Raw genomic sequence first — 72,089 nt, 5'->3', positions numbered from 1 at the left:
AACATGTAAAATGGAGAGGTTGAAAAATTTAAATCTAGATTAGTAGCTAAAGGATATATATAAATCTACGGTATAGATTATCTTGAGACCTTTGGTCCAGCAGCACAGATGAATGTTTTAATAATAATCAAATCCTTAGAAGTTAGTTAAGATTGGAGCTGACACTAATATGATGTAAAGAATTCATTTATAGATGAAGAGCTGATGATCAATTATATATGTATATGCCACCTGGCTATGAACAAGATTTAGTGATAAAAGCTTACAAATTGCAGAAGACCATCTATGGTTTGAAACAATCACCAAAAACTTACTTTAGAAAACTTACTAAAATAATGAAACAATTTAACTATAAATAGATTGACCATGATCACACACTCTTTTATAAACCCAATGGGATGATATAGATGACATAATTGTCACTAGAGATGAAAATGAGATAAAAAACCTTAGGCTATTTTATTGATTGTCTCAGGAATTTGAGATGAAGTACTTCGGCCTTTTCAATACTTTCTTGGAATATAAGTTTCATAGATCTATTTTTGTTTATTTTTTATCACAACTCATCTATACACTTGATTTGATTTACGAAAAAGTTTATCGAAATTTCCAGTCTATTGATAACCCAAAATATTACTACCCCAAACTGAAAATAGTAGAAGGTGTTGAACAGGGAGTAAAAAAATGAGTCATTGAAAAATTGATTTATTTGCCTCATACTTGGACGAATATATATTATTATGTTAAAATTTTGAGCCAATTGATGAATCAAAAAATTTAAAACTAACGTTATGCATATGAAAGACACTACCATAATTTTATTACATCTAAAATGAACTGTATTCTAAGGCTGAGTTTTAGATGTAATGATGTTTTGGATTTGCATATCTATACTTATGCATATTCTGCAAGTTCATTACTAGATATCTGAGGTCGACTATAGGAACCTGCACCTTTTTAGGAGGAAACCTTGTTACTTTGAAAATCAAGAAACATTAAAAATATCTACATTGAGTGTAGAGGCCAAACTAAAAGTTCTATTGGTAGGAGCAAAGGAAGCTGAATGGATAAATGGTATGTTTAGTGAATTAAAGATAATCTTGGAAGGCCCAAGTAATTTATTAAGCAAGAATAAATCTTAAATAAGCATGGCCGATGATCTGTCTCAACATGAAAGGACAAAACATATAGGCATTGATCGACATTCATCAAAGAGAGAATGGAGGGTAGAGTCATGAAGCTGTCAGCCAAAATAATTAGCTATTCTATTTTCCGTCTTTTAGTTTCTTTCTATTTCTGGACCCTTCTTGTATTGGGCCTCACTTGCATGTACAACCTGGTAAGTATATAGGCCAAGGAGCTCCAGTAGAAACATAAGAAATTCTAATTCTTGAATTCAGTTTCCCGCTCCTCTTCCTACAGCGTTTTGGAGAAGTTGTGGCATCCAGAGAAGAAGAAATGTACATGGTGTGAAAATTGTCATGGTATCAGAGCGGTTGCTGTCATCTTCTTCCAGATCAATCGTCGTCATCCGTAGTGTAGAGAGATTGTCGTGAAGCATTGTTGTTGATGAAATCATCCTCGACCACATCGTCCTGGGCCAGGTGTTCAGAGATCGTCCGCGTTCAGATTTGGCCATCCTCGTCCAGATCTGATCGTCATTGTCCAGATCGTCTTCATCAACATCCAGATCAAAAATTCAGACAGATTGACTCAGATCTGATTGTCTTTGTCCTCGTCTAGGTGTGTTATCTCCGGATCCCCAGGTTTACTGCGCTGCGCGAGATCTTCAACCAAATCTGAGTCATTCCCCGGTGGATATCTGAGGATTGCGTGATCTTCAGTTTGAGTCGAATTGGGGATCCTCGATCAAATCGGCCTCTCTCCATGGATATCTCCCATCAGACTTGAGCTTCCCGTGGATAACTGAGGATTACGTGATATTTAAATCACGAAATTCACTTTCTTGACATTTATTTTTGGCATAAGGGACCTGATATTGTCGTCCGTGCCAACTCCATACTATCTTGCTCCAGAATTCTACTTTCCTGCCGGCATCAATCCAGGTCAGAGTGTTCTTTCTTGTGTTGTCTTCTTAAAAGCAAATTGTGAGAAACATTAGATCCAATGACTGTGGTGTTGGATCCAAGAAGTTGCAAGAACTTGTGTTGGTGGTGATTTTGTTGACATAATGGAGAATAATGACCTTCAGATTACTCAACATGAACAAGGATTTTCTTCTATTTTACATCATGGAATCCCTGAATCCATGAAATACACTGGGCAAAACTTATTACACTTGAGAAAGTTTGTTGAGATGATTCTTGAAGGAAAAAGATTGGGTCATCATCTGGTTGAAGAAGTGAAAACATCTAATCCACGTTATATAATGTGGAAGGCTGAAGATGCGACTGCCAATACCTGGTTGCTGAGTAGTCTGAGAGAGATTTAATTCCAAAATATCTTCTTATTGATACTACAAAACAGATTTGGGACAAAATTCATAAAATCTGCTTTAAGACCAACAATGATTGGCGGATTTATGAAATGGTGATAAAACAGTACAAGCTTATATTTGTGAACTTAAGAGCCTATGGGATGAAATAGATCATTGCAGACCAACTGCTGAGACATATTGTCTCTGTCGACACTATACTATGAAGGACCAGATTTATAAGTTTCTTATGGGTCTTAATCCTGAGTATGATTCATTGAGATGTCAAATCCTCAACAGGGAGATAGCACCAAACTTAGAGCTTGCTATACAACTTGTACTTGAAGAGGAGAGTCATATACAACACCTGTCAAATGGACCAGCTGGTGAGACATGCACTGAATTTTTTACAACAAATCACTCAAAGCCTCACTCAAGGGAAAATCACAAAAGTCAAAGAGGAAAGCCTACATGGAAGGCTAGAGAACCAAATGTTTGCTCATACTGCAAACAAAAGGGTCACAGAAAAGAAAACTGTTGGGACCTACATGGTCGACCACCGGGACAATCCCAGGCTAATGTTGTGAATATCCAAAAGCCTACAAATGGGGATGATGCAGTACATCCCACACTCAATGATTTCCACTCTATCAAGGAGGAATTAGAAAGACTAAAGAATCTGGGAGCATCACACTAGTAAACATTTTAAATTTCTTGGCATTCATACTACATATAGTTCTTCCAATTGGATTATTGATTCTGGAGCAACGGACCACATCACATCATCTCGCTCAAATTTTTTTGAATATTCTGTCTGTTCCAGTAGCAGGTGAGTACTGACTGTAGGGGGAGAAATGCTTCCAATATCTGGTATTGGAACCGTTAGAATAAAGAGTCTGGGATTGTTAAAAAATATTCTGCATGTTCCTAAACTTAAAGTACAATTGATTTCTCCCAAAAATTTGGTTAAAGACACATTGCTAACTCTAACGTTGGATTCTTCTAGTTGTTTTTTATTTGATAAGAAGCTGAGCCAAATGATTGGACCAATTGAGGAGAAACACAGCCTACTGACAGTAAATGATGGGGCAGCTGCTGTGCTGATGGCAAATGGAAGAAGTCTGTCAGAGGAAAATAATCTCCCTATAATAGAGAAAATTAAACTGTTTCATTCACATTTGGGTCATCCATCGTTTGAACTCCTGGGACGAATGTTACCTGTTTTTTCTCATAATGTGGATCTTTCCAAACTTGTATGTGATGCATGTCAGTATGCTAAACACAAGAGGTCATCAGAAGGGTGAGCGGAGTGCTTATCTATTTGATATACATACAGATGTGTGGGGAACATGTTCTATATCATCATTGAATGATGCTCAATGGTTCATTATAATTGATGACTTTAACCGATTGAAATGGACATATCTTCTTAAGAGTAAGCTAGAAATAAAGGACATTATCAAACATTTTATCGCCATGGTGCAGACTCAATTTGGTGTGCAAGTGAAGAGGATTAGATCTGATAATGCTCAAGATTACTTTAATACAACACTGAGATCTTATTTTCAAACACATGGTATTGTTCAGGAGTCCTCATGTGTGTATATGCGGCAACATAATCGTATAGCTGAAAGGAAAATTGGTCATGTCGTACAAACAACCAGGGTTTTACTCATTCATCAGGGAGTACCTAAATATCTCTAGGGAGAGGCCCTATTGACGGCTGGTCATTTGATCAATCGTTTACCATCCAAGTTACTTGGATACAAGAGTTCTATCGATCTTATGACCAAATTTTTTCCCTCTGTAAGATGTAAAACTGGACTGAAACTTAGACTGTTTGGCCACACGGTTTTTATCCATATACATCATCCGATTGACAAACTCAGTCCCAAGGCTCTAAAATGTGTATTTGTTGGATATACATCTACTCAAAAAGGGTATAAATGTTATCACCCTCCATCCAAGAGGATGTTTGCGTCACTAGATGTAACCTTCAATGAATCTGAAAAATATTTTTCATCTCTATGTGTTACCGCTGAACAACCAGTCCAAATGGCAAGAGAAGTTGAATTGCCTCTTATGTTATTGCCACCAGAGGATACAAGTAAAACTCAAAGAGAAGTGCCCACGAGCATACCACCTATTTTTGAAAATGGGGGCCCAAATTCACTACAACAAGAGGAAAATGATGAAGCTATTGAAAATAATGGTGAAGATGTAGTGGAAAATCAGGAATCAAGAGAAATGACTGAAGCTCAACAATGGCAGGCATATTCGGGGGATGACTCATGCTGCCGAATTGCGTTAAGGAGAGGAAAAAGGAGTTGCACCCAATTTCCAAGATATCCTATGTCACACTTTACAGGATACACAACTCTCCACTGAATATCAGGCACCCATTGGCAGACTTGATGCAATATCCACACCCAAGACAGTGTATGAAGCTATGGAGGATAAAAATTGGAAACAAGCCATCGATGATGAAATTAATGCACTACTAAAAAATGACCCATGGGAAATTGTTACATTACCCTTAGGCAAGAAGAAAGTGGGATGCAGATAGGTGTACACCATAAAGTATAAGTCAGATGGTACATTAGAATGATACAAAGCTCGTCTGGTTGCAAAGGGTTACACTTAGGCGTGTGGAATTGATTATGGCAAAAAATTTTCTCCTGTGGCAAAATTGAATACAGTTTGCATTCTTCTTGTAGGAGCAGAAAATCTGAATTGGAAATTATTCCAGTATGATGTGAAAAATGCCTTTTTACATGGAGATATGGATGAGGAAGTGTATATGGAAATTCCACCTCGATATTATCCATATGTACATATGAGTCAAGTGTGCAAATTTAAAAAAAGGCACTACATGGATTGAAGCAATCTCTAAGATCTTGGTTTGGGAAGTTCTCTCAAGCAATGAAAGACATGGGCTACTGCCCAAACTATGGAGATCACACTCTTTTTGTTAAGACAGGCTTGAATGGAAAGGTGGCTGTATTACTTGTCTATGTGGATGATATCATTGTTACTGGTAGTGACGATGAAGAGATTTCCATCTTAACTCAGAATTTCCATCTTAACTCAGTTTTTTTATATCAAAATTTTGAGAATATTAAGGTATTTTCTGGGAATAGAGATTGCTTATTCTTATGATGGCATTTTCATTTCTCAAAGGAAATATGTTTTGGACATATTGAAGGAGATGGGTATGAGCAACTGTAAACTGTCAACAGTACCCATGGATCCAAACTTGAAACTGGGTCCGTGTGAAGAAGCAACACATGTTGATGGGGGGAAATATGTTAGGTTGATTGGTAAACTCATATATCTTAATCATTCTTGACCAAATATTGCATTTGCAGTGGGACTTCTCAGTCAGTTCATGCATAGTTGATAGACCCAAAATATAGCATGTAAATGTACAAATTTTAAGCTCATTTGTGGCACATATCATGTGTATTTTATTCAATTTTATAGGATTTTGCATTTCATGCACTAAATAGAGCAAATGATAAAATAATACATTTTAATGTCATTTTTTATACATGTTTAACATACTCAAGAATTTCTTAGGGAAATATGTTTAAGACATTTTAATTTCTAATGCTTTATCTTGTATTTCAGCTTATATTTATGATCAGAGAAGAAGTCAAACTAAAAGAAAGAGTTATTGAAGAGAGAAACAAGGAAGAATGAATAATAGAAAATAATAATAATAAAAAGAGGGCTTATTGAGCTGGCTAAGGAGCTGACCTAGGACTTAGGCCCAAGCCAGAAACAGGCTAGAGAGCGCAAGGCTAAAGCTAGCCCACAGCCGGCAAGGAACAGCGCCACTCAGATAGGCGTAGCCGGCCCATAGAGAAGTGAGGATTGCATGAAAAGAGGTATGTCTTTGATTTTGATTCAGTTAATATAACCCGCGGACATATATATAGTGTCTCGTCTCTTAAAGATTTTTGATATGTGATTTAGATCCATTCTTCATTTTAGAACTGTCGTAGGGCGGGCCACAAAGCTCGAATATGATCGCGGACCAACGGGCCATGATCTAAAGAAAATAAAATGAAAGTAAGACTAGGCTTCAAGCCAACCCGGCCCGAAGCACGTGCCTTTTCGGGCCATTTTAAGTAGGCAAACATGATCTCATCTGTCTGATGTTCTTTAAGTAGATCGGATAGTGGGATCTGTTCCTTTAATTTAACATATTGGTATTTCTTTTTTTTAGGCTGACGTGACCGCGAGACCTTTGACGGACAAATTAAAATACACGAAGGTGAGATGGATGGCTGACGGAGCACGATGACGGGGCAAAAGCAGGGGTGCACCATAAGAGGTCTACGGCTGTGATTTAATCGCAGCCGTTAGAGTTTTATAAGGATGATCGGACGGCCAGAGACATTTCTGTCTAATTTCGCCCCTGGCCGTCGATGCTGCCGGCTGAAGGCCATTTCAGCTGGCGAGGGGGGACCATCAGGTGATCCAATGGCCCAGGAGGATCACCAAGGCCACCCCCTCCATCGGACGGCCTAAGGGATCCATCCAGAGCGTTAAAGGGGCCTTTTGACCATTGTCCAAATGGTGGCGGAGATCTCATCCGGCGGCGGCGAGAGCAGAAAGAGGGGCATGACAACCTCCCACCACTCTTGGAGCTTCAGACGGCATCAAAGAGAGACTGAGTCACCCTGGATTTGCGCCAGCGTGGAGGAGACGAGCAAAGAGACTGCATACCGAAGTTAGGCAGCGGCGATTGGCGCCGCCACCTTTGCTCCTCAAATCAGTGCGATTCAGGTGATCTCACGATTTTCTTTGGTTGATTTATATATTTCATGATACTCTGATTGCATGATTTTGTTCCCGAATTGAGATCGATCGAGTTTTCTTAAGCATTTCATCGAACACCTAGTGTGTTCGATGAATATATTTTGATTTAGTTATGTTTACCCTATCAACTTTATAAAACATTAAAAAACATAATCTACCTCCTCTTCATCTTCTTTTGGATATTCTGTCAAACTTCTCATGGGCGTTCGACAGAAACACCCTTTTATAATCAATCTTCTCTCATAAAACCTATATAATACATATAAAAAACTTAGTATTACTTAAATACTCAAGTGTTCTACTAAATTGACCCATTATTATCAATATATTTAAAATAAGTATATACAATATATATAAATCATATAAACTATAAAATACCCCTATTTCGATCTCTTTTGAGCATTTGGTTGAACACCTATTAGGTGTTTGACTAAATAGAACCTTATAACTTCAGAAGTCGAGTCTAAAAAATATAAATATATATAAATGATTTTTTGAAAAATAAAATCCATCCTATTTCAATGTTCTAGGGCATTCTGTTCCTTTACTCCCTACTTTCGATTATAAGAATAATTATAAAACTTATTATGATAGATATATTATATATAGAGTAAATATTATAGCTATAGGAGGTACTCTCCCCAACTATAGGTGATTACATACATTTTACTCCCACTTTACTTCTTAATATTTCTCTTTACTTATATTTACTTAGTACATTATAGTAATAAGTACTTAATACTCTCTCTTTACCTATCTTCTTAGTATATAAAATTAATACTCTATCCCTTCTATTATATCTGAATATATATCTAGCTACCCATTCTTGTTCTTTTCTCTTATTAATCTACTTATCTTATTAAACTAATATCCCCATGATAACACCCAAAATTCGGTCTTTATTTCATGTTATTAGCACAATTTTATGCACTGAAAGAGCATAAAATGGGGTTGTTATCATATATTTACATGAAAATATTGTGTTCAAGTGATTTCTGATTTTCCCCTAATTTTCTGTTAATTCTATGAATTTTAAAGGATTTATTGGAGCTCGAAATAACTATTTTTGAATGAAAATGGCAATTTTAATATTTAATTTCGAGATTTATCAGCAAGGGGATGAATCAGTGAATTTTCTAGAATTTTCTAGAATTTTTAAACAAATTTTTAGGATTTTTCTGAGATTTATTTGAAGAGGAAATGTATTTATTCTAAGGAAAAAAGTATATTTATAAGAGAAAAAAGTATTTATATCATTTTCAAACTTGGAAGGGCCTTTTTGCAAAGTTTTGTTGCAAAAGACCCTGAAAATAGCTCTCGGTCGCCACTGCAGGCGTAAAGATGTAATTTAAAATCTTCCAGGGTTTTATTGCAAATAATTTGTTAATTTTTTTAATGTTTTAGAAAAAAAGCGGAGGAGAGAGAATGCGCAAAGGGGTATATCTATAAATATTTTTGGGCGGCGTCGGATGGCAATTATTTATTTCGGTAAGGATTTATGTGTAAATTTCAGGGTGATTGCTGGGAGCGACAGCGTGGCCTCATCGCAACCGTTGGATGAAAATCTGACAGCGGTCAGTGATAGAGGCCAGTTATGGAGATTACCGCCGCATAACGATGCTAAAGCGCACGCACGGGCGGTGATGTGGCAAATTATCAATAGAAGCTTTCAAGTCCAGACTCACGCAAAGGTGCATATCAAAATGTACGCAAATCCCGACTTTTGAATATTTGTTTTGGTTTTCTTTTTTCGCCAGGGGGTACGTGGCTCAACAAGAGAGCACCCGCCTGAAGAAGTTGAATCGACGCCACCAATGAGAGGGCGACACCTCAGCCTGCGGTTAAGAGAAAAAAATAAATAAATGAATGAATTAATCCAATGGCTCACATTGGTTTAAATTCATTTATTCATAACTTTTGATCCATAAGTCCGATTGAGATGATTTTATATAGATTTTCTCGTATTGATCCCCTCTTTCTATCTGTACAGTTGATCATTGAGATCAAGCCTGTATCGATAGATATAAATTAATTACTAATTAGGGGTAAAATGGTAATTTATTCCATTTTACCTAGGTATAAAAGCCGAATTTTGAGAGGAGGGGGTCATTCTTGATGGTGCTCTATCACAGCTGCAAGACAGAGAGGAGCCCCAGCTTGGATCAACCTGTTTGGTACATTTCCCTTTCATTGTATTTGAATTTTGGTGAATTTTGAATGAAATTAATTCAATTTCTTGTTTCTTCTTCTTGATTCTGATCTGAACTTCTAAATCGCTTGGCTTGAGCGGCATGTACAAGCCCTGATTAGGATTGAGAGGATAATTTGAGGGATTTAACTAGGCATTCAACTGCATTCCCAAAGAAAAACTCGAAAAAATTTTGATTTAATTTTTAGGAGATTAAATTACCCGCATTTTATTTCTGAATTATCAAACTTACAAAACCAACCCAACTCAAATCAAAACTTCCTTCTCAACCTCTCTAATTGACCTCTTGGACCCTTTTATTTGGATCAAAGAAGCCAATCTAGAGCTCCCCATTTCTTCTATTCATCTCATCTCTTCTACCCCCCTTTCTAAATTTCCCTTCTAATTAGGGTGAGTTGATCCTCATTGAAGATCAAATTCACTCTAAGTAGGGTTAAACTACCAAGAAGATCATCAAATTGAATTCCTTACTAGCTTCCCTTGGACTACACTCGTACTTATCACTACACATCTTAAGTAGAGTTTTTAAAATTTTATTGCATAAGCTAAAATTCACAACGACAAGGGCTAAAAACTGCATAATTTCTACCCCTATTTTTGGCTTATCACCCCTCTACTTACCAATTATTTAATTCTCCTTAATAGCTTTAGTGTTATTACTATATTATAATAAATAACAACTCCATTATTGATATAAACCTAAAGGCCAGTCCCTGTGGAGATGACCTTACTCCAACTATACATGTGAGTAAGTTCTATGATTTATCAAATTTATTTGATTGTAGGCAAAGTAAATTTACAACGAAGATTAAAATAAACACGTAATTTGCCTCCATCAATAGTCCACGGGAACCTCATTTGCAGGTGGCATTTAAAGTACTAGCATACCTCAAGGGAACAGCTGGACATGGGCTAATATTTCAGAAAGGAAAAAAAGTTAATATTGGAAGCGTACACTATTGTAGATTATGGTGGATATGTGTTGGATTGTAGATCAACAACAGGATACTGTATGTTTCTTGGGGGTAGTCTGATTACTTGGCACAGCAAGAAGCAAAAGGGAGTGTCAAGGTCAAGTGCAGAAGCGTAATTCAGAGCTGTGACAAAGGGAATTTGTGAGATTCTTTGGATCTGAAACATTCTCCTTGATCTAAATATAACTCAAGATTGTTCTACAATACTTTATTGTGACAGCGGATCTGCCATTATATAGCTCCTAACCCAGTTCAACAGGATAGAATAAAAAATGTTGAAATTGATAGACATTTTATCCGAGAGAAGATTGATTCTAAGGTGATTTCTATGAAGTATGTTCCTTCAGATCAACAGTTTGCAGATATACTTACCAAGGGCATTCCAAGCAGTTTAGTTCATCGGATTTATTCCAAGCTGGGAATGAAGAATATCTACCTACCAGCTTGAGGGGGGTTGTCAGCCCTGATAATTAGCTATTCTATTTTCCGTCTTATATTTTCTTCCTATTTCTGGACCCTTCTTGTATGGGCCTCACTTGCATGTACAACCTGGCAAGTATATAAGCCAAGGAGCTTCAATAGAAACATAAGAAAGTCTGATTCTTGAATTCAGTTTCCCGCTCCTCGTCCTACAGCGTTGTGGAGAAGTTGTGGCATCTAGAGAAGAAGAAAGGTACGTGGTGTGAAAATTGTCAGAATCATCTACATCCAGTGAGGCTACTTTTGCGTTGACAGCTTCACATAGTGATTGATAAGACTTGAATTCGTAAAACCTCTTCACAAGCTTAGGATGGAGGGGATCCACACTTTGCTCGAGGGAGAATGACAAGAAGAATGCTGGCCAAACGTGTGTTTGTATATGTCTGAAGGTCAATGTTCGCCTTTAGGAAAGTAGGGTGTATTCATAATTAGTAAAGGTCTAATTTTTTGACCTTTAATAAATAGATATTCCTTTGGGGGTTTCTTGGGGACCTCATGAATGAAAAACCTTTCATATTCTTTTCTTGAACTCAAAAGATATCTCACTTCCATCCTCTCCTTCCATCATTGGGATTTCTCATGGACCTCATGAATGAAAAGCCCCCTATTATTCTTTAATTGAATGGAAATGAATTCTTGCTTCCATCCTCTTCTTCCACCCTCCATGACGATCAATATACAAAGACATCAAATTCTGTCATCTACACAGTCAAGGTAAATTATGCTTTAATCTCTGTTTTCTCATGACCTAAAAATATAAGATGACATAAAATATCATTTAAATTTCTTGACAGTTTCAATCGTTCCAATTATTCCTTAGCTCTCTTCTTTAAGTTAATTTTACTTCCTTGGTTGTTTCTTGAGTGAGAAAAATTAATATTCTAACTATCACATACATAGTTGAAAAGGGATGGGACAGATCATCTTTCAAATCCATTGCATTTAATCAATGGGAAACATCAAAAACATCAGAGTACTTTAAATAATTGGTGGATGAATTTAGTTCTCCGTATGGTGAATGGCCTGGCTCAATACCTCTCTTGTGCCCTAGGGATGAGACAGAGGAGGCCATTGCAGGTCTGCTCTTCTGCCACAAGGCTATCGGTGCCACCATGGGACAGCTGAGAACTATGGTCAAGCCCTAGGAAACCTCTTTTATGAAGATACTGAACAATAGGCATTCCAAGCCCTAATGAGTTCGAGAGTCACCAAGGTCCCTCTTCTCCCCCCAAGGATTGGTATCCAATGGACGTTGGGGAATTTTTCCTAAAACAGGTTTCATCCCAAACCAGTTCCAACAGGAATGGTGCCCATCCCAGTAACATTTGGGATATGGACCCTCCATTGTCTTAGTCCATGGATGGGAATATCATTTTAGATAGTACATATGACAATCAATCTTATGTATGCAAGTTCCCATTTAACTGTCATCAATGTTTTGCACACTTGAATTCAGTTTCCTGGGATTCTTTTTTTGGGTTTTACATGCCTTGATCTGGATGAAGACGAGGATTCCAAGCAGCGGAAGACTTATAACGGAATCATAATGGCATCATTCAGACATTGAATTGAAGAACCTGTGCACGGATCACATCCGTGATTTCTTGAATCCCAGAACGAGATGAGTTGAGTTGCTCAAGTGTGCAACCTCTAGATGTATCCACATGATCCTTGGTACGCCAAATCTTATACCAAGGGTGGACAATCCCATCTTGACCACTCAATTGTCTTCGTGAACTTCTTGATGCCCCTGAACTAAGACTGTTTAGAATCTTGGGATAAGGAACTCGTAGGTCATAGTCAAAGTACACTTGTCCATCCACAAGATGTCTTTGGTGTCTTACATCTAAGGACCACTTACACAACCATGACATGAATCTACTTAATTGACAGTTTGTTTTAATACCATTCAGGGATCCGTACATATCAATTTAGTGAACTCTTTCCACCCACTAAAGATCACCCACTATCTATCCTTAGTGTCTCCATACTAATGACTACGAGAATGACCATACTCATCGTATGAGTGAGCCTAGATAGTGTTATTCTCTCTGGATACTTCGATGTCCTTCTCGAGTATTCTTCCAATAAGAATATTTACAACACATGCTCAAAGACTAGTGATCTCTGTATTATGATCTCATCATAATTCACTAAGTTTGATCATGTATTCGTGGACTTCATTATACGCATCACACATGCACTAAGATGAATATCTTCTATTAGTAAACATGGAACGAAATATGAAAAGTGTGATTGGCTTGATGGCTACATATATTTCTATCATGTTTGAGTATTTTGCACAAGGCTTTGGGGGATGAATAGTAGTAGACTTTGGGGGTTGACTTGGACTAGGTTGCATTTGGGTCTTAAATGGAAGATTTTGGGTTCAAGGAGATCAAAGATGCACTTATATTTTTATTTTCTTTCCCAAAACAAGGGGGTTTGGCTGGTGGGCTTCACAAAACATGGGTTAGATTGTTTGAAACTTTGGGCTGGATATCCCTAGGACAACACAAAGAACTAGTGTCATGCAGTCAAATACTAAGCTAGGAACAATGCATGGATCGAACACGTACCAACCTCGATGTTTGGGCAGAAACGTTGAGTGACATTGCTTGTGCAACGAAAGTTTTGTGGTCAGCTTTAGATTGCTTGGAGGTTAAGAAGAGAAGGTATCGCTAGGACCCATACATGAATTAGGTCATTGTATTATAAGGATCGAGATTGCAATTTAGGCCATGGCCATTACATGAGGGAAGACCAGGGATAATACCAAAGTAACGAGGTGAGGCACAAAGTGCGCCTGGGTTAGGGTGCTCCTGCGCCTTGATGCCCGTAAGCCCGTGCGCACTTGGGGGCAACTTTGCCACAAGCATGCCCCCCGTTTGGTGTTGTGCGCCCTTGGCACATCTGCTACACCCGCGGTACTTGGTCCCAACCTTGATGCTCCACGGACCACCAGTACCCGCTCTGACGTCTTCACGCTCAGTCCACACTGGACTGAATGCTCTCTGCCATGACAATAATCTGTCATGTCTGCGTAGCTCCGCGGGAGGGGGCCATCCCGTGCCCCACAACTGCCTCGACACTCTTTGTGCACCAATGCCTTAGTCACTTGGGGGGATTTCTCTCGCCCAGTGCCCTGCACATGAACTGCATCAATGCTCAGTCGGCAACTGTTCTGACCATTAGGAGTTAATTTTAAGGAGTAACCGGTAACAAAAGAACATGTACCTGATACTCTGTTAGGGGAGTTAGCAGATAGGATTCAATCTAATTTCAATCATAGATAGGATCAAAGGTAGAAGGCGAGGATTTGATCGTAGGGTGAAAGGTTCACCTGAATCTAGCAGTTATAATGCATCATTATGGATTAGATTAATACACGGAAATTATTCGATAATCAGATAAGATTGTGTTATGACTACGAACCAATGTTACCCTTCACTTCTTTAAGAACTACTTCTCTCTTGTGTCCTCTTCCTCTCTCATTCTCCTCTATCTTTTCCTTTCTTCTTCTTCCTGATCTTGTCAGATCTTTACATCTATCAGTGAAAGTACGATCTTCTTTATACTTGGAGCGTTACCTCTCTCTCTCTCTTGATGTGGAGAGTTAACCTGATCTAAATTATCGCAAGTCCCAGTGTGCATTATCACTGTTCCGCTGTCGCAATTGTTGTTTACAGGTATTTATCAAGCTACCCAACCCCTTACTAATTTTGACGTGAGCATTCAAATCATAACGAGCCAACGGATGGGTTCGGCAGAGCGGGCACGCAAGAAACAAGTTACATAAAGTTCTAACGGACGAAGTGGATGAAAACCAGATAAAACATCTTAACTTCCTCTAATAATTACTGAGAGGGCCCATATATTTAGAGACTGTAATTGTCATGGGAGGATGCACAATCAAACCTGACTTAAAAAGAGAGTATCCACGACGGCCCCATTGAGAATGCATATCATTGCTCACCCCAGATTGCGCGCCGTCATATTTCATCAAATCAAAACCCCTGCGAATTCATCTCTTTAGCCATTAATTTTGACAGACGGAAATGACATTTCCCTTCGAGTTCGCCACAAAGCCACATTAGAATAATTCGAAGACTCGGCAAAGTAGACAAAAACATAGAAAAAGATGCACAAGTTGTCTGCTGAACGTTATAGATAAGATCACATGAGATATTCTTCAACAGTAATGACTGAAGCCGAATGAGTATTCTCTAACAAAAACGAAATCTTTGGTACTCACGGAACGACTCGACAAAAGACAATTTCAATTTCTTGGATATAATATTTTTTATTTACTCAGGGATTACGTTAAAGAGGCATTATTCAGCCATAGTTTCATTTGCCCTTGTCCTTGAGAGAGGAAGAAATAAGGCAAATCCTGATTGACTTTTCTTCAACAAAAAATCAACGAGTATCATATGGCGTACTTTCCTGGGTACTCGCGGAATGACTCAACAAAAGACCAATTTTCTACTTCTTAGATGTTAGATGTTTTCCTTGCACAATGAGTAGACTAACGAGAAAGACAAAAGACCAATTTTTTTATGGCGTAGTTTCCTTTGCCGTTGTCCTCGAGAAAGGCTGAAATAAGGTAAACGATAATTGACCACTCTCCATTAAATAACTTTTGCTCTCACGGAATCATTTAAGAAAAGACCAATTTTCATTATCTCGGAGATTACATCCTCTTCCTTTCACAAGGAATAGGCTAACGAGACCCACATAATTCTGGCGTAGTTTCCTTTGCCTTACCCTTGAGAAAGGTGGAAATAAGGTAAACCATTATTGAGCATTCTTCAACAAAACAAAATCTTGCGTACTCATTGAATGGCTCAACAAAAGGCAGACTTTCAATTCCTCGGATATTACATCCTTTTGCTTAAACAAAGAGAACGCTAACAAGAAATACATTATTCTGGCCTAAATTCCTGTGGCCTTGTCCTTCAGAAGCCGTTCTACCGCCTTTTTTCAAGCAACCTTTGTGTTGCTTTGCCAAAGCTCCGGCCCATACAGCACAAGGTTACGGTCAGGCTGGAGAACGAGGATATAACTGCCTATGCCAGTGGCAGTGTTGGATGCCCATAACGCGGTGCCATTCCCGCTGTAGACCACGAAGTTACCTTCGTTCTGAAGAATAGCAAAGCAGTTGCTGCTCACGCCAGCAGTGCCTGTGCTGATCAGTATATTGGTGTTTTCCCTCAGCACGAGATCGCAGTCCGGCTGCATGATCAACGTATAGTTTCCTTCAATCAAACCTTGACCTGTGCGGAGAACCTGACCACTCAGAAGAATGTTAGTTGCCGCCGAAGACAGAGAGAAGAGGCAAAGAAGAAGAGACGAAAGAAGAAGGGCAGAAACACGGTTGACTGCCATTCCTGGGAAGTCCGAAGAAGCGCCGCTATTTGGCTCTACTCCAAAAAACGGAGCGTTCGAAGACGTTATATATGGACAATTCGACGTGACATATGACGCCAGGATATCTAATGCAGCTAACTTGGTTTCTAACTACTTCCATGTAGACAGTCCGCAACCACATGGCTCAGTGTTTCTATAAAAGGAGTAAAAAATATCCGTAAGTGAAGTGGCCAGGCTGGGTCCGTAGTTGAGCAACCAGACAAGTGTACAGTAGACTGACGAAGTGATTTGCAGTGCTGGATCCGTCTTTAATGTTTGATGTGCTGGATCATGCTGGTGTGCCTCTTTTCACCGAGGATAATTGTGGGCTTTACGGATCTTTGGGAATATGCCCCGACTGTCAAAATAATTTGCCAGCGGCTGCCTATGAATGACAAATTAGAATATAAGCAAGAAACTTGAAATCCACTTAATGGGGTAGGCCCTTGAAGTATTAAGGAACTGAGTTGTATATAACTCTTCTTTAAAATACAATTATTAAGGAAAGAGTTTCACCCGCAGGTGGGATAAAATCTTGAATAGAACACATCAAGCTTGTAGGATTGGCCGTTGAAAGTGATAAGGAAGCTCACACGGAAGCAACGGTCGTCCAGTCTTTGAATGAGGTGGACCGTTGCTTCCGTGTGAGCTTCCTTATCGAAAAGAACACGAATCGATCGGTTAAGATCAAATCTAGGGGTTCGGAAACAAGAATAAGTGGTTAGGATTAAATGTAGAATAGGAACATAAATGCTCTCGCGGAACATTTCAGATCAGATGTTTGAAACTCTTGCGGGGCGTACAATCTTTGATTTTAACCACCATGCAGTCGCAATGTCTCTCGCTTCCTCTCATCTCCTCTCTCTCTCTCTCTCTCTCTCTCTCTCTCTCCCTCTCTCGCTCTCTTCTCTCCCTGTACTTGTTTCATCCCATACAACAAGAAGATTAGAAGATGTTATATTCGTCTCGTACAAACTTTAGAAAGACAATACCAAACATAAAGGAGATTCAAAAAGCTATATCTTCCGTAATGTGGTCGTACTCATTTATATGCAATGTGGTCGTCAGATTGACCGTAAAGTTACCTTGACGCGGGCCCACATATTTGTGTCCAGACATGTATCCGTCTAAAAAACTCTGTGATCTAATCTTTCGATGTTTGACCCGATTGATTCCGCTAGCATTGGTTCACAAACGAACCCGGACGTTGGGGTAGTCTCAGTTGATCTCTTTGTGGGGCTATATTTGAATGGGATAGAGAAAATAAGCTTCCTACCACATGGGTTGGCGCTCATTTTATTATATAATGCAAGTTTGATGCAAGTTTTGCACATGATTTTAAAGGGTATACCAAACATCCAGCAGAGTCGTACAAATCTATCCCTCGTATCACTCGATGCCTGATAAATCACTGCGATCGCTTACGCTTGGGACGATCCAATTCCAATTCTTAGGCTTGTACTCGATCAAACAGCGTCGAAAATTCTTTGTTTTAATTTATGGTTATTTGTTTTAATTCTTGGTCTTTGTTTCGTATTTTTCTGCGAGCCCGACGGACTGTTTGGGAATTAAAACGATAAACCGATTAATTTGTGAATATCCAATTGAACGTTGAATGTTTTAATTCATCGACTTCCCAGGACCGCATCTGAAATGCCTTTCATTTAATCCAGTTACGATCAGGACACCTTGCTGATTTCTTAGGATATTATCTTAAATTTATTATTTTGGAATTTTCTTCTGGAATCATTTCCAGAACGACATAACCATATCTTCTTCCTCATATAACTGGCCTTCCATATCATCATCACTGCACCATTTTCCATTCAATGCGTTTCTACGGATCCATGAGTTTGTTGTCACTAAAAAAGTGCTGAACAAAATAAACCTTTTACAGGCCAGAAGGGTATTGGTCATTCAGTTATATATATATATGGATTTTTATGCATTAAAATGGATATTTTATTCTCAAATTTGTTCATTGCTACTGATAAATGGACTTTTAGTAGTAAAAATCTACACACTTTTAGAGTCATTAAACGCATCATTTTATATATATTATCTCTATTTTACTATAAATTTGCTCTCTGTGCATTATTTCATGAAAATCCTCAATATGACCATTTTTTTATTGTTTAGTGCATGAAAGCGAGTTTTTGTTATCTCATTATAAAAGAAAAAAGTGCTTATGGAGTTCAAAATAAAAAGATATAAAAATGGGGTGTTGAAGCGGCTGTTCAAGGACAAGTCGGTGGCCACCAAGCCAGCCGCTTAGCCAGCGAGCGCACTGCGCTCAAGCCGGCCCAGCAGCCAGCTGAGGCCCACCGAACAAGGACCCCATCACAGCCATGACTGGAGTCAATCATAAGGCCCACACAAGTGAGGCCCAACAGTTAAGCGCACAGAGATCAGAGGTATCTGCGAACACAAGAGTAATTATGCTAATTCAATATGAGATATGTCGAGCCCCATTTTATAGTGTTCACCATTTTTAGAAAGTTCAATATGAGATTTTGATCCCACTCTCTCTTTCAGCTTCGTGTCGGCCCGACCAGCAAAATAATGAAATTGATCGCAGCCCAACAGGTGGCAATCATTTTGGCTCTAGGAAGAATTAATGATCAGGCTTCGAGCTGACCTGGCCCGAAGCCCGTATCATTTTGGGCCATTTTATGTATTGTCCGTCTGATCTTATCAAAAAAGATCGGATGGTGAGATCTATCCCATCTTTTTAATTTGTGTTAAATCTTTTTCAGGTTTATTAATTGGTCAATGGATGCTGAAGGGGAACGCGGCATCCATGACGGGCAAATCCAAGAGCACATAGCTGACGAGGCAACTGAAGAGGGCTGTTGACAGGGCAGGAACAAGGGTACACCGATCAGAAAGGGTCCACGGCTGCAATTTAATCGCAGCCATTGACCCAGATTGAGGAAGAGCAACTGACCGAAAGGGGGGGGCAGGCTTGTCCTTCGCCCCTTGCTGTCCTCCTCATCGGCCGGCCGGCGGAAACCACAGACAAGGTAACCACAAGCCAGTCAATGGCCGTTGGACCAATCCTACCCTTTGTGGGGGGGGGGGGATCGAGAGACTTCTCCCGACCCTTTAAATGTATTTTTTTTTGATTGAATTAGGCATCTCTCATCGCAGGAAAAAAGGGGGATGGCGAAGGACTCTTGAAGGTGACCCATGAGCTTGTGGAGGTGTTGTGACATGCCTCAGCAGCTTAAAGGACTCTCGAGAAGATCATGAAGGTCAGAGCACCATCGAGTTGCACCTGGACGGAGGAAAGCAGGGGAACCACTAAACTAAGGCTGAACAGAGGAGGAAAGCAGCGATTGACACTGCCACTCCTGCTTTTCGAATTAGGGCGTTCAATGAGATCTGGTCATTGTAGATAGATCCCCCAACACATCATCTTTATTATTAATCGAGAATTTACCAAACATTCCGAATCATAGTGCATTTTTGATAAAATTTCATTAACCAATTTTGTTTGAGCATTTTGTTGAACATTTTGCATGTTTGAGGAACACTTATCAATTTAAAGAACTTTCTCATTATCTTCCTTATACATTCAACGTGTATGAACTTACTTTGACCTCTCAGAGGCATTCCGTCGAACACCAGCCAGGTTTCGACGGAATTACCTGTATTATCTTCTATTTTCTGATATATATTGATATAAACACATCTGTGAAACACAATCTTTCGTGCATTCTGTTGAACACCTTACAGGTGTTCGACAGAAAAATCCTTCATTACACGAGTTTCTACTATAAAAAGTATATATATATATATATATATATATAATATAAAAAAGATAAAAATTATATAACCTAGATATCTTCCGTAATTCGACCTACTCTCAAGCATTTGGTCAAACATCTCTTGGGTGTTCGACTAAGTCAACTATTACCTCTAAAAATCGACCCTAAGAGTCTATAAAATATATTGAAAATATAAACACATACATACATACATATATATATATATATATCACTATATAGTAGCTGCTAAATCTCTCTTTTAACTCACTTAGTGATAATATTCATCCCTTAAAGTCTTACGAGCATTAGCACTTGTTCTTAACCTTCTTCTATTTTCTTATTACTTTCCTTTCACTTATACTACCTACAAATTCTCCTAGCATATCTAATTAGTTCTCTTAACAGTAAATAAGCTAAATACTTCACTTATCTTCTAAATCTTTTTAGTCTTAAGAAACATATAATATCATCTAATATTCTCTTCTATCTATTCTCCTATTATTCCCTTTACTCCATAACTACTTATTTCTTCCTTTACTTTCTACCCTTATTTTCACTATTATTGCTAATTAACAAGTGAATAAATTATTAAATACATCTCTAAAGGCCAGTCCCTAAGGATATGACCTTAATCACACTATACATTTGAGTAAGTTTATATATTTTATCAAATTTATTTGATTTTAGGCAAATTAAATTCAAAATGACAATTAAAATTTATACGCAATTTGCCTCCGTCAAATTGGCGATGTTGCTAGGGACTGGCGTCCCTTAGGTTATTTTTTTGAGTTATTTGATTTTCTTTATTATTAAAACTATTTCCTATTTTCTTGAGCCTAACATTACAGGAAAATAAAGTTCATCAGCTAACAGCTAATTAGGATAAATTTGAGGTGACATATTTTCTCTCTTAATAAAGATAATTTTAATTAGAATATTTTTATACTTGCATGCATTACTATTAACCTTGTTTCAGGTATAGGAAATACTGAAATTTCAGGTGAAAATTTATTTTATAATTTCTGTTATATCTAATTTTCATATATTTTTATGCTCTTTACATTTCTATTTTTTAATGGTTTTACATTCTACCACTTTTGAAAAAGATATTAGTGAATATATCTATGTACCTACCCTCTCATCATTAATCATGGAGGGAAACTATAGTTGTAATCATGCTCATTCAGATCATGAATACCAATCCATATCTTGGGATAGGTATGATTCAGCAAATGATTATCAGATATCACACTCACACCACGCATATCCTGATATCCAACAACATGACCCTACCCCCATCTACTCCACATCTCATGATTATTACGAGGATGATCATAACCAGCACCTAGCACCACATGGCTATCCTCCAAACAATCACCCAGATTTAGAGTCTAGAGAGGACTCATTCTATCACACTACTTATGACTATTCATGTCAGGGCAGCAACTCCTTCTTTCGCCCTCTCATGGCAACAATCTAAAGGGTAGAGCCTTGTATGATTAATGTCGTACCAGTTTTTTATGGATATCCTCTGTAAAGGCCTTATGAGTATCTTGCAGATTTCTCTATGCATGTGATAATGACCATTTTTGTCACATCCCACTTGAGACGGTTAGAATGAGGCTATTTCCCTTCTCCATCAAGGGCCTAGCTCACGAGTGGTTTAGGAGATATCTAGAAGTTTGTTTACATGGGAGGAGGTAGAGTATGAATTTATGAGGAAATATGGAGATAATCAAGGAACAGGATTTTATTGCTCATACCTTGAAAATGACCATGATGAGTTCTCCCATAGACAAGGTGCAGAAGTGCAAGATCAAGGGCAGTACAATAACCTCCATCCACTTGAGCAAAGTGAATATGACACTTTTGGGAACCATGAACCACAACACAGACATAGTTTTTCTCCCTTAAAAAAGGAGAGAATTCAGGAACAATATCACTCTCTCCTAGAGAAGACAACTCATATGCCATAGATGAACCCCATTCATCCCCCACCGAGCAATCTATGAAGGATATGATGAGGAAGATGATGGAGCAACTAGAACTAATCAGCAATATAAATAAAAATTCTAATGAAAAGATTAGATCAATTTGAATCTCATCACATTGTTGGGAATGAACTAGAACATACCCCTAATCATACTTTAGAAGATCTCCCGGGGAGGATGTAAGTGTAGGTATGGTGATGGAACATTCACTCCTTGAGGACGGTAATGTGTACCCTATGATTATCACTGATGACAAAGATGATAAACATGAGTTAGATGATCATATACATAGAGGAGATGAAACAGATTTAGATTACTCTTTTGTTACATTATAAAATCTACAAATGAAGATGTAGGGTGCAATTTGGTGATTGAGCCCCCATTTTATGAGGATGAGGATAAAACCTCCAGGATAATTATAAAAGAAAGGGATGGTAAATTTGAGGATCTTATACTCATAATAGAGAACACATGTTTAGACTCTCCCAATTTTGAGGGTAATGAGAAGCCATATTTAGAGGAACCACTTGAGGAACACAATTCTAAAAATTGGCTTGAATTTTCAAAGTACATTGAAGATCTTTTTAGAAGGAAGACTTTTGTGTTCATTGAAAATCATTCAAAGGATCGAAGACACCTTGAATTCCCACAACTACTGACATCATATGTGCCAAAAGTCAAGGGAATATTAAAATCAACCTTAAAGTACAAGTACATTCACATGGGCATAGAACTTCTTCTACAAAATTCTATAAAGTCTGACTGAAGACTATAAAATCAGTGCTTTCTAGGAGACAACCCATTCCACTATTTTAGTTTAAATGTTTCTTGCTAGGTCTGATTTTTTAGCTAGAATTTTATTTGCTTCCAATAAAATGCCAAGGAGGTGAACCCATAGGATATGTCCCGTGTCGTCAACCAAGCCAACCATGAAGAGGCCAAACCTCTAGAAGCCAAGGAGCAGATCTATTTGCTTTTTCTACTCCTACTAGTGTTTCTCATGCACATCATCAACAAGCATGACTTTTCAATGGGGGTTGCAAATTTTATTCATACTACGTGCAGCATTACATGCTCCTTTACTTGCATGTACACATAACCCACTTGAACATCCAAGCCAATGACTTCTTAGATGAAGAATGACCAAGGGATTTAGCATCTCTCGAATAGTGTGGTGAACCACTTGAGGAGGAAGCGAAGTGAAACTAGGAATCTATCACCACGACCATGATCGACAGTCCTTGGTGTCTCACTTGAGAGTAGGCATTGAGTCAGTGTGTGATTCCATGTATTACCCAGTGAATGAACATTACCAATCTGAACATCTGAGCCTATTCTTCAGTCATCGATTCTCACCGTGTAGTCTTGAGACGCACTGTAAATCTCCCTTCCCAAGCCTAAACTCCTAAACACATATCTTCATCCTGCAAGTGATAAATCTCAAACACCTATAAGACGGTGAAAGCTATGAAAACGAAGAAAATGAATCAGGATATGGAGCAAGGGCCAAAGAAATGTGTTCTCAATATGCCTCAAATTTTGTTAACCCCGCAAGGCAAAAGAAGCCAAAATCAAAACTACAAAGGGGAGATATGAAAAGTATATAAATAAAAGAATTGAGAGGCACCAAGCTTAATTATCGGCGTATTCTCAAATTGAGTGGACGACAGATATGCATGCTCAGCTAGATGGTGAGTTCAATAGTTGTTGGATAGTACCAAAAGAAAGAGAGGAATTGGAACTTTACAAATTGTAAAAAGAAGCTCGTCGAGGACTCAACCCTTGAGGAGTCCAAGTGAAAATAGAGAATGATATGTGGTGAGAACTTCCGTAGGCTAGCCCTCACTTTCAGAGGGATCCCAATGATAACATGCATTTTTAGTACCTTATATGATCATATTTCCATGTTTATCTGCATTAAATTATGCATATTTCCATTTTATCAAGCTTAAAATGATTAAATATATATTTTAGAATAAATTTATGATTTTTCTGTATTTTTTTGGAATTTTTCTAACAATTTATTTTAAGAGATTATAATTTTTAAAATAGAATATGATTTTTTGGAACATTCTGACATTAAATTTGGAAAGATATGATTTTGCTGAGTCAAAAAATATATATTTATATGTATTTTGGGCTTTTATTTTATTTAATATGAATTTTTAAGTATTTTTGGCTTTTTTGGCGCAAGGTGACGTGACACGCTCACATACACTCATTTCAAACAAAGGAAAGAGAAGAAAAAAGAGGGAGAATTGGTGCACTAAAGTGCCGCCACGTTAGCATCAAGAAAAAGGGGCTTTTGTTTTCTTTTTCAGGTACACGTGGCACAGAATATGAAGGGCGCCTGCACAAAATACAAAAAGTGCAGAATATCAAGTGCTTTGACTTTTTAATGGGCACAGAAACTAAGGACGTTGACAAGGAGAGAGAATGAAATCAAGGGCTAGGATTGCGTCAACTTCAAATGGCCAAAACATTTGATCTACAACTCCAATTGAGCTAAAATTTTCAGCATTGCTTCGTGTTCCCCTTCTATTTCTATGCCTATCCTCTGATCTATAAATAGAGGCCTGGATCATTGTGAATTTCATCTTGAACTTGCTTCCAACTTTTGCGGGCTGATTGAGAGACAGTGAGTTTTGAGATCCATCAAGAATGTTCTTGGTGTCCTGAGTGTGAGGGTAGAAGCATTGGAGAAGAGAGGAAGCTTACCTGCACTTGTAATTCACCGTGATCCTAGCGAAACGTAAGGATCTTAGGTAAGTATCTTCGCCTTATGTTGTCTCTTTCCCGACGCCATAGTTAACATAACTATGGTTTTATCATTGTCCTTGCAATCTCATTTTATTCTCTTTTATTGTCTCTTCATCCTCGCCACCGTATCATTCCAGATCCACTCAGTATCGTTGTTCATACCATCGTCCATCATTATATCCATCACATGCACTAACTCTTTTATTTAAGTTAAATTAAATGATATCTTATGTATTTTTAATCGATATCACTAGCTCACGTCCTCGAATCTTATTTTTGTCGATCCTCTCGTTGATCATCACTAGTATAAGAAAGTAATTCCTTAATCATCGTTCCCTGTGGAGACGATCTGTACTCATCACTATCTACATTTTTCTAAGTATGGTTAAACATATATTTTTATTGAATAATCTCAATCACCAACGACAATTTTTAACCCTAAAATTGAGATGATCACTAATCCATTTGAAACAGAACTAGATTCTATAGTCATCCCCCATCATGAGAAGATTTCTTCTGGCTTGGTTATGCATCATTGTTAAAGGACTAGCAATGCTTTAGTAGGGGGGTATATGATAGACCCAAAATGTGGCATGTATTATCATTTTAAGGTCATTTTGGGTTTCATGTGTATTATCTTCAATTTCACAAGTTTTTTGCATTTCATGCACTAAATAGAACACGTAATGAAATAATGCATTTTTATGTCATTTTTATGCATGTTCTACATACTCAAGAATTTTGCATTTGTGATGTTCTATTTAGTATGATATCTATGCTACTACAGGGATGAAATCAATATAGAAGTTGAAGAATGAAATAAAAAAGAAAATAATATATATATATATATATATACATATATATATATATATATATATATATATGTATATATATATATATATATATATATTTAAGAAGAATAAAAAATATGTTTATTGAGACGGCTAGTGGCCGATCAGACGCATTGCGCCCAAGACAGCCGCATGCCAGCAATTGTAGGCCTCAAGCCAGCCCAGAGCAGGCAAGGGGCAGTGCCCAACAAGCAAATCCAACTGGCCGCACAAGTAACTCAAAGGCCCAATTAGGCCCACATAGAGGCCCATAGTGAAGAGGAGGATGCACACTGAAAGGTATATGATTCAACTAACAATTCCTTTCAAAGAATATATAGCACTCCACATTTTAGATATTTCCACTATGGGATTAAAATCTTATCTATTTTAAGTCCATAGCGGGCCAGGCTATAAAGTGGCCAAGTTATCACGGCCCGTTGGGCCGCGATCCAACCAAAATTTAAAGTAAAAAAACAATGACTGGGCTTTGAGCCAACCCAGCCCGAAGCCCGTGTGATGGAGAACGCCCGTCCGGGATTGCCGCCACATCATGAAAGCCATTGTCATCATTATTGACAACCCGCCGGCTCGCGCGCCGCATGACTGGCACGCCAACGCTAGGGTGAAGATATCTGGGTTTAACACCTCGGGCGAGAAGCACGACCCCGCCACCGTCTGATTCGAATTCCTTGCCTTCTTGTGCTTGTTTCATTCGCCAATCTATCATGTTTTCGTTTTCACTGTCCGTATCATTGTGTTTTTGTGTCCGTATCGCCGTATCCATCGTATCATTTACTTTCGCGTTGTTTAACTTCCGTAGCTCATTTATTTATGTTGTAAAAAAGGGATCCCTTATTGGAACCTCCCCTTGTTGGACCATGTGTAAAAATGCCCATCATGGCCCTATATGAGGCCATGATGGGCATTGCCACATTCTCAGATGTGGATTTCAGTTTGTTACAGTTATTCTTGTCATTTAGATCTCACCCCAAGGGAGAAAGGGGGAGGAAGGAGGAGAAGAAGAGGAAGGAGGAGGGAAAGAGAAGGAATAAAAAAGAAGGAGAATGAGTTGAGAGATTTTTGCCAAGCGCCTCCCCTGTCCTGCTTCGCACAAGCACCTCACCCCCGAACAGGTGCTTCCACCCTACCAACGTTTTGCCGTTGGTTTGGCCTACGGGAGTGGGTCTCCGACTTGCCGTCTCGACTCGAGGTCGGCTTTCAAACGCCCTGCACCGTCACAAATTTTCTGTTTGGTGTTGTATGCGCCCGATGCTGTCTACCTATTCATCCCTTTTTGTCAAGGGTTTGACCGGCGTGTGTGTTCACGAGTTCAGTGACGCGCGGACCCCACAACTTGGTGATAACCTAGAATGGCATCTCTGATACGAACTGTTGCCTCTACCAGTTCTTCTTCCCTGATCAGCCTCTCCTCTTGTGGTCCAAGCTGCGATTCGAATGCCACCGTCCGTGTTGCTGAGGGTTCTGTGCACAGCCTTGCAACCTGACCTCTCTCCTGGTCATGTCGAATGCTGCACCGTAGTGGAAAGCATCCTGTCAGTACGCTGAAATGCATTGCCCCAACACACAGACCCATCCCTACGGCTTGTTGGGTCAATGGCCTTCGCAACCCAACCATCTAATCGTGCCACGAGTGGACCAATCCTGTCAGTACTATGTTGTCGAGCATCAACGCCTGCAAAGGTGCTCTCAGCCACCCTTACCAAGCGAGCCCATGATTGTACTTTGCCACACGCCGCCATCACTGTTGTTGTTGCCACCATTCGTAGGGTGTCGTTCTCCCCACCCCAATTTGTAGCTGCATCTACCCGCTGACGCATTTTGCAAGACTGGTTCACCGGCATTGTCGACGCCACCTGATCCACTTCGGTCGTTCTGACCCACTGATACAGTCGCGCCTGTTGACTTCCTGGTTGTTTGCCTTGCCACTTCATCGCCGCACCTCCCTCATCTTCGCATGCGACCTCCTACAATTCGCTGCACCGCTGCACCGCAATTGCTTGTTGACCTACCACGTGCTAGTCTACCTCACTTCTCCACCGCACTCTCCCATACCAGTTTGTGTCGACGAAGACACAGACGACGGACACCGCCAACGAGGTACACCGTTCCCCTTGTTCGTCTGTTATATTACGTCTTCTAATATATTTTTGACTGTACTCAATTGCGCTTGGGTTAGAGATAGGTGAGAGAATTTATCGAGAAAATTAAGAGTTGAGTGAATTCATCGGTATGGGTCGAGACTGTCTGTTACGTGCGAGCGCCTATGGAAAGTCTTCCGTTCGACACCGTACTCATTGTCATCACTCCGACGAGGGTCAAGAGGTCACCGTCACCAACATCAGCCATCCACTCAGACCTCAGAGCTCGACATATTTCCCCACGAGTCGGGGTCTGCACGTACACTCACATTGGATTCATGTCATCACATAGTTGCATTCCCGTTAGGGATTTACTTCAGACGAAGTCATTGACGACGTCTGACATCATCGTGTCATTTTTGGCTCATTTTAAATAGGTGGATATGAATACATGCATCCGATTTGTTTCAGAATATCAGACGGATGAGATTTATCCTTGATATTTAATCTACTTTTTGTATCATTTCAGGCCTTCCTATTGGCTGCGGAGGGTGACGCGGATAGTGGGGGCCTGCGGCGGATGAATCCGAAGGTAGGCAGGTGACGTGGTCGGCTGACGGGGCATGCTGATGTGGGTGAGGCAGGTACACCAGGTCCACGGCTGCAATTTAATTGCAGCCGTTGGACCTAGATGGAAACGATCTAACAGCGAAGGACGATTACATCCACTCTCGCCCCTGGCCGTTGACACCGCTGGCTTGATGCAATTTTTGACCGGCGAGGGGGACTGCTGGGCAATCCAATGGCCCGGGAGGACACCCAATGATACCATTTTCCATTGGACAGCCTGGGAGGTCCCTCCCAAGCCATGAAAAAGGACTTGAAATCCCCAATTCATCCATATTTTGGCCATAAGTCTAGAGTGACGATGGGGATCCAATCCGGCTGTGGCGAGAGCAGGAGGGGCATGATAGCCCTTTGAGCATTCTCAAAGCTTTGAAAGGCACTGAAGAAGTTCAAGAGAAGCTTGGATTTGCACCCACGTGGAGGAGAAGAATGAGGGAAATCCTAAATTGAAGCTTGGCGGCAGCGATTGGTGCCGCCACTCTTATGTTCAAATCAGGGCGATTCAGATCATCTTATGAGTTTCATCGGTTGAGTTTCATGTTTTATGTTAATCTGGATGCTTAATTTCTCATTTAATCTCTACTGTGATCGAGTTTTCGTTGAAGTTGGTACCGCGGATGCTTTGTGGCATTTCATCGAACATATCATGTGTTTGATGAAGATTTATTGACTTATCTATGTTCGACCTTATCAATCTTATAAAATTTTAAAACATATTCACCCCCTCACCTAATTGACTTTTATCGGGCATTCTGTCGAACACTGAGAGGCATTCAACAGAACTGTCTCTTCTCCCAATTTTCCTCTATAAAACTTATAAACTACATTATATTGAGCATATAAAAAGTATATATAATTGATTTCTCCATATTCCTGACCCTGTATTGAGAATTTGGTCGATTACCTTCAAGGTGTTCAACTAAATCACTCTTAAATTGGCCCTTAAAAATCCATAAAAATATACATAAAAATACAAAACATTATGTAAAAAAATCTTAAAGTACATATAGTAATTACGTAATAAATATTTCACCTATATAAGTACTTTTGTATAAGTATAGGTGATCTTATATCAATATAATTATCTTGTAATTACTGTAACTACCTCTTTACTCCATATGTCTCTGTACCTATGTAATCACTTAGTATATTACAATTAAATAATCACTTACTCTCTCTTCCTAGCTATCAACTTATACTCTTCTTCTTCCCTCTTACTACTAATTACTCTTATTTAAGTACTCTATACTTCTTCATTAATTACCTTTCTATCATTCTTAAATATAATATCTAATATCTTAATCCTTTATTATTCCTATTATCCATAAATATATAGAAATATAATGTCAGATATTCTCTCTTCTCTAGTTCTCTTATTAAACTAATATTCCCTCTATTCACAAATTACTTAATTCTTCTTATACTTATTATCTCAAGTATTATTACTATATCTTATTAACTAACAACTCAATTATTGAATACATCCCAAAAGTCAAGTCCCTGTGGAGACGCTCTTAATCACACTATACATAGTGAGTTATACTTTTATTTGATTGTAGGAAAATTAAACTTACAACAATTAAAATTTATACGCAATTTGCCTCTGTCAGCTAAAAATTTAACACATATTGTGTGTTCTTATAAGAGTTTATAACAATATGATTATAATAAATACTTTGTGAATGCCAAAGTATCCTCTTATCAATTCTCAAGCAATGGTCTGCTGTGCCAAAACCTTGGCAAATGAAGAAGAACATTATTCAGCCGATCGTGTATGGTATCAAACTCTAGGAAAATGCTTTTTTTCACTTAGGGAACCAAACATCATGATGGCGCACGTCCTTTTTTCTAGTCGCGTCTCGTGTTTTCTTGGCAGTCGTCGTGTTTTCATCACACTGCGATGCGTCTCGTGTTCGTATTTTATCGTCATGGGAAAGGGGCCTCCCTTTTTCCTATTTTATTTTTATTTTAATTCCCCATCTATGTGTAATGGGGGCCCATTCTAGAAGGGCCCCCTAATGGACCTATTTCCCCCCCCTGTCGACCCATTTAGGGGGCCCATTTGACCTCTCCCATTTATAAGGGAAGAGGGGGTGCCCTAAACAGGCAGACCAGAAGAAGAAAAATAAATCCTGTTGATTGCCCGTTCTGGTCTCACCTTTAGAAAATAAAAAAGGGAAAAAGGAAGAAACAAAGGAAAAAAAAGGAGGAGAGAGAGGGGGCAGAACGGAACTGAATCGCGCCCGTTCCGTCCTGCTCGCGCAACCGTTCTAGGGCTCCGTTCGATGGAGCCTGTCCGTCGGAGCCCTAGGCGGCCACCACCGTGCTGTCCCGCGGCTGCTGCCGGGTTGTTCCAAGAAGAATTAGCACGTCCAATGAAAGAAACCCTTACGGGTTATGTAACTACGACGTGATGAGATGCATCCTACGGGTCATACGTGCAGGCTTCGACTCGAGGGAGGCGTCGAGCTCGAAGCTGGGACGGGTTTCCAGGTGGTGGCGGTGGTGGCCTCTCAAACCTCGTCGGAGCGACGAAGGCGTCTACGGCCAAACGGAATCTATGCTTAGGGCTCACACGTAACGGACGTACTCGTCCGTACCGGTAAGACACTCAAAAGTTGTAATTTTCTCTCAATTTATCTCTCTCACCTACCTAGCCCAAGCGCGGAGGAGTCGAATCAAAATTATACTACAAGTGATAATTAAACGAGCCAAGTGAGAGGGCGGCGTACCTTGTCGGTGTGGCTTGTGGTGCAGGGTTTCGTCGACGTCGGTGGTGATTCAGAGCGGGTGGAGTGGAGAGACGACGGAGAAGATACGGCGGCTCGACTGGCAGCTCGGCGCAAGAGTGACCTAAGGGGGGGAAGAATCATTGTTCGGTGCTCGGGGCGATGACTCCTTCGGTGTGGTGAGGAATGGCAACCCATGGCGACGCCCGTTGAGGCGTCATTGATCAGCGACACTCGGTGAAGGCGTAGGGTGCGGTAGAGGTGCCCCTGTGCAGTGGCGGCGCAGGGGGCAATGGTGATGTCCAGTGGCTGCGACTGGCGTCGACGGTTGCACCCGCCCTAGCGGCGGTGGCCGCTCCGGCGGTGGCGACCGCTCCGGCGACTGCGGCCACTCTAGGCGGCTGCGGCTGCTCCGGCTGCTCCAGCGACTGCAGCTGTCTGGCTGCTTCAGCGGTTGCGGCCTACTCCGCGCGTCTGTGGCCTGCCTTCAGCGGCTAGGCTGCCCTAGCGTCTTTCCGCTGCAGCTTAGCCGCTGTGGCAGCTCTACGGGCTCCGATCCGCATTCGGCGGTGGCGTGGCGGCGGCGCAAGGCCACGAACAAAGGGGGCCGGCCACATTGGGGTCCGATGGCCACCGATAGGACTCCGACGGCGGCAACGGCCTCAAGGAGCACGGCGCCAGTTACCATCATCCCTTATCATCATCCCTTATCGACACCGAGCCATCATACTCAATGTCGACCGGATGTCGTCCTGAGACGACGTCCGACATCAAATTGGTATCAGAGCCCAATTGTGGATGCTCACAGCACGTCTCCGACCCCGCATAGTCATCACTTCTACATCGCATTGTCTTTTCGAAAACCCATCTAGGTTCCCTAAGGACATGGTCATTGAGACGGGATCGAGTAGGAGGGTGCAACCCGGAGGTTCGATCTCCCCGCGACTCATCGAATCATCGCCCGACGAGAGAGGCCATTGTATGGCCCTCACGGAACACCATCCCATGGCGCCCATAGGTGGCCCATCACATCCACCTACGGAGCCCGCGCGGACCTCACTCGTCAAGGTGAGTGCCCCCGGAGTGTCTGGTCCTCGTGAGCGCACCCATGCTCCCCGTGGACACTGACGGCCCCCACGTAGTTCCCCGAGGTCACTAGGTGTCTCATCACCAAGTGACAACGAGGACAGGGCGAGGACGAGTCATTGCTCACAGGGGGAAGCTCCCGTTGATGAGGTCTAACACCGCAGCACGCGGCCGAGGAGCAGGACGAGGAAAACCGCGCCGACAACACCGACCCCGGGAGGACCTGTCCGAGGAGCGAGGGGCGTATATCTGCACCATGGCCGCCTTTGCCGAGCGCGTCGAGCAGTTGCTCGCGCGCCCACTACATCCAGTACCCGACGCCGTATCGGCGCCCTTGGCTCAGAAGCAAGCCCGCGACCTGCCTTGGGTCGCGCGACATCCGGATCATCCGCGGAGCCCCTACGATGACGACGAGTATGAGGAGCACGACCGGAGGCCAGACGAGGAGCTTCGAGATCGACGCCAGGATGATTTTAACTATTAATATAAGATTTTGACTTTTCACGAGATAAGAAATTAAAAACATTGAACAAGGATCTAAAAGCTAGAAAGGAAGAAAAACAATGTCGGAACACAACAATGTTCAGATACTTCATTGAGAATTTCTAAGAGTCTCAATATTATTTTCAATATTTCGATATGATGTTAACGGGTGTTAATATTTCTTTAGGATGTTCATACATATATAGATCTTGAATAATATTGATGTAGCTTCTTATAGGGGCTGCCATCAAAAGAATTGACCGTTGCTGAATTAAGAAGAGAGCAAGAGCCCGACAGATTGTTAAGCATGACAGCCAAAAATCACAGCTCATTTTCACTTTTTTAAAAAAATAGAGAACAACAAAATTGTATCTTATATGGTATGTACGCCCTTGATTGATTAAAGCCAAAAAGAGTTGGGTATAAAAACCACCTTAGTCTAGAAATATGCCGCCTTGCTTAAGCAACCTTCGTATTGCAATGCCAACGTTCCAGGCCATAAAGCACAAGGTTGCGGTCAGGCTAGAGAATGAGAATATAATTGCCGGAGCTTCCGGCTGTATTTGTCTGCTACCATGCAAAGCCTTCCCCCTAGACTATCACTGTATTGCCCTTGTCCCTTAGCACGAGATCGCAGTCCAGCTGCATGGTCAAAGAGCAGTTTCTGTTCAGAAAGAAGAAGATGGAGATCAGATTCAACAACTCGGCAGCCAAGTCAGCAGGAGCACCAGCCAATAAGAATCTTAATAAAGAGTAGTTAGTATGATGCCGCATTATATACTCCTTAAGAGAATTAGCCGTGAGGATAAAATATAAGTTCAAACATAGATATGACGAAACATAGTTGGCAGCCAGAATCAAATCTTAGATAGGCAAGAAACTAACAGGTAGGATGAGTTTGGTTTTAGCCATTATAACAAATTATAACGGCTAGGACTAAATGGTTAGATAACGTCTATTATATAGAATAGTATAAATTCGTACCAACGTCTTATGATTTAGTTTTCGGAATCAATGATTTTTACTACCATTCTTGGTGACCCTCTTTCTATCTCTCTCCCTCTCTCTCTCTACTCCTTTTCTTCTATCTCCTTTCTTGTTCTTGTACGAACTGAAAGCTTCAAGAAACTTTTACACTTTCCTTCTATCAGAGATTGGCTGGAGAGGAGAGCGTGACCACTCAAAAGGATGGTAGTTGCGGAAAAGGACTGAGAAATCAGGCAAAGAAGTAGAGACAGAAGAAGAAGGGCAAAAACATGGTTGACGGCCATCGCTGTAAGAATCTCAGTATCCCAAGAAGCCATGGAATCCCCATGGATATATAAGGCCTATTGGGCTACCAATTTTCAAGCTATGACATCCAAGATGCAACTCGTCTACAACTACTTGTCAACTACTTGCAGCGAATGGATACTGGGTTTCTATGCATCTAGGATAGAGGGAAAAATATTTAATAAAAGTTATGCCATGCTGGGTTCGTAATTATGGAGGCAGACAAGTGTACGGTGGATGGCCGATGAGGTTTATTGTGTTATTGATTGATACGCTCGATGCCGCATGTGGCACTATTTCCACCAATGTGTAGTGGATCTTTGGAAATACACCCCAATGGTCAAAGGGGTTTGCCAGCAACTATCAGGGGATGATCAATTGCACGGTCATGAAGATACTAGCCAGCACACCATGTTCAAGGGATACTTGGATTAGGGGTTTGCGTAGTCATGGTAAAACCACTCGAATAAGACACAAATACCCAAGAGTATAAGAAGATTGTATGATGTTATGACTGTCCCAACAAACTATTAAAAAAAATACCCAACAACCAGAAGATTAAAAAAGTTGTGTAACTCATTACTAATTAGTGGGCTTGCCAGAGTTGGACACCTTCTCTATTGACACTTAAGTTACATTGACACTAGGATTTAAGTTTTGCCCATCAAGCAGGGCAATTCTGAAATTCTTCTGAGGAGGCCAGATAGATATCCACCTACAAACCGCTGTGATATACTGTTTTCATGTTTGAAGCAATTGATTCTGCTGCCAGTGCTCTTTATCCCACAGGGTCAATTAACTATATGGGGTTTGACCTTGACGGGGTCCCACAAATGCTTATTTTATTTCCCGCTTAGCACTCTCTTCCTTTCCCGCTTAAAGTTCCTTTGATAAAAGGGACAATGTGGAACATTTTTTCTTAGAACGAGGGTTTCTTTCTTCTGGTTTATTCTTCCTTCTTCTTCTCCCTTGTTCTCTCCCACCAGGACCTGTGCTGCCAAGGAATGGCAGTTGGGATTCTATCCCAACATTTGGTATCAGAGCCTGAAGTCGGTCCAAGGAGGAAGCAAGAGCAGATCCATGCCACGACATGCTGGTGAATCTGCCGCGCAAACTGGTGGGATGTCTTCAGCAGAAGTTGAGTCTGCTGGAACTCTGTCGTGATGCCCAGGTCTCTGGTCGAGACTGGACATGGTTTCCCCGTTCTCTCCAAGCAGAACTATTCTCTATGGGCTATGAGAATGCAAGTTTTGTTGGAGGCAAATGGCTTATGGGAAGCTATTGAGGCAGAGACGGTGACGAAGAAGAAGGATTGGCAAGCGTTGTCGGTTATCTATGGCACAATAACTGATGAGATATTGGCTCATCTGGATAGCCAGCTGACGGCCAAGGAGACGTGGATGATGGTGAAGACGAAGAACTTGGGTGCTGCTCGTGTTCAGAAAGCTAGAGTGCAAGCCCTCAAACATGAGTTCGAGCTGCTCATCATGGGAGAAGATGAGCTTGTGTCTGATTTTGCAAGAAAGCTGTCCAAGGTTGTCACTCAGCTAAGGACCATGGGAGAGAAGCTAGAGGAAGGAGATGTGGTGGCCAAGCTACTCCGGGCTACTCCGGCGAAATTTGACTCTATTACATCCTCCATTGTGCAATTTGGAGAGATGGAGTCAATGACGCTGGAAGAAGCCGCGGGATCCCTCAAGATACATGAAGACAAGTTGAAGGATCGCCAATCAAGAAGAGAGGAGAAAGTTCTGTTAGCGAGAGCTATCAGAAAGGGCAAGAAGAAAGACGAAGACGAAAACTCCCGTGGCTGTGGACATTGACGCGGCAAAGGAAGAGGCCGTGGCCAAAGCAGTGATGGCAAAGGATGGAGCAAAGACAAGGACTACAGACCTCGAGATAAGTCAAAATCAAATGTTACAATTGTCAAAAATTTGGGCACTTTGCTTCTGAAGGCCACAATGACAAGAAAAAGGAGAAGGCGAATTTGGCCAACGCCGAGGAGAAGGGCGAGTCGGCCTTGCTGATGACGTTGACAGAGCCTCTGGATCATGCACTACTCCAGGGGAGTGAGGGAGATTCTCCGTTGCCGGATATGTGGTACCTTGATACGTGGGCCAGCTATCAGCTAGAATATGACGGGCATGAGAAGTCTGTTCTATCAGCTAGAAGAAGCACACCTCGACAGTGTTCGCTTTAGCGACGGGTCGAAGGTGGATACTCAAGGCAAAGGAAACATCATACTACAGTGTCAAAGTGGAGGAGAAATGACGCTGAGTAATGTTCTCTTTATCCCTAAATTACGCTCTAACATTTTGAGTATTGGGCAGCTTGATGAACAAGGTTGCAAGACTATGATGGAGCGTGGTCATTTGATCAAATACGATCAATAGGGGAGACTGCTGGCTCCTGTAAAGAAGACCAATGGCCGTCTATATCTGTTGAAGTTAAACACTATCAGAGGGTGTTTGGTTTCGGTTGATGACTCTGCTCGAGTATGGCATGAGCGCTATGGGCATCTCAACCACCAAGCATTGAAGTTGATGGCTGATCGAGAGATGGTCGAAGGATTACCCTCTCTACCGTCTCCAAACCAGTTATGTCGAAGTTGCATAGCAGGAAAGCATTCAAGAGCTCCACTTCCATCTTCATCAACATATAGAGCGAAGACACCACTTGAGTTGCTGCACGTTGACTTATGTGGTCCAATCACTCCGTCGACATGGGGTGGTAATTCTTATTTATGTTGATAGTTGATCATTTTAGTCGACTCAATTATGTTTCCTTGCTGAAGAAGAAGTCTGAAGCTCTTGGCGCTTTCACAAAGTTTAAGGAGATCACAGAAGGCGAGAAGAATGTGAAGGCCAAAGTTCTCATGACTGATCGAGGAAGAGAGTTTGCTTCAATAGAGTTTTCCTCTTATTGTGATAAGCATGGGATAAAGAAACACTTGACAGCTCCATATTCCCCGCAACATAATAGTGTCGTTGAGAGAAGGAATTGGACAATTATGTCCATGGTGAGATCTATGTTGAATGGGAGAAGCCTACCCAAGGAGCTATGGGGAGAGGCAGTGAGCACTATGGTGTACCTCATGAATCGTGCTCCGACTAGAAGCCTCGAAGGAGCTACACCGTATTAAGCTTGGACAGGGTCAAAGCCTAAGGTTGCACACCTTAGAGTTTTTGGCTGCCTAGCTCATGTGAAAGTGTTGGGGGGGCACTTGAACAAGTTGGATGACCGAAGCAAGCCTATGGTCTTCATCGGTTATGAAATTGGGTCTAAAGCTTATCGCTGCTATGACCCTAACAGTGGAAAGGTGCACGTGAGCAGAGACATCATCTTTGAAGAAGATGCCAAGGGGGATTGGGATGTCCCTGAAGTGAAGAAGAAGCAAGGTACCCCGCTCTCTCATGATTTTCCTATGGTCAGGTGGATGAGATACCGCAAGAGGAAGCTGATGTTGCATCACCTCCGCATGAAGTGAGCCCTGAACCACAGGAAGGAGATCCTCTTCTTACTATTGAAGAGAGCTCACCCAGGAGGTTCAGAGGTTTACGTCGAGTTTATGAAGACACTGAGCAAGTCCACGTTGACCAAGAAGAGTGCTTGGTGATTGAGGGGGAGCCATAAAACCTCCTAGAAGCTTCCAAGGAGGAGGTATGGAGACGTGCCATGAAAGAGGAGATGGACTCCATTGAGAAGAACCAGACATGGGAGCTGGTGAATCCACCAAAAGGCTGCAAGACGATCGGCCTTAAGTGGGTTTACAAGCTCAAGAAGAACTCACAAGGAGAAGTGGTGAGACACAAGGCAAGACTGGTCACGAAGGGCTACGTCCAGAAGCTTGGAGTTGACTTCGAGGAGGCGTTTGCACCAGTGGTGAGAATTGACACCATCCATGTCTTGGTGGCTCTAGCAACACAAGGAGGATGGGACTTGCATCATCTTGATGTCAAGTCAGCTTTTCTCAATGGAGAGATAAAAGAAGAAGTGTACATGAAGCAACCCGAGGGGTTCATAAAGAGGGGCAAAGAGCATATGGTTTTGAAGCTCAAGAAGGCCTTGTATGGCCTAAGACAAGCACCGCGAGCATGGTATACCAAGTTTGATAACTTTCTTATTTCCATTGGTTTTACCAGGAATGTCCAGGAGCACGTAGTCTACACGTAGATTGCAGATGATGTGCACTTTCTCGTGGGAGTCTACGTTGATGATTTGATCATGACCGGGCCAAAGAGCTGTCACATTAAGGCGTTCAAGGGCGAGATGATAGACATATTCGAGATGAGCGACTTGGGATTGCTCAACTCTTATTTGGGCATAGAAGTTATTCAGTTAGATGGGCAGATCAAACTGAGTCAGAAAGGTTATGCAATGAAGATCCTACAGCAAAGTGGGATGATGAATTGCAACGCAGTCCATACGCCGCTTGAAGCAAGGTAGAAATTTACCATTGAAGGCTCGTCCGCTCTTGTTGACTCCACGGAGTACCGGAGTTTGATCAAAAGCCTAAGGTATTTGACTCATATCAGGCCTGACTTAAATTATTATGTGGGAATTCTAAGCAGGTATATGGAGACACCTACGGCTGAACACATGACGGCGGTGAAGAGACTCTTAAGGTATATCAAGGGAACATTAGACCTTGGTCTATGTTATGAGAAAGCAACCGGAGAATAAGAGCTGGTTGGCTATTGCGATAGTGACCACGCTGGAGACCTTGATGAGCGCAAGAGCACCATTGGTATGGCATTCTTCCTCGGACCGAACCTGATAAGTTCGGCCTCACAGAAGCAGAAGATCGTAGCTCTCTTCTAGTGAAGCCGAGTATATATCCATGACTGCTGCGGCGTGTCAAGGAATTTGGTTGGCCAGGTTGATTGCAGAATTGAAAGTAGAAAGTCCGAAGCCTGTGAGACTGATGGTCGACAACAAATCTGCCATTGCCCTTAGCAAGAATCCCGTCTACCATAGTCGCTTGAAGCACATCGACACAAGGTTTCATTTTATTAGAGAGTACATTGAAGAAGGTACAGTTAATGTGCATCATGTCAGTTCAGAAAATCAGCTGGCTGACATATTCACGAAAGCTCTCGGACAGCTGAAGTTCGCGAAGCTGCGGGTGAAGATGGGAGTTTGAAGCGTCTGCGGGGAATGACGTCAAGATCAAGGGGGAGATTGTGGGGTTTTACCTTGACAGGGTCCCACAAATGCCTTATTTTATGTCCCGCTCAGCACTCTCTTCCTTTCCCGCTTAAAGTTCCTTTGACAAAAGGGACAATGTGGAACCTTTTTTCTTAGAATGAGGGTTTCTTTCTTCTGGTCTATTCTTTATTCTTCTTCTCCCTTGTTCTCTCCTACCAAGACCTGTGCTGCCAAGGAGTGGCAGCTGGAATTCTATCCCAACAAACGATTAGGTTTGGATGTTGGTGTACCCTTGACGATTTATTTATTCGGCAGCTCTCAGAAGGGGGGGATAGAAATAGGTTTCCAATCGTATTAATTGGGAACCTGTTTCAGGGTATAAAAGAAGATAACACGATTGTATAAATGTCTTGCGCGCGCTTCGAATAGGTCTATCTCTTTGATCTGTCTATAGAGACTGCATGCCTGATTTGAATGACACTTTTTTACGCCTTGATATTATTAAAACTCGGTCGTTTAAGCTTTGATTTTGTCGTTGCGCATGGAAAATTGGCAAAAAGTTGTTTCGTTTTAATTGATGGCTGCTAGGAGAGTATGCCTTTCAGTGTGTCTGAAGGAAAGTTCGGTAAGTTCGAGTTGGTTTTAACAGTCTAATTTAATAAGGCTATTTTTATCGTTATAGATTTATTTATCAACTATGACAACAAGTGCAGCCAGTGACTTCTAGACTTGCCAACAGCTCATTCAAAAGGTCGTTCATTTACTCAGGCTATGAAGTGGGCACTGACTGATTCTATGGTCTCGCGTTCTCCTAATTATAAAATATACATTACCCAAACCAAATGTGTCCTTTAACTGTGGTATCATGTGATAAATCTGAGGTATATTTCATGGAATTTGTAAGAAGAAGACAATAAAGTAATCGGAAACAACTGATGTCCTTTTCAGTTTCTAACTGTGGTGACAAACCACTGACATGTAATGCTCATAGGGCCTGAAAATCAACTAATGTTTTGGTGACACATAATGTTGAACTATGTGGTTCTCATCTCATTGTATTTCCACTTCAGTCTTGAATGTTTATCAGAATGGCCTATTCCAAGAGTTCAATGATATGATAAGAATTCCACACTTAAGCATTCTGATTCATTATTATTCTCTTGGAATTTTTTTTGACGTCTTCCTTAGCAGAAGATGATTGGCCTTCAGTATTCAAAGCTACATTTTTTTTAACTCTTTACCTATTTAGAAAAATTGTGCTGACCAACTGTTTGATGAAATGGGCATAAGAGAAAAGTTTTGCAAAAGATGAGCATAAGAGAAAAACCCCTAAGTTTGTTAGAAGCGAAGTAAAATTTTTAGTGTCAGGTCTAGATAGATGAGGACTTACCAAAATTCCTCATCTTTTTGGAGTCGCCGACGGCTTCAGACTCCCTTTCTGGGCAAGTCTTCCTCCAGGTAAATAACTCAGATCTCTCATCTTCTATCACTCTCTCCTAGGTCTATCTTCAGGTGTCATGCACTCAAATCCCGAGCTAGGAACAATGCTCAGATGAAGCGTGCTGGCCTCAGTGCTTGGACCAGAACACTGAACAACCTTGCTTTGTTGCAGCGGAAGTCTTCGCATTAGCTTAAGATTGCATAAAAGAGGTTAGAAGAGAAGGTGGGAATGCAGTCCCGTATAGGAATAAGGTCATTGCACTCATATCATAAAGAGGTTACATCGTAGTCATGGACTTTACATCGGGAAAGACGAGGGAAGATACAAAAGTAATGAAACGTGGCACTGCGCGCATTGGTAGTGTCACTCCTGCACCTTGAGGCACGTCACTCCGCGAGATCACTGGTGCTGCCGCTACATGCGTGCCCCCGGGCCAAGCATCGCGCGCCCATGGGCATGGCCTCAGCCATCTGTCGACCCATCCCAGTGTTGACACTCCGCACGCCACCAGCACCCTTGCTAAAACCTATTGTGACGGTCAGCCTAGGCACTGTTTTGCTCATCACCTTAATGTGGGTGTTTGATAACTTGCAAATTAATATGATTAAATAATGAATTTTACATTATATTTATGTGTTTTAATGACTATATTTGCATGTTATCATATTAAAATAAAGGTAAATCACTTACACTTTCATTTTACTATTATTTCTGATTTTTTATCATTTTTTACATGGAATTTAACCTCATTTCAGTGAAGAAATATTTTTTACAGGGTTTAAATACTTGGCTAAAGGTTGGTAAGTGTTTTCATGATTTTTATAGAATTTTTCCATATTTTTATATAATTTTTTTACCATTATATAGCCAAGAAATCATTTTTATATATTTAAATAATACATATTTAATTTATTTGGCATTTTATAATGTATTTATATATATTAAAGGGCATCCACGTCATTCTCCCGAAATTCGGGCGAATGAGTGGATAATTATTATTAAATAATGAGAGAGAGAGAGATTATTATTTTTTATACGCCCACCGACATGCACGTGCACAGCGTGCATGCGGCGTCGTGTTGCCGCGTGCATTTAACGCACGCGGCAACCGACATTTTTGGAATCAACGCTTCACGCAGAAATCGACGCCGTAAACAATAAAAAAAACTAAAACGGTATGCTCACCGCCTTTTTTTTATTATAGGATGGGTCAAAAATTGCGGCTATCGACTACATTATTAAAATTCTAACAAAATGAAAAGTGGCTTTTGTCTTTTTGTTTTTTTAAGCTTTCAAGGTGACGTGGCATCTTCATAGCCGTTTAAAGAGAATGATTAGTTTCCAATTATTGCGGGCGATCGACGCGGACAACGACGTGTCGACACGTGATCCGAGGATGGGGAAAATGAGAAAATCAATGGCAGCCAATAGAAAAAAACCTGTTTTTTTTAGAAGATAAAAGAGATCCAACGGGGCAGTTTTTCCTCACTAAAACCTTGATATCTTGAGATCTAGATGTCCGATTGGGCTGAAGTTTTGATGGTAGATTCGTCTTTTCTCCCTCTACAGTCCAGACGGTTGGATCTTTAAATAGAGGTCTGGAAAAGGGCGAAAAAAACTTTTGGAGGCTCTCCCCAAGCATTTGGCCAGGAAGGACACAGGAGGGGTTCTTCAAGTCAACAGATCTTGCTTCTGCACTCAAATTTGTAAGCTTCTGATTTTTATTTCAATCATCTTCTTGAACGATTCTAAAACGCCAAGACATGGGCGAAATGTACATGCCCTAGAAGTTTGTTTTGAATGGAATTAGTATTTCATTTTGATTCTGATTCAAGATCTGGTTTTTGATCCTTAATTCTACATTAATTTAGAAAATTTCTGCTTCATTAGATTTTCAATTTAGGGTTGGATTTCATCATTTCCCCAAATTCTTCACTTTCTCTCTCTAGGTTAATTTGTCTAGTTTTTCTCTCTAGATTTCGATTTTTATTGTTTAGGAATTTAATTCAATATAAAAAACCTAAAAATAAAATTTGAATTGAAAATTCATCCATCTTGAATTCCAATTTAAAAATCCCTTTCTTGATTATTCAATTCCCAATTTTAATTCATAAAAATTGTTTTAAATTTTATAATAATTGGGAAATTAATAATCTGAATTAATCTGATCTTAAAATTAAAATATTCCTATCTTGAATTTTCTGACCGAAATATTTAAAATCAAAATTAAGTCTTACTTAATTTTGATTAATTAAAGAATATTATTAAGCATAATTAAGAATATTAATCGCAAAATTAATTCATCTTTGAATTAATTCATTGAAATTGGATAGAAATTCTTATTTGTTGCCTCTCCCTGTGGTTCGACCCCTTGCTTGCTCTATATTCTCTATATTTAGTGATCAAGGAAAATTATAAATTTTATTGTATAAGTCGAAACGTCAAATCAATGACAAAATTACGTGCAGTTTTTGGTTTATCACTGCTACACGCCCAACACTACTGGGGGGGAGTCACGCGCCCGCACTGTCTCGGTGCACTCTGTACGCAAATGCCTTAGTATCATGGCAGAATGTCTCCCGGCCCACGCCCCACACACGTAGTACGTGTTGTGCGCACGTAGTCACGTAGTATGCCCACACGATTTCGTGCAGAACTGCAGTGCTGCCACCTAGTGTGTGCGTCCCGCACACGTGTGAGGCGCTTGGCACTTGGGCGTGCGTGGTCACGATGGCCCAAACGCTCAACATGCACAGGCCTCCCCTGATCCGCCACGCATGAGCGCCAACGTACATGCACATCATAAGTGTGTTGACCTAAAAGATGAGGGTCGGGTGTCACCACTCGTAGTGGTGTTGTTGTGTCCCTCATAAGGACTTAGTCTCCAAATCATGAGTCCAGCACACGGACATGTCCCCACAGTTAGCACGCAGGCCTCTATGCTGGAATGCTGCACACTTTGGGGTCTTACATCAGGTCACATCCCTGTTACCACTATTAGTTGAGAGAAGTGAGAGAAATTGAAAAGAGAAAGGAGGATCTTCCCCCCTTTTATGGTTCAATATTCAGATTTGAATGTGGCGAGAAAGATGACGGTCCAGGTAGGAAGATTCGGGTTTTACAGATCATAAATGCTCCACGAATCTTCATCGTTGATATGGGAATTTTCCCCACTTTGTTTAGGTGACGATCAGGCGGAGATTCATCTCCTCGTCACCGGAGTTCAGTTGTCGGTGACAGAGACTAGGATGAGCGGTGTAAGAGGTCGATCTTACCCCCTCAACCATTCAACCTATGCCTCGGGGGTTCAATGGATACAATTAAATTGTAGCCGTAGATCCCCTTCAGTTTTGGTTGTCTTGTTCTAGTCAGCAACATCCACATCAGCTCCAATCTCCACTTGGCCTTGCGTCATTGGTCCACGTAGGCACTCATCGCTAATCTGTCACCCATAAGAAGATAAAATTATGATAAAGTGTAGATTGAAAGAGGACCATTTGGTCTTATTAATGAGAATCAAAGGTTAGATTAAAAGGGTGCTTTGAAAGAAAGCCCATGATGCCACGGGATTGAGCCTAGAGCGTGCGAAGCCCAAATTTCACTTCTCTCTATGATTTATGCATGTTGCAGCCCACGGGCTTAGTTAACTTTTATATTTCTCCTAGCCCAATCCACATTATTTCTAAAGGTCCAATTATTGCAGTCCCATATTGAATGATTTAAATTTCGTCATTGATATATAAACGTCAAAACCATAGAACATTAAAAAGAATGAACTAAAGAGAGAAGGCAAAGACTCCCGTGTGTGCACACACATGGCATGACACCACCTGTGCTTGTGTGCGTGCGTGCGTGTGCATACTTCAGTGCTATGGTGTTACTCCCGTCACCTGTGGCCCTTAGCCATCAGGCTGCGACTGTTGTTGTGACTGCAGCCATGGCCCTCAGCAACCAGGTTGTGGCTGCGTCTGCTGCTATGGCTGTGACCTGGTAGACTCCTCAGGGCCACAACACTGTTTTCTTTTTTCTTTATTTCTTTTTAACAGTCAAAAATTTTTACATATCATGCGCTTAAATCATATTCATTGTCATAAACATGCTAAATTCATAACATGGAATTTATTCATCATATGTCATGAAATAGTTATGTTAATACCATCATATAGACATCATGTGCTATTCAAAATGTTAAATTGCATGCATTAAATTTACTATGTCAGCTAGTTCAAAAGAATCATGGTAATGCCTCAGGTATATAGATGCTAAATGCTTACTTCTTCAGTATTGACTCAATATCATGGGTACTACATAGTGGATGTGCTTCACATATCTGTAATGATTTGAAGATGTCCACTGTAAGAGGAAACTAAGTAATAATGTGGTGCAGTTGAGGTTTGAAAATATTGCACAAATAGCTACATAAACCTAAAGTTTCTGTCTAAATATTTTATTTCCTTAGAGTGTTGCTATTATATTCAAAAAATTGTATAAAAAATTATATTTCTTATTTGGACAAACTCAGATATTCCTTTGCCATCAATATATATATATATATATATATTTATATGTTGGAAATGAATTGGTTGTCTTGGATCATTTAGTAAAAAATTCACGTATGATATGTCACTTGTTATGAATAAAGTGGATGTTGTTGTTATGAAGAGTAAAAAAAGAATGAACATGGTCTACCTCTGGAGTTGTAAATTTGGTCATGTTGGTAATGGAAGATTACTGATATTGTATAATGATTCATGTTTGGGCATTTGAGTTTTGAGTCATATGTGATCTGCTTATCTTGCTTTAGGGGTTAACTACACAAATCTTCATTCTCAAGAATCAAAGACCATGCCAAGGCTCATCAACACCACTACATACTGAATTATATATTCATACGCCTACGAAAGAAGTGGAGGTTACTCTTACTTCATCAAGTTTATTTTATATTTCTCAAGGTTTGAATAGGTGTACTATATAAAACACAATTGTGCAGGTTTGAGAAATTCATGGAGTTTCAGACTGAAGTAGAAAAACTACATATATAGGATTGGAGCCTATCGATTATGGGAGGTGAGGACTCAAGTATAGAGTTCACACAACTCATGAAGGATAATGGTATCCTGATTCAGCTGATTCATTACTATACATGTAAGATGAATGGTGTATAAAAGAGAAAGCATTGATGGTGTTATTATTATAAAAGAGTTACTAGTGTTGCTTTGGGGGATATGAAATTGACAGATGGGTGCGGAGCACATACTAATCCTGTTTCCTTGATAATTTGTCACTTCCAATTTTTATATTTATGTACCTAAAGGTATTTGCTAAGAGGGAACATGAGGTGAAATGTTTTCATTCAAAATTTTATTATATCTAAAATGTGTATAACAAGAATAGTGCAAAAGAAAGTTATGCTTTCACACATATTAGGCTAGTCTTTAATGTTGTTTTGGATATATTCAGTCTGCTCATGTGATTGATGGAAATATATGTGGCCACCAAGCCACTCACACATTACATATATCTTTCTATATTTATGGATACAATAAATACAACAAATACAACAAAATGCATGTGTGGTTATTATAGTGAAGTCCATTAATACAATATAAGAGTAAGTGAATTATGGTGACCATAATATGTATGTCACTTTTCATATCATTATACCAAGAAAATATCTCCATCTCCCTAAATACGAATCACATCGTACATCATTGTCAAAGTAAAATCATGTCATGAAGGTACCTTCATATCATGAAGGTACGCAGGTACTTTAGTTGAAGTCCACCATTGACTTGGAATATAAAACCCTTGTGGATTGTCACACTTCGGAGTTGATTCCTTTTACATCTGAAGTTTATTTTGTTGTATGCAGACGGGTATTAACCTAAGAGAAAAATTATCATGGGACTAGAAGTCACCTTAAAGCTTATCTGGTTTCTCAAGGATTCACTCAAGTATATGGAGTGGATTAAAATGAAATATTGTCTGTAATTTTTTCACCTCAACTTTATCCAAGTGCATCTTTCCCTATTTATCAATAAAGAGTGTCCACATCATTATCCAGATGTCCATCACTGACAAAATTTGATCAGCACTTGTCAACACACTTTCAACATACTGGCAGTACATTGGGGTTATTGAGTCAGTTTATGCATGAGGTATGGCCTGTATACATGTTTGGAGCTTAATTTGTTAGTGCACATATTAAACATGCCCTGACATGAGGACTGCTTTATCAATGAAAACAAACCTGGATGTTTGTGTGCACATATCAAAGATCCGCTAATGGGAAGACTAATTAATCATGAACACTTGAAGATTGAAGCTTAGCATGATTCTGTCTATGTTGCCCATAGTAACATTTTCTTCTCTTCTTCTTGTGATGAATAGGGTTTATTCCATACCCTTAGTGTGGATGCACTCAGAAGGATAGTGGGTGATCTTTATGAAAATATTTCACTAAATTGATCCTTCCAAATGCCTTGATTGTTTTTTAACCAAAAATAAATCCGTTTTATTTATTTCAAATTTTTATAATTGGTCCATATAATTGATACACGAAGGACATTTTTTGGGTGGACAATTTTATTTTGAAAATGTTCTACAAGTCCCTAATCATATAAATCTAAAGAGTTTTAGCAAAGATCAATTAACAAGTCCATTAAGATGATAGAGTGGTTAAGATGGGATTGTCTCCCCAAGGTATCAGAGAAGACAGACTCAACGAAGACAACTCAATGAAATTCTAGGCCACCGTAGTAAAAATATTCAGTTATGAGGTCCCTGAGGATTGTACAATGCATAAGTCCTAAGTCGAATGATCTATGAGGGCTTAAAAATTGACCATATCCTAATTTATTGTAGGGTATCAGATGAAAGAAAGATTCAATGAAAGAGTTGATAAATTCATTTTTACCTTCAAAAACACACATCATATCTTTACACCTCACTTGTCGGCAACTCAACATCCAATGGTTGGGTTAAGTCATTCCATGAGTGATTAATCTATAATGTAGATATACTTCATTAATTTCATGTGTGCCAGTAAATTTCTCCTAGAATGTGTCATCAAACTGATGAGTAACTAAACTACAGTGTCTTTTTGCCAGCTGATATTTATTCCCGCGCCAAGCGGCTGATCTGGCAATAAAACTTATTCGAGACGACAGTATTAGTGATACTGACCTGTTAAGGGTTAATTTCGTCTGTCGGCGGCTAACAGACTTATCTTACCAACGTTTGTCACCGCCACAGTTTATATTTTTTGATAATTTTCCTAGTCAATCGACAAACTGGGGTTCGACGTATTAAAATACTCTCTCCCCAATGTACCTTTCTCTCTCTCTGTCTCTCTCTCTCTATATATATATATCTATCTCTCTATCTCTCTATCTCTCTATCTCTCTATCTCTCTATCTCTCTCTCTCTCTATCTCTCTCGCTCTCTCTCTCTCTCTTTATGCGGAGAGAATCTAATCTACGAAACTATCTTTAGTCCCAATTATTAGAGTTCCGCTCCCGCAATTGTTGTTTCCAGGTATTTTTTATTCAAGCTCGCCGATCCTTCGCTGAAACTGACGCTAGCATTCAAAGCATAACGAGTCCACGGATGGGTTAGGTAGAGCTGCTACTGAAGAAACTAACTTCATAATTTCGGATGGACAAAGCGGATGAGAACCAGATGCAAACATCCTAACTTCCTTTCATAGTTACTGACCGGGCCAATTAATTTCGAGACTGTAATTGTGGCGGGAGGATGCATAATGAGACCAGACTTAAAGAGAGTATCCACGATTGCCTCATTGAGCATGTATATCATTGATCACTCCAGACTGCGCGCAGTCACATTTCATGAAGTCAACATTCCTGCAAATTCATTTCTATAACCATTAATTTTGACAGACGGAGATATCAGTTCCCCTTTGAGTTCGCCACAAAGCCACATAAGAATAATTTAAAGGCTCGGCAAAATAGACTCAGGACAACTTCAATTTCTGGGATATTACATATTTTTCCTTACACAAGAAGTAGGATAACGATAAACACATTATTCTGGCATAGTTTTCTTCGCCCTTGCCCTTGAGAAAAGGCTGAAATAATGGAAACCCTAATTGATCATTGTCAAAAATAACTTCTGTACCCACTGAATGGCTCAACAAAAGACAAAATTTCAATTTCACGGATACAAGATCCTTTTCATTACAGAAAGAGCACACTAACAGGAAACACATTATTCTGGCACAGTCTGCCCTTGTCCTTCAGAAGCCGTTCTACCGCCTTTTTCAAGCAACCTTTGTGTTGCTTTGCCAAAGCTCCGGCCCATAGAGCACAAGGTTACGGTCAGGCTGGAGAACGAGGATATAACTGCCTATGCCAGTGGCAGTGTTGGACGCCCATAACGCGGTGCCATTCCCGCTGTAGACCACGAAGTTACCTTCGTTCTGAAGAATAGCAAAGCAGTTGCTGCTCACACCAGCAGTGCCCGTGCTGATCAGTATATTGGCGTTTTCCCTCATCACGAGATCGCAGTCCGGCTGCATGATCAACGTATAGTTTCCTTCAACCAAACCTTGACCTGTGCGGAGAACCTGACCACTCAGAAGAATGTTAGTAGCCGCAGAAGACAGAGAGAAGAGGCAAAGAAGAAGAGACGAAAGAAGGGCAGAAACACGGTTGACTGCCATTCCTGGGAAGTCCGAAGAAGCGCCGGTATTTAGCTCTACTGAAAGAAACAGAGCGTTGCAAGCCGCTAAATATGGTCGAAGCGACATGCAATTTGAACGAGATATGACGTCAGGATATCTAACGCAGCTAACTTGGTTACTAATTACTCCATGCCATGAAGACTGTCTACCACCACACGAACGCTGTGTTTCCATGCATGCTTTGACGGAAGTAAAAAATGTTATGCACAAGTGAAGTGGCCACGCTGGTTTCCTATTCAAGGAGCCAGACAAGTGTAGGGTAGACAGGCGAATTGATTCGCTACTTTAATATTTGATGAGCTGGACCATTCTGGTATCGCTCTTTCCACCATTCGGTGTTGGTTGTTTTTGCGTATCTTTGGGAATATGCCCCAACGGTGTAAAGGGATTGGCAGCGGCTGGTGAGGGATGGCGAATTGGACAACAATCGAGATAGGTGATATTCCTGGGTTCAAAAGAGGCATAATTTACTGGGGAGGAAGATTATCGATTGAATAAGGTCACGAAGCCGAAGGCTGGGTTCTCCTGTGTTCTGTCGGTTGAGATTTGGAACAGGGGTTTTACTCTTGACGGTAATTGGTAAAACTATCTAGATAAGGCGCCATTTGAGTACAATTGTTTAGGAAGGAGGAGTTTTCACGAACCGACTAATTCGGATTAAATCTAGGGGTTCGGAAAAAACGAAATTAGTGTATGTAACGATCAGATGTTGGAAACTCTTGCGGAGTGTACAATCTAAATTTTTAAGTACCATGCTGTCGCAATCTCTCTCGCCTCCTCTCTCTCTCTCTCTCTCTCTCTCTCTCTCTCTCTCTCTCTCTCTCTCTCTCTCTCCCTGTGTTTCTTCCTCTCTCTCTCTCTCTCTCTCTCTCTCTCTCGCTCGCTCGCTCTCTCTCTCTCTCTCGTTCGCTCTCTCTTTATCTCTCTCTCTCTCGCTCGCTCTCTCTCTCTCGTTCGCTCTCTCTGTATCTCTCTCTCTTCTCGCTCGCTCTCTCTCTCTCTCGTTCGCTCTCTCTGTATCTCTCTCTCTCTCGCTCGCTCTCTCTCTCTCGTTCGCTCTCTCTGTATCTCTCTCTCTCTCTCGCTCGCTCTCTCTCTCGCTCGCTCTCTCTCTCTCTCGTTCGCTCTCTCTCGCTCGCTCTCTCTCTCTCGTTCGCTCTCTCTGTATCTCTCTCTACTTCTTTCTAAGGAGGAGCTTATCGTCAGAGCAACGCCATGTCATAATAGTCATCGACCAATAGGATCTTAATAACAGTAGACTATAACGTACCTACACTCGTTATAAGAATTAGACGGTCAGGATTTAATATAGGATAACATAGATGGTTTGGATTATAGATAGATATGATAAATCTAGCGGCCAGGATTAAATCTAAATAGGGTATTATAAAGGTCAAATAAATCTGTTAGTGAGATAGGCTAAAGGTCAAATAATTATCAGGATTTAATGTAGGAAGGAAGTTATACCCGTCAAGTTATAACTTCCAAAAACTAGCCGTTTATACTACTATTCTGTCATCTATAAATACGAACCAACATGGGAAAATTAATACGATCTTCAGTGATTATTCCTAGTGTTATCTTCTCTCCTTTTCTTCTACTTCCGTTCTTCTTTTTCAACTTCAAGATCTCTTTCACTTTCATTTTGTACAACAAGAAGATTAGAAGATGTTATGCTCGTCTCGTACAAACTTTAGAAAGGCAATACCAACTTTAGAATCGGTATCGTGTACCTCGTTTCTAGGGTTTGACGGTCCTGGTCCGGTCCGGTTTTCTGGCATGGACCTAAACCGTGCCTGAAGTTCGGTCCGGTTCTGATCCGGTCTTGTTCCATCCCGGTCCGGTCCAGTACGAGGTGGCGGAGAAGCACGGGGATGGCAGAGGCGTTTAGTGCGTGGAGCAGCGGCGATGAGCGCTTGGGGCGGGCGATGGGAAGGACGACGGGGAGGGGGATGGTTAGTGGGTGGGACAGGGTCTGGTCCGGTCCGGTTTTTTGGCATGGACCTAAATCTTACCTGAAGTTCGGTCCAGTTCCGGTCCGGGTTCAGTCCGGTCCGACCGGTCCCCTGTCCAAAATGTCAAAGACTACTCGTTTCTATATAATAGGATTGTCAGATTGATTGTTTACGTTACCTCAAACGGGGCCTCATATTTCTGTCCAGACAAGTAACCGTCTAAAAAGCACTGTGATCTAATGCTTCGATCTTTTATGCGTTGGTTCACAAATGAATGCGGACGTTGTGGGAGTCTCAGTTGATCTTTTTGTTTGGCATTATTTAAATGGGAGAGATAAATTAGCATCCTACCACATGGGTTGGGCATACATTTTATTATATAATGGAGAATCGATGCAATTTTTGCGCACTCTTTAAAAGGGTATACCAAACATCCAGTGTATTCAACAGATCTATCCCTCGTATCACTCGATAGTGAAAAATCACTGCGATCCCTTACGATTGTGATGATCAAATTCTACTTCTTTTCTAGGCTTTGACGCTATCAAATAGTGGTCCTTACTTTTAGTCATCGACTACAAAGTGGCGAAAGTTTTGTTTTCATTCTTGGTTATTTGGGGAACTCCGAATTTTTTTTTTGTTTCTGTGAGCACAACGGTAAGTTAGTGAAATTAAAACGATAAACCGATTCAGTTATATACTGCCAATTAAATGTGCGTATCTATTTTCATCAACCGATTGTATGTCTATGAGAGCAGCACGAGCCAGCGTCGTGCTGACTTCCCAGGACCTCATCTGAAATGGCTCTCATTTAGTCCAGTTATGATCAGGGCACCTATGATTTCTTAGAATATTATAGTAAATTCATTCGTTTCCTCCTGGATTTTTTTCCTGAACGACATTACCATATCTTCTTCCTCATAAAACTGGCCTTCTGCCTTGAAAGCCACAGTTTTTTTTTCATATCCTCATCACTTCGTCCTTTTTCATTAAATGCGTTTCTAGGGAGTCATTTGTTTGTTATCAATAAACCTTTTAAGCATTACCCGATTTTATCTATTGTCTCAAAACTTCATCACATATAAAGATGGAAGACTACGGCGTTGGCATGGAATGACTAAATTTTCGTTTTGTCCAATGATCTTGTTTGTGCTTTCTTGCCTATTATTGCAAATAAACTAGTCAACAAAAAGTCAACGCATGTTTGGAGCAAAAGTTGAGCAGTTATTTTCTATATATTCCTACTTTATAGGTTCATAATTGGTATTTGTGCATCATTTTTTATCAGAGGTTAATCATGGGTGAAAAATATCGATTTTATTTTCCTTTAGGTGAGTAAAAGTGACTAAAAAGTGTTGAACGAAATAAATCTTTTATAAACGCCTTGAAGGGTATTATTCATTTAATTTAATTTTTATGTACTAAAATTCATAATTTAGCATCAAACTCATGCATAGACTCGAATTTCCAATTTATGAATTGGAATATATGTTTTGCTTCTAAGAATTTATAATGCATTATGATATTTAATGTATGAGTTTTCAATTCCAATGCATCCTGTTCTCAATCCCCTAATACAAAGTCTACGGTGAATGTCAAATCCTAAGCCCTATGAAGAAGAACATTATTCAGCAAATAGTCTACGGTGGAATTATTTTCCTTAATCCACTCATCCCTTTTAGACATAGCCATCTCAAACTCTTATCAACTTGACATCTGTAAAAATGTTAGCAAAGGCTATGATACTATGTGATTCCAAAATAAATGAATTTGAAAAGTCCAGACTCATTATTATTAAACTCCCCAGTCTAGACTCAGTTCACACTCTAAATTAATCTGGGATTTTCTATTAGTCCATGCTCTAAAATTAATTACTTCTCTCCATAAATGAATATTTACCTTCTAAATATAGTAGGTACCAGTCTCAATAGTTTGAATAATATTTATCACTTATGAAAATATTACTCTCAATTATAATATTAAGCCCATAAATAAGAAATAACTTTCTTCTCTACTTCATGAACCTTCTGATTTCAAGACTTCAGAAAATAATTAATTTTATTATGAAATGTGAAAAGGAGATTGAAAAATATAGACTTAATACCCAAGTGACAGGGGCAAATAGTTGTGTCAATGAACTGTGATTTATTGAAGAGAAAAATTCATGGCCACCAAAGAATTAAATAAAAAATGGATCATTCGTGACTTTGACAGCCCACATTCAGCCTCGGCAATTACCCCAATAGGACTCAATATTCATGAGACTATCTTCAGGGGAAAACTCTCATTAGGTGAAATAAATTTATGGGAAATATTGTTCTGGTAGAGAGAGAGATAATAATTGATAAACCTGAGAGTATTGAGTTTTCTGGATAATGGTGGAGTGGCATGTTTGTCTCAAGAACAAAAAAAATATGAAAACTGATTATATAATCCAATGTAGGATGATTCTTATATAGATCATGAAATCATTTTGATGGAGTAAAATTATTAAATTTTCATTATAAAAATATATTTATCATTAAAAATCTAATGGTATTTCATTGTATTTTGATAAAGTAACAAAGACACAAAACAGCTGCGATCAACAAAATCTTTATTTTTATTCATTAGTGTTTATAGATATGCCACGAGTTTATCATTTCATTTCAATTTAATGAATTACAAAAATATTTTACATAAAAATTTAACTCATATCCTTTTTTTAAATAATAATAAGTTCGTACTGAAATGTTTATCAATAAAATCTCAAACAAATGAGGTTATTGTTGTATTTATACTAGTTAGTTCTCATGAAAGTGAATTATGGTAACAAAATATGTATAGAAGTGAATTAGTAAATTAATTCTCTATCCATATTTTTCATTATTTATTTTGAATTACTCTATTTTAGTAGCCTGCCTTAGTTCTAGACCTGGAAAAAAGCTGTCGCATTGCTTGGAGGGACCTAATGTTGCATATGTCTTGCCGTTTATGATCCCAGATAAGCTTATATAATAGTTAAGAAACTTCAAATCTATAAAGTTCAAATTTTCAATTCCTTGATTTCATGCTTGACTCCCTCAATTCAACTTTGGATTCCTATTTTATTATCCCTATGTACAAACCTTTATCTGTGATGTACTTTTGTCCATGGTATCCACCTTCCAACCATGGTATACCCCTTTCCCCCAATAAATGTTATGACACTGGGAAGTAAACTACTTCAATGCTCCCAAGTTGAGGCATGATTTTTCATGAACTACTTATCAAGTCAAAACAAACCGATCCTCTCAAGTCAGAAACAGGTGCTTCTCAGACAGAAAATAAGTAAATGTAAAATAATAGATTGCTGAGCTCAAAAAAATTGAATCAACATGTTAATATGATTCAAATGATTTTTCTCAATGTTAAATATGACGGTTAACATACAGTCACAAAATCTTAATTTAACTTTCCTATCTTAATATTCAAGTAAACACTTGAATTCAGTCGACTTAAATATCACTTCACTGTGATTTTACCTGTATGAGCAATGATTTTTTCCTAAAAAGTTATATCTTAGTTATTTAAAACTTTGTATACCCTGTTTTAATCAGCTATAATTTTTTCCATATAATCAATATTATTTCAACTTAACAGATGGCCCAATATAAAACTTTACTCTAATGCCTCCTTCAAATAAATTATATCGATATATTTATGAATAAATCAAGTTGATATCAAAATGCTATACCTACAAGTTTTACCCTTGAGTGATTTGTGTGTATCAAAAAATAATATTATAATTTCATTGATATTGAACTTTGATTAAATATACTGGGGTAAAATCATTGGCTGAAAATGATGGATTGGATCTCAGTAAAAGATGATTCAACACATCAAGTAGAAAAGCCAAGTTATGATGTATTTAAGATTAAATATTAAAATTAATAGTACTTAATTTATGATATCTCACTTGAATAAATTATTCATTTAATTTTATTTTTTTACAATTTATTTATCAAATAAAATACGTATCCACAAAATTAGTCATTTCTATTATCCTAAGTTTACTGTGAAATTTACTGTGTTTGATACCCGATATAAGCTATAACTTTCATTATCTAATAAAACCAGTATCTTTTAAAAACATGTAAATAATATTTTAATTTTATTTTAATAATATAAATATAATGTCAATGATAAATCTATCCAAAATAGTAAAGAATTTTTCTTAAATAAGTTTCTGCCATAAACTTAAATGAGTAATTGATAAAAACATATCAGTAAACATAAAATATCAATGAACATATCAAGTGGGATAATTTTCAGATTTAATGTACTTTTATAAAAAATCATTTTAGTGATTTATAAATGTTTTAAATGGTAATAAAGATGGATATTGTTGTTATAACAAAAGCCATGAAAAAACTAGATTATGTTATGTACAAAATATTAGTGTATAAAATATGATTTGTTCATTAATTCATGAAATATAATATATTTTATTAATTTAGGAAAATATTAAAAATTAAAAACTGCTATTGTAACCTTTTAACTCGATTGAGCTTTCCCCCTATCACTTCAAAAAACACAAAATTGTCCTATGTAACTAGTAAAATATTGATGAAATTAAACTTTGAGGGACAAAATTTTATTTTTTTATGAAAATATGTCTATATTAGTATATTTCAGTAATTACTGATACTTTAATGTAATTAACGTTATTGCCAGGAAAATAATATTATGCAGAATCATTGAGAAACTCTTATTGCACTGGTGCATAAATGATTACTTCAATATCATAACTAAAATATTTTTTCATATTATTAATAAGCTTTTTGTAAAATCTTAGTTCTAGATTAATGATAATATGCAGATTCAGTTCACAAAATGAAATCACGAAGCATTAAAGTGTTACATAAAAAGAAATTCATAAGTTTTTTCAATTTCATTATAACCTTCACATTAAAATATCATTTAACTTTTTATAGAATCATACAGGAATGGTTTAACTATCAATAGAAGATTTTAACTTTTCACGAGATACGAGATTGAAATCGCGGAATAAGGAGTGAAAAGCTAGAAAGGAAGAAAAAAATTTGGAACATAAAAGTGTTTAGAGAGTTCAATAAGAGTTTCTGAGAGATTTGAGAACGTAAACCAGTATTAATATTTCCATAGTATGTTCCAACAGATGTGTATCTAGAATAATATTAATGCAACTTCTTATAGGGATTGTCATCAAAAGATTTGACCGTTGTTAAATGAAGAAGAGAGCGAGCGCCCAATTGATTTTCTAGCATGACACAGCCATGAATCACAGCTCATTTTGAATTTCTCAAAAAATAGAGTGAACTAATGTTGTCACTTCCGGTATGATTCAAAAAACTTATGAATTTCTTTTTATGTAACACTTTAATGCATCCTGATAAAATCCACATGATGGTACTTATTCTTCCAAGTACTTCACTGTTTTCTCGCTAACCGTACATTAATCCACATGAGGGTAATGTAAAAGGAATGAAATAAAGAAAATATTTCTTCTGATGAATAATAAAAGCAAGTATAGATCTAATATTTTAATTAATGCAATTCAGTGAGTAAATATATCAATCCGTAAGTAAACATTTTTCTTAAAAAACAAATTTGAACCTTATTTAGTTCAACGTCACCGTTGAAACGTTAAAAATACATATGCGACTTAAGAAAAACATCAACGTCACCGCTAAACTAAAAAATCCCTATTAACCTCTAACTGAAAACCATTAGGAAAAAAAATCGATTGCACCTTCCTGCATTGTTGTATGGAGTTTTTGACGTCATATTTTACATAGAAGTTTCTCTGCTATAAAAACTGTATGTATTAAGAGATTTTTGTTCCTCTACATGTAGACTTTATATTAAGACATTATTAAGAGATTGCTACGTGTTCCATGCATTTTTAAATCTATATTTTACTTCTCAATCTTTATAATTAAACTGTTTTATTTTATGTTATTTTTTTAAAAACTGCAGAATTCTATGCATTACCGTGGTTTGTTTTAATCATGAAGCACAAATGGATTGGCGGTTTCCCTCCGAGTTCGCTAACAAGCCACATAAAGCTATTCAAAGGCAAGCTCAATGTTGAAAAGAAAGGTAAAAATTATGGACTAGATCGAATAATAAAGTGAATTATTGAACCCTGATGGACCATTCTTTAACCAGACAATATGCTTACAGAAAGAGCCAACAAAAGACGAATTTACTCTAATTGTTCGTTCTTTTACAAATACAAAGAGTAGGGTAACAAAAACTTAAAAGGACAAATTTATTCTTTCAATATACCGCCTCAAGCAACCTTTGTATTGCTCTGCCAACGTGCCTTGCCATAAAGCACAATGTTGCGGTCAGGCTGGAGAACAAGGACGTAATTGCCGGAGCTTCCGGCTGTATTTGTCTGCCACAATCCAACGCCTAATAACCCCCCACTCAGCACGAAGTTGCCGTCAGTTTGAAGGCTCGCAAAGCAGTTGATGCTCAAACCGGTTGTGCCCGTAGCTAACACTGAATTTCCCTTGTCCCTAAGCACGAGATCGCAGTCCGGCTGCATGGTCAATGTGTAGTTTCCTTCTATCATAGATTGGCCGGAGAGAATAGCCTGACCACTCAAAAGGATGTTGGTTGCGGCAGAGCACTGACAGATGAGGCAAAGAAGTAGACAAGAAAGAAGAAGGGCAGAAACATGGTTGAGGGCCATTGCTGTGAGATCTGACTTTTCCAAGCAGCCATGGTGTCCCCATGGATTTATAAGGCCTTTTCGGCCACGAATTTTCTCAAGCTACGGCATCCAGGATATCTAATGCTACTTGTCCACAACTACCTGTCAACTGGCAGTGAATGGATACTGGGCTTTTATACGTCTAGATTAGAGGGAAAATATTTTATAAAAGTCAATATGCCATGCTGGGTTCATAATTAAGGAGCCAGACTAGGGTAGGGTTGCTGGCCGATGAGATCTATTGCCTTATTGTTTGATGCGCTCGATGCCACTAGTGGCGCTTTTCTCACCAATGTGTAGTGGATCTTTGGGAATATGCCCCAACAATGGCCGAAGGGGCTTGCCAGTGACTAGCTTGGGATGATCAATTGCACGTTGATGAAGATAGTAGCCAGCACAACATATTCAAGGGCTCAGTAAATAGGAGGAGGGGGAGGGAGGACGGTCGATTTTGTAAGGGCACTAATGTTAACGATCTTGAAACTAGTCACCAGAAGAAGAATGGCGGAAGGAGAAAAGGAGAGAAGAAGATAACACCAAGAATGGTGATTGAAGATCGTTGTGTACTACCCACACATTTAAGAGCATGTTGGTTTGTATTTATAAGGGATAGAATAGTAGTTAAACGGCTAGTTTCAGGAAGTTATAATTTGACGGTTATAACTTCCTGTCAAGAATCAATCCTGACCACTAGATTTATTTAATATTGACCATTCTAACTCCTTATCTAGATTTAATCCTGACCACTAGATTTTTCCTATATATCTTTAATCCTATCCATCTATCTGTCATCCTATATTAAATCCTGGTTATCTAATTCTTGTAGTGAGTATAAGGTACATGTTCAACTTTTACTAGTCTACGGAAATATTAGTTCCTATTGGTCGATGGTGGATATGTGGCATGGCTCAGAAGTGAATTCATCATTAACTAATCCAAAGGCTATTAATGGAAAAAATCTTGGATTAGGGTTTGTGTATCCATGGTAATACCACTTGAATGGGATACAAATCCAAGTGTACAAAAAGATTGTATGATGCTGTGACTGTATCCAACAAGCTATTCAAAATAATTCCCCACATCTGGAAGCCAAAAAAAGTTGTTTGAAGCCAATGTGGATGGTTGATGGCCGATGAGATTTACTGTCTTATTGTCTGTGGTGCTCAATGCTGCTGGTGGCGTTATTTGGGGAATATACCCTAACGGTCGAAGGAGCTTGCCAGAGACTAGATTTAATGATCTATTGCACATTCATGAAGATAGTTAGCATCACACCATATACAAGGTCCCAGGAGACACATAAATTGGAGGACGTAAAAAGAAACAAGAAGATAGATAGGTCGAAGGACGGAGAGACAAAAGGATAGAAGAATATAGGCCCATTGAGTGATTTAAGCCATGTACATGTTGAGTAATATATAGGCCCATTGAGGCCGTAACAGGAAGTGATCGTTCGGCCATTCGGAGACTGCTGAGGCCATAAGGGGAAGGTGGCCATTTGGAGGCCGTTGAGGCCGTAACAAGAAGCTGCCCATTACAACATATATTTTGATGGAGCGCATCCTGACAATGCCGAAGAATCACCAACAGAGCCATCGCCGACATCATCATCATCACCAGCATCGCGGCCGGTCCGTGTCTAGCCCGACTGGCATGCCAAAGCGTCCGCGAAGATGCCCGGGTTTAAGTACCCCAGGTAAAGCACATGTTCAAACCTGTCGTTATCTGTTTTCCGTTGTTTTTATTCTCTGTTTTGTGTTCGTCACGACAAGTACCCTTACTCATTGTGACACATCCGTGTTGTTTTAATTCCGTTCGTTTTCTTTCTCTTTCGTAGTTTTCTTAATTAAGTTGTAAAATGGGGGGTCCTTATTGGGCCCCTTGTTGGACATTTGTGCAAGGGGCCTATCATGGCCCTATTATAAGGCCATGATGAGCCCCAAGTTCATTTCAGATCTGGAATTGTTGTTTGGCAGTTGCTTTCGTTTCCAGGTCTCACCCCAAAGGAAAGAGGTAGAAGAAGAGAAAGCAGGAGAAGAAGAGAAAGCAGGAGAAGAAGAGAAAGCAGGAGAAGAAGAGGAAGAAGAAGAAGAGGAAACTTAGCCGAGGATTTGTGCCCATTCCCTCTGCCACCGCGTCCGTTCGGAGAATCGAGATCCGTATTCCGACACGGGTTCGTACCGTTGGTCTCAAGGTTCTCCACAACGTGTGAGGGGTGCTCCAGCCTGTGGAGGTGTTCCACGGCGGTGTCTTTGCACAACGATTGCCGTCGACATCTGTTAGTCACCGCGATGTTACTCCCCTATCAAATCTGTGCCATCGGGTGCATTCTCAGATCCCGATCGCATGGATCACGACTGGCAGGACGCTGACTGTGCGATATCTGAAGTCGTCTGGCCTCTTTGACCAGCCTGAACGTGTCGGGCTGTGGCTTCTTCATCGAGACAACTCTGGGGGCATCCCTCACCAGGTCACAAACAGAACGCACGCGTCGCATTGACCCATGCTATCGGGTGAGCGTGATCTGTCGTGTTCGTTACATCCCCGCGGGCTATTACGTTCTCCTTAAGGACACGCTCTTTTGCTACCAGCAACAGTACCCGACTAATCGGGGGACGGAAATCTCGACCTGCATCTATCTTTGACAACCATCTCAACTGCTCGTGGATGATAATATTTCTCCGCAGGAATAGCCACCTTGACAAGTCAGTCGTTAACTATGGTTAAGGCTTGTATTCATGAGGATGGATTTGACCCCACCCCCCAAAGGCATTCGTTCTGGAGCTGCTGGCAAGTGGAGTTCTGACGTCGTGGCTTGCCTTCCTGCAATTGTGACCGCCCCTCTTGTGTCACCCTGCTAGATTAGTTGAAGTCATCATCAATCAACATCACGCTGCCGATCGACGACACTCACTATCTACTCTCTCGATCCTCGTCTCTGGACTTTTCCTATTGCTCCATAAGCAACTTGTTGTTTGTTGTCGAGCTCCTTCATCCTGCAACTCCCCACCGCACAGCCTGCACCAATCCGTGCATCGATGAATATATCGACGAAGAACACCGCGACTTCCGAGGTACACCGTTCCCTTTGCTCGTCAGCTTAATTAGGTCTTCTAGTATATTTTTGACTGCACTCCACCGCGCTCGGGATGGATAGGTGAGAGGGACTTTTCCAGAAAACTACAAACTGAGCGTCTTCCTAGGCATCGGCCGAGCCCATCCGTTACGTGCGAGCCCTACGGACTTGTTCCAATCGGCGTCTTAGACACCAACGTCGCTCCGACGTGGGTCAGGAGGTCACTGTCATCGTCACCAATCATCTGCTTTGGAGCTTGGGGTTCGGCGAATCTTCAAGAGTCAGGATCTGCACGTACATTTCCCTAGGTTATACTGCATCACTTAGTGATATTATCTTAGCAATTTATCTGTCGGACGACGCCATCGTCGACGTCCGACATCATATTTTTTGTGTTTGAATTTGTTTTATTTTTATTTTTATTTTTTCTTTAAGCTGGGTATGCGTTTGTTTCCTATTTGCTGATCTAGTAAGTGAATGCTGATCCGTCTATTCATTTTTGTTTCTAATTTTCTTTTGCTTGAAGTGAGGTATGTCCCATTATCTAGTTGGTTTTGGTATTAAGTGATTTTCTATTGGTTGGATCCTCTTTAAGTTGACTCAGATAGGCTCCGAGTATGAAGCCTTCATTTTGACTCAAATAGGCTCTAAGTCCAAAGCCTTCATTTTGACTCAAAAAGGCTTTGAGTGTGAAGCCATTTCAGTCAAAAACCATAAACCGGATTTGGCATGCCTTCAACAAGAGGATAGAAGAGGGTCGATTTTCTTAAGGTCACTAACATGAAAGCTGTTCATGGGATAAAACTTCAATTAGGGGTTTACCTATCCATTGTAAAACAACTCAAATAGAACATAAATACTGACGTGTAGAAGAAGAGTGTAAGATATTATGACAGTCCCCTACAAATAATTCAAAAATTACCCAGCATCTGGAAGAATAAAAAAGATAAAATGTCTGTGTAACTCACTAGTAATGGTGGGGTTGCCTGAGTTGGAAGCCTTCTCTAATGACACTTAAGTTACATGGACATTGGGCTTTGAAGTTTTTCCCATTAAGCGGGAAGAAACTGAAATCATGCTGAAGAGGCTAGCTAGGTATCTGCACATAAACCATTGTGATATAATGTTGTAATGTTTGAAGTCACTGATTTCGCTGCTGGCGCTCTTTGCACGACAACATCAGTTAACTATTAGGTCTGGACATTGGAGTCCAGACCTAATAGATTATTGGATAACTCTCATAAGGGAACATAGAACTACGTTTCATATCGTATTAATTAAAAAATGATTCATGTTAGAAAAGAAGAAAACGTGAGTGTATAAATGTCTTGAGGAAGTTTCCAAGAATCACACCAAATATCCACAAGGATTAATAAGGTCTATCTCTTAGATCACACAATAGAGACTTCATACCTGGTTTGAATGACACTTCTTTTTACTCTTTGGTTTTATTAAAACTCCGCTGTTAAAACTTTTATTTATGTCAATGCAAATGGAAAAGTGACAAAAAGGTTGGTTCATTTGAATTGATGGTACCTAGTGTAATAGGTATTGATTACCCCAACGGTTTCAGATTTCAAATAATCTGAAAGCTTTAGGTATGTTTACTACATATTTTACTTGAGATATCACCATTAGATAGTAATATCTTCATGTAACTAATCTTCTGTAAATTATCAATAAATGCAGCCTTAAATATCTGAAGGTAATAAATAGGAATTTGACAAAGTTTTTTAACAATCAAAATGAGGTCAAATTCAGAAAAATATTTTAACAATGTTAGAGAATATATTTATCTTCATGCCATAGAAAATCCAAGTCCTAAATCAATGATTTTACTTGTGCATTATATGGTCAAACTAAGTAGCTTTTTAATACAACTATGGATGGCTATTTGATTTTCACTTACAATTATTCAAGTGGTTGATTGAGGCCCTGTTGTCCTTGATCATAACCCCTGTTGGAGCATGCATTATTTTGAACATGGCCTTAAAGCTTTTGGTGGATATTATGTGGACGTCAAGACAAATCACACCACCATGTTTTATTTAAGTTCATTAAAAAAATATTACGTTCATTATTATTACAGTGTGATGTTTATAATGAATAAGTGCAATGACCTATTGAATTATGATGAGATCATAATATATTTATTCTTACTCCTAAAATGTGTATTCTAAATATTTATATTCAATGGATAATCAAGATGGACATCAAACTATATGGATAAAATATCATTAATTGATCCAACGTATACAACAAGTATAGTTGATCATGTGGCTATTAGTGTGGCAACACTAAGGACAGATAGTGGGTGCTATTTGAAAAATAGTTCACTGAATTGATCCGAAGAATCCTTGAATCGTATTATACCTAAACGTCAATCACGTTGATTCATGTCACGGCTGCATAAATGATCCATTGACCTTAGAAAACAAGGACATATCGTGAATGGGTGACTACATTTTGACTACGACTGACAAGTTTCTAATCATGGAATTCAAACAAGCCATAGCTCGGATATAGCAAGAAGCCTACGGAGAGGATTGAATAGTCAAGATTAGATCATCTGTCCTCGGTATCAGAGGAGATAGACTCAAGGAAGATGATGCATACAATTCATGGCCAAGGTAGTGAGGATATTGGAGAGGGTGTTCTTCAATCACCCCATTACGCATCAGTACAAATCAAATGACAGATTAAGGTTTGACAATCAACCATACCCTAAGTCATTCGAGAGTCTCGCGTGGATGATGAAATATACATATACAACAACCGATAATGGTAAAGGTTCCATGAGAGATTTTAACATTACTCAATATCTTCTAGAGCACGAGGTGAAACTTGCCAATTGATAAGCCAAAAATAGGGGTAAATTTTACTAAAGTTTAATCCCTTTTCGTTGTCAATTTCAGCTTATACAATAAAATTTATAAAACCTTGCTTAAGATGTATAATGATAAGTAGAGGTATCGTCCAAGGGAAGCTAGTAAGGAATCCAATGTGATGATCTGCTTGAGTAATTTGACCCTAATTAAAGTTGATTTGATCTTCAATGAAGATCCAATCAACCTAATTAGACAAGGAAGTTAGAAAGGAGGGTAGAAGAGATGATAGGAATAGAAGAAATAAGGGGCTCTAGATTGGCTTCTTTGATCCAAAAATAAGGGTCAAAGGGGGTCAATTAGAGAGTTGAAGGGAGAAAATTTTGATTTGTTTTGGTTGTTTCTGTAGGCTTGATAATTCTAAAATAACTACTCTATTGGACAATAAAATGGGAAGTTTAATCTCCTAGAAATTGAAGTTTTTTATAGTTTTTTTAATGTGCAATTGGAATAGCTAAGTCAATCTCTCAATTTCTCCTCTCAATCCTTGTAAGGGCTTGTACATGCCGCTCAAGCCAAGTGATTTAGAAGTTCAGACCAGAATCAAGAAGAACAATCAAGAAATTAAACTAACATCATCCAAAATACACCAAAAATTCAAATACAAAGAAGGAAAAAGTACCAAATAGGCTGATCCAAGCTGGAGCTCCTCTCTGTCTTCTAGCTGTGATAGAGCACCATCAAGAATGACCCCCTCCTCTCAAAATTTGGCTCTTATACTTAGGTTAAATGGTGAAAATTACTATTTTACCCCTAATTAGTAATTAATTTTTATCCATCAATGTAGGCATGATCTAAATGATTAGAAAGAGGGTATCAAGACGAGCAAATCCATAAAAAATCATCTTAATCGGACTTTGGGATCAAAAGTTATTAATAAATGAATTTAAACCAATTTAAACCATTGGATTTAAATTCATTTATTTATTAATTTATTTTCTAAAACACCATGATGTGTCGACCGTTGATTGGCTAGCGCCATTTGAATTTTAAATGTTGGGTTTGATCTCCGAGCGCCACATATCCCCTGGCGAAAATAAAAAAAAACAAAGAGAAAAGGTGAGAAAAATAAGCATGGTATATTTTGCTAGGCACCTAAGGTGCGTATATTCAATGCGGTAACCACCTGCAGCTCGCCACATCACCGCCCGTGCATGAACTTTGTATGCGCCGCACGGGCGGTAAACTTACGGCCCAGTGGCCGCTATCACTACCCGCCGTCGGATTTTCATCTGACGGCTGTGATGAGGCAACGTCGTCGCCAACGAGGATCGCCGGGTCGTTTTACACATAAATCCTTTCTAAAATATAAAATTGCCGGCCGACGCCGCCCAAAAGTAATTGTGTATATGCCCCTTGTGCATTCGCTCTCCTCTGGTTTCTCCTAGAAACATTAAAACAAATATTAAATAATTGCAATAAAACCCTGGAACAGTTTAAATGATATCTTTACGCCTGCAACCATGACCGAGAGCTGTTTTTGAGGGCATCATTGCAACTAAAATTTACGAAAAGCCCTTCAAAGTTTGAAAATAATCTTAATACTCATCTTTCCTTATAAATATATCCTTTTTCCTTAATAAAAATGCATTTCTTCCTCAAATAAATCTCAGAAAAATCCAATAACATCCCAAAAGATCCTAGAAAATTCTAGAAAATTCACTGATTCATCCTCGTACTAATAAATCTCAAAATTAAATATTAAACTTGCCATTTTCATTCAAAAATAATTATTTCAAGCTCAAGTAAATCCCTTTAAATTCATAAAAATTAACAGAAATTTAGGGAAAAATCAGGAATCCTTGAAAACATTAAATTTATGTAAATATATGATAAAAACACAATTTTAAGCTCTTTAAATGCATAAAATTGTGCTAATAGCATGAAATAAAGACCAAATTTAGGGTGTTATCAGCACCCCATCGGCTAGAAATTTAACCTATCGATTGGGTTGAATTGATCCCTACTTAATTAATCTTTATATTGATATAGTTAATTAATAGGGTTGGCCAATAGTAGTTATTGGGCCATTAAAGTTATTAACTAGAATGATACATGGGCCTAGAGGGTCACACACATAAGATCTTAAGGGCATTGGTGAATATATTTTACTTAATGGTTTTTTGTGAAAATCTTAAGTGAAATATAATTAGGGAAAGGGGCACCCATTTAAAGCACCCAGGCAAGCCAAAATAGGGAGCCCACCCCCTCCTCCCCTTTCTCCATTCTCATCCCTTCTCCACTCAACCAAGGAGAGAGTCTTCATGGTGAGAAGATCTTCAAGAGTTTCAAGACGATTTGGAGAAGAAGTGGAGATCCTAGAGCAACGTGATAACGTGGATATTTCTAGAGGCCCGTCATGTGAACGGCTTCAGAATGATCTCAAAGTGAGCAAGTCAAGGGTGGAACAAGTTCCCAGAAGGTACTTATGATGTATTCGTTCAAATATCTATTTGGAATCAATAATCGCTTCAACATTCATGGAAAAACTTGTTTTTATGATTGAATCAAGGCACAGAACCCAACAGCTTAATCTTCACAAAGTAGTTTTTTCAGTTTTCCTTGTTTGAATTTACACACAAATTGAATTAAGGGGACAAATGAAGATTCCCCTGAAATTTCATCTTGACCCAAAGGCTTGATATTTGGGCCAATCTAAATAATTGTATCTTCATTCTCTCTAATCCATGCCAGGACCCATTGGTTTAAGGTTTTGCTTGCCAATGTGATCATTATTATATTCAAATTTAATCCCCTGTTTACATGTGTCCCAGAAAAATATAGAGTGCATTAAATAGATATTCAAAATTGCCTTTGATTATACATCCTCTCCTTAACGATGTGATATGTGTGTTGGTGCCTAGAACACATAGATAGGCATTTAATGCCCTTTGTAATCTGTATTTTTTGAAGTATTCATATTTCCATCTAGTAATTACATTAAGTACAAAGCATTTTGTTATTTTTTTTAATCTGGACAAGTCATCAAGTTGGCATTCACATTCATTAGGGTTACGTTAGGTGATTTTCTCATGCCACCGTAAATCTGTACATGTAGTTGATGGATATTATGTGGCGGTCAAGCCAATCACACTACCATATTTATTTTCAGTTCATTGAATAAAATACTTGCATTCATTATTATTATGTGTGATGTTTATAATGAAGTCCATGAATACGTGTAATGACTTAGTGAATTATGATGAGATCATAATACATCGATCACTAGTTTTTAAACATGTATTCTAAATATTCCTATTTGATCGATAGTCGAGACTGACATCGAATTATCATGATAGAATAGCACTAGCTGATCCTACTTATATGATAAGTATAGCTGATCCTTTGGTTATTAGTGTGGTGACACTAAGCACAGATAGTGGGTGCTCTTTGGAGAATGAGTTCACTGAATTGATCCGTTTGAATCCCTGAATGGTATTATACCTAGACGTCAATCAGGTTGATTCAAGTCATGGTTGGATAAGTGATCCATTGACCTGAGACACCAAGGATATCTCATGAGTGGACAACTACGTTTTGACAATGTCTTACGGAGATAATTGAGTGGTCAAGATGGGATCATCTGCCCTTGGTATAAGAGGAGATTTACTCGAGGAAGACGATATAGAAAACTCCCTGGCAAGGGTAGTGAGGATATTGGAGAAGGCGTTCTCCAATGATCCCTATGGAAATTTTTCATTGATCAACATCACAAGAGAGGGGGTTCCTCCCTATATGTGGAGAGAGAGAAACCCTAGAGGAGGAGAGAGAGAGACCATCCGAGTAACTACAAGAATGCCACTCGGATAGAGATATTCACTCACACTCCCCCTCAAGCTGGAGCGTAGATATCAAACAAGCCCAGCTTGCGAGAGATGACGTCGTATGCGGTGGTGCTCAGTCCTTTGGTGAATATTCCCGCCAACTGGTCCGAAGATCCCACGTGTGGAGTAGTGATGAGGCCATCGAGCACACGATCACGAATCACTTGACAGTCGATCTCGATGTGCTTCGTTCGCTCATGAAAGGTGGGGTTGTTGGCGATGAAGATGGCGGCTTGATTGTCACAGTACATTGGCATAGCCTCCTTCATAGGAAAACCAACCTCGTGAAGGATAGAGCGTATCCACAATAGCTCTGAAGAGGCGTGCGTCATGGCGCGGTACTCGGCTTCCGCACTCGAGAGGGAGACCACCCTCTACTTCTGACTACGCCATGTAACCAGGTTCCCACCAACAAAGGTGCAGAAACCCGGTGTGGACTTCCGATCACCGCGATCCCCAACGTAACCGGCGTCCGAGTACGCCTCCACTTGGAGATGCCCATGACGCTAGTAGAGGAGCCCCCTGCCTGGGGCATGCTTCAGGTAGGCAAGTATGCAAAGGGCGGCGTGCCAATGTATATCCTGGGGGGCATGCATGAACTGGCTGAGGAGTGCCACTAGATAAGCAATGTCTGGGCGGGTGACGGTCAGGTAGATGAGCTTCCCCACCAATCATCGGTAAGCCTCGACGTCAGTAAGTAGCGGAGAAGTAGAGTCCCAGAAGCAAGGTTTGCTGTCAATGGGAGAGCTTCGAGGTTTGCACCCAAGTAACCCGGTCTCCTCTAGCATATCTAGGACGTACTTTCATTGATTCAAGATCAACTTACCCGGCTGATGAGCAAACTCAATGCCGAGGAAGTACTTGGGCGTCCCCAAGTCCCGAATAGTGAGATGGTGGTGGAGGTATGCTTTGACCTGAGCAATGCCTGCATGATCACTGCCCGTGAGTAAAATGTCATCCACGTACATGGAAACTATGACTGTGACATTAGAGCTGTGTTTGCGAAACACCGTGGGGTCCACCTTTCATGGGGTGAGTCCCTGAGCAAGTACAAGCTCGCTGAACTTGGCGAACCATGCACGTGGACTTTGCTTGAGGCCGTATAGTGCACGCTGAAGATGACAGACCTGGGCATTCGAGCCTTGAGTTGCATATCCGGGCGGTTACTCCATGAAAACTTGGTCGGTGAGCTCCCCATAGAGAAAGGCATTGGAGACATCCAACTGATGTAGGGACCACCCCTGGTTCACCGCAATGGATAGGAGGACTCGGATAGAGTTCAAATGGATCACGGGAGAGAAGGTCTCCTTGTAGTCGATGCCGTATGTCTGGGTGAAGCCTCGGGCCACTAGCCGGGCCTTGTAGCAATTGACCGTGCCATCTGGGTTATACTTCACCATGAATATCCATCTGCATGTGACAATATTCGTATCGCGCGGACGAGGGACAAGGGTCTAGGTCCGATGCTCGGTGAGGGCCGTATACTCCTGATCCATAGCCGCCTTCCAGTGGGGAATGCTCAAGGCCTCCACATGGGACCGTGGTATCGACTCAGAGGTGAGGGATAGGGAGAAGGCACGATAGGTGGGGTGGAGGCTGTCATAGGTGACGTAGTGGGAAATAGGGTGAAGGGTACAAGAGCGAGTACCTTTCCGAAGAGCCACTAGGAGATGGAGGTCAGTCGGTGCCGATGCAAGGGGTGCCAAACTTGCGGACAAGGGCGAGGACCCGCCTGGTGGCTCGACGGAGTCCAGAGCCGGGGCAAGTACAGATGGAGCAGAAGATCCCAACCGAAGAGGAGTAGAGGAGGAGGAAGTGGTCTCAAGGGGAGAGTCCACGAGGAGCGGAAGGGTGGGCACCAATGGAGGATCGGGTGGAGGGAATGTAGATGGTGGCGTTAGTGGAGACAGAGTAGGTGGAGAAGTGGGCAGAGATGGAGTCGAGGAGAAGTGGCGAGTGGACTCAAAGAAGGTGACGTCAGCCGATACAAGATATTTTCGCTGATCAAGAAGTTATACACGATAACCTTTTTGGGTGCGAGAGTAGCCAACGAAAACTTTTTTGAGGGAGCAAGGAGCCAATTTGGATAAATTGGGGATGTGGTCATGGACAAATGCCACACACCCAAATATCCGAGGAGGTAGCGTGAAAAGATCGCGATCGGGGTGAAGGCGACGAAGGGGAACTTCACCACCCAGAGGAGAGGAGGGTAAACGGTTAAGGAGATAGGCAGAGGTGAGTAGGGCGTCCGACCAAAGGTAGTGTGGAACGCCCATCTCAATGAGTAGAGTGCGGGTCATGTCCAGTAGATGACGGTGTTTCCGCTCGGCGACACCATTCTGCTGGGAGGTATAGGGGCACGTGGTATGGTGGATGATACCAAGGGAGGAGCAAAGATCATGGAGTGTCGTTTGAACGAACTCCAAGGCATTGCCCGTGCGGAGAATTTTGGGTGTGGAAGTGTATTGGGTGGATATCTCTTGGAGGAACTGACCAACCGAGGAGAGAACAGCGGTGCGGTCATGAAGAAGGTAAACCCAAGAGAGACGAGAGAAGTCATCGACAAAGATGATGTAATAGCAAAAATTTGAGATAGACGAGACACGAGAAGGGCCCCATACATCACAGTGTACAAGATCAAAAGGTTTCGTGCTCGGAATACAGTCAAGATGAGAGTATGTAGAGTGAAAGTGCTTGCCCAACTAGCAAGACTCGCTATCAAAGCCGGATAAGGTTATCCAAGGGAGGGCCTGTCAAAGTTTGGTAATGTCGGGGTGGCCCAAATGACGATGCCATTGAAGAGAAGTCTCCGACTGGGAGAGAAGACAACGAAAGCCAGTGGGAGGAAGATGGGGAACGAGCTCGTAGATACCTCGGCCGATCTCACGTCCCAAACCAATCCTCTTGCCCGTCCGCAAGTCCTGAAAAATACAGTGATAAGGGAAAAAGGACACTGAGCAGAAGAGGGTTTTGCTGATGGCGCTGATAGATAGTAGGTTAACGGAAAAGTTGGGTACGTAGAGAACGTCAGATAATGGAAGGGAGGGAGTCGGGAGGGAACGTCCTTTGCCCCGAACGGAACAAACACGGCCATCCGCAATAGTGACTGACTCTCGGTGAGGAAGGCTAGAAAGTCGGGAAAGTAGGGAGGGGGAACCTGACATGTGTGCAGAGGCGCCCGAGTCGATAATCCAGGGACCTAGAGGAGAGGCAAGAAGAGCAGTACCTGATGGCGAAGCCGACGCAATGTGTAAGGCATGAGAGCCGCTAGCACGCGAGCTGTCCGTCGGAGGCCGAGTGGAGAGCAGGCGATCATATTCCCCCCGGGAGATAGTAAGCACATCCGATGCCGAGGAGGAGTCCGTCGTGCTAGAATTGGCAACCTGGTCAGGCTTGCCAAACTTCTGCCAGCATTTGTCGGAGCGATGGCCATATCGTTGACAGTGAATGCATGGAGGATATAGGTTGCCATCGCCACCACGGCCCCATCCCCGACCGCGACCACCACCCGAGCCGCGTCCGCGAGGTCGAGTCTCCGAGGAGAGTGCGGTTGAGGCAGTTGACAAGGGAGCGGGAACAGAGATAGCTGACCTTGGGGAGCTAACTCGTAATGCTGTGGAGAAGGCCTCGCCCAATGTCGGCGGAGTGACGTCACTCAGAATGTGACCGCAAATCTGTGAACCGAGGGTGGGGTTGAGGCCAGACAAAAAATAAACCAACTGCAATCTCCTCGCGGTAGCGGCGCTGCATGGCGAGGTCGGCCGTGTACGGCTGATAAACCGCGAGCTGGTTGAGGAGGGAGCGCAGAGTGGCATAAAATTCCTGAAGTGGACGATCGCCCTGACGAGCATGAAACATTCCTTCAACAATCTCCACCGTCCAACCAATGTTGGACCGATACCCGTACATGCGGGCCCATTCGTCCCAAATGGCCTTAGACGGGGAGATAAGCTGCATCAGTTCTGCAATGACGGGAATAGCCATCTTCAGTAGCCAAGAGGTGACGGCCTGATCGTGAACGACCCATGTAGTGAATTTTGGGTCTTCAAGAGGGGGCAGGTCGTCAGTGAGGAAAGAGACCCGGCCATGGATCTCAAGAAAGCGCCGGAACCACGCGGACCACGTAACATAATTGGTACCGTCAAGGAGGGTTGTCGGGCTTTGAAGACCGGTGATGAAGCTTGGGGAGGACATATAGAGGTCTGGGGGCATGCTCGGAGATGTAGGAGTAGTCGTAGGCGGAGGCGACGTGGAGGCCGATGCAGTGTCCTCACCCGCCATATGAACCGGTGTAGAGGCGGCCGAGAAGCAGCCCCAAATTGGTCTCAGTTAGCTCCAAGTGGGCCTCA

General features: G+C 40.3%; 3 pseudogenes; all 3 read right to left on the bottom strand.

The window, feature by feature from the left end:
- Nucleotides 1-15,907: 15,907 nt before the first annotated feature.
- LOC144707130 (mannose-specific lectin pseudogene) lies at nt 15,908-16,312 on the bottom strand (annotated as a pseudogene).
- A 32,541-nt stretch (nt 16,313-48,853) lies between these two features.
- On the bottom strand, nt 48,854-49,255 carry LOC144707129 (mannose-specific lectin pseudogene; annotated as a pseudogene).
- Nucleotides 49,256-57,526: 8,271 nt separating this feature from the next.
- LOC144707128 (mannose-specific lectin pseudogene) lies at nt 57,527-57,934 on the bottom strand (annotated as a pseudogene).
- Between the last annotated feature and the right edge of the window lie 14,155 nt (nt 57,935-72,089).

The sequence above is a fragment of the Wolffia australiana genome, chromosome 8 (assembly GCF_029677425.1).
Source record: "Wolffia australiana isolate 7733 chromosome 8, ASM2967742v1".
Taxonomy (NCBI): Eukaryota; Viridiplantae; Streptophyta; class Magnoliopsida; order Alismatales; family Araceae; genus Wolffia; species Wolffia australiana.
The sequence above is the reverse complement of the archived record's forward strand: the minus strand, read 5'-3'. Positions and strand labels throughout refer to the sequence as shown.